Source organism: Salvelinus alpinus, chromosome 23 (genome assembly GCF_045679555.1).
Source record: "Salvelinus alpinus chromosome 23, SLU_Salpinus.1, whole genome shotgun sequence".
In the NCBI taxonomy this organism is placed as follows: domain Eukaryota; kingdom Metazoa; phylum Chordata; class Actinopteri; order Salmoniformes; family Salmonidae; genus Salvelinus; species Salvelinus alpinus.
This window is the reverse complement of record NC_092108.1, coordinates 13,634,720-13,701,706: the sequence shown is the minus strand read 5'-3', so window position 1 is coordinate 13,701,706 and position 66,987 is coordinate 13,634,720. Positions and strand designations below refer to the sequence as shown.

Genomic DNA, 66,987 nt, shown 5'->3' with positions numbered 1-66,987 from the left:
ATGTGATGTCTGCTTGTTGTGTGTACTATGTCTGAGTGAGGCTCTTCCAGACAGACTGTAGGTCCGTAAGTCTGGAAGTCATTATCAATAGATGTATACAGTGTATTGGACATACTGTTCGGACATACATTAAAGCTTCACCCACGGCACACCACCCTAGACAGACCAGTGGCGCTTCCTGTTGTATTTTCATTGACTGGCCCTCAGGGAAGTGTTTTTAAGACTTCCTGCTTGGATGTACCATAACATCGGTGGAGACGATGGTCATTGCTGAAATATAAAACAACTGGGTGATTTGATCCCATTTGATCAGAAATGCTCATATTAATTCACATCTTTCTGTGTCTCCCTTTAGGTTCCTACAAGAATCAGCCATCGGAGAATCCGCAAAGAACATTTCAAACTGAGGTAATTCTTCCCAGGACAGATACACAGGACTGGTTTCCCAGGCACAGATTTAGCCTAGTCCTGGATATAAATAATTTTCAACTGAGATTCTACCATTTATCTCTGTTTTTTTGGGGTCCACGACTAGGCTTAATCTGTGAAACTGCATCTTAAAGTATAAAGGCTTGAACATGCAAATAGCCATATATTGAAATGTCTTGTAGACAAAACAAAAGGCTGACCTGTATGCATTCATTATTCAACAGTAACGAGACATACTGTAACACATTCTTTTGCTTCTTGTTTTCTTTCCCTCAGTGTTTTTGTTTGCATAACACCCGCATAGATGCACTGGGTTATCCTCCTGACTATCATTATGCCTTGAGTTCATTTAGCCGTCATTTATCGTTTCCAGCGAAGAACAGTAAGAATAAATACCTCCCTTCCTGCCTGAAATGTAATAAAAGCCACATTTGTGGAGTTTTTCCAAGATGGCCAACGTTACAAACAGAGGCTTTTATTTACTCTAGCAGCTGACGCCCCCCCCCCCCCCCCCCCTCTAAAGCTCTGCTGTCTGAGAGGCAAAGTGTCCTGTATAGACTGGCAGAGAGAGAGAGACACAATCATATTCATAAGAGGAGAGAATAACCAGAAACCATGGGTTGGACTGCGATAAGCGCTTCGCAAAGGAGAGCCCTGCTGTTTGCCCTATGGTGTAATTATATAGTTATTTCAGAGGTTTATCTCTATCTTCATCAACATAGTTTTACAAGCATGTGTGTGTTTGTGTGTGTCTGTGTGTTCCCTCTGATCTATGTAATTGTTGTGACTCGTATGCCTGCAGCTTGTCCCCTCATTCAGGAGGGGTTAGCTATGATCACCCCCCTTGACCTACACACAGACACACACACAATCCCCCCCAACACAATGGCAATGTTCAGCTGTAGAACAGGGGTCCTCCCTCCGCCTCTGAGGGCGCGACATTGAACGGGGGAATTAAGAAATGCCTGGCTGACACTGAGGTTGCCATGGAGAAACCGTTTCTCTCCCCCACCCTGTGTCTGTTTCTTATTTCAGGTCTCAACGGGGGGCAACGTGTGTGTGTGTGTGTGTGTGTGTGTGTGTGTGTGTGTGTGTGTGTGTGTGTGTGTGTGTGTGTGTGTGTGTGTGTGTGTGTGTGTGTGTGTGTGTGTGTGTGTGTGTGTGTGTGTGTGTGTGTGTGTGTGTGTGTGTGTGTGAGCGCTCGTGCACGCATGTGTGATTGAGAAGGGGGTGCGCTAATATGGATTATTATGTCTAATTATAAGGCCTTGATCCTGCCCTTTTATATATATGTAATAGTCAGTGAATGGGGTGTCTACAAGGAGCCTGCTCTAAAATGAAGATACTATGGGAAGAATGATCACCGTATTAGCATATTAGTCCAGAAGGCATTGTTGGAGCGGTAGCGTCCTATCACGACGTATGCTCCAGGTTGTGAAGTGTGGTAACAAGACTGTTAGTCTATTAGCATGCAGTCCATCAGGCTTCCATTGTGGTAAAGTTACTAGCATGTTAGCATGACGTTAGTCTGCCAGTAAATTAGTTTCCCAGAGCAGTGGGCACGCTAGGCTAGCACCCACCATGACGTCAACTCTAAGTCTTTGAAAGAGATTGATGAATGAGCACATTAGCATGTAGCATCATGACGTCAGCCTCGGTTCGTCTTGCTGGCCAGGAGGTTGGCAGGGGTCGTTTGTCCACCGAGCAATGACCTGCCAATGACAATGGAAGCGTTCAGTCGCGAAGGGAGGGGGAGACCAAACACACACACAGTCTAGCTCAGTCTCACTGCAGGGACAGCACAGTGTGAGTCCGTCGTATTGTTCACCATGCAGCAAATCTATAAGCACTGTGACTGGCGGAAAAATGGTTCCAACAATATCATTCTAACTCCAGAGTTCAATTTACACAGGGTGTCCAGAGGTGCAGGCAGTAGAATAGAATAGTCCAACAATAGAATGTTATTGTCCATTGGTGGAGAAGGGGAATACATTTTGCTTCTTCCCAACCCCCTGAGACAACACACACAGCAGTGTATGTCTCACACTGTCTACACACCATCAGACACCTTCACAACAGTTATCAATGCAGACGATTCAAACCCTGCCTGTATCTGTATGAATGTATACGAATGAGTGTACAGTATATACATTAAATCTGCATTTGTTCACTGTGATGCAACACTACTAACCCTCTGCTGCTGTATTTAAGGGGCTGTTCAAGAGTCGGTGACCAGACACCTCGGATCCTGCCTTCTTACCCCTCAGCTTTATGTTTGGTTATAAGGTTGTGTTAGATGTGCTGTAAACATCATTGACTTGTTGCTAGCCTGTTTTGCCAACAAACAACAAGAGAAAGCATTTCATTCTCTATGTTCCTCACTCACTCTGGTGCGGATGAATGCTATTTTATATTGCGGTGTCACAGAAACCAGGTAATGGGGTTGTATTGAAGTGGGCTCTTGAAGCTCTAATTGAATAGAGCCCTGCGTGGTTTTTACATTTATGTGTGTCCTGTCTCCTGCTGTACCCTCCTGTCCCCTGCTGTCCCTTCCTGTCCTGTCCCCTCCTGTCTCCCCCCTGTCCTCTCCCTTGCTGTCCCTTCCTTTCCTGTCCCCTCCTGTCTCCTTCCCCTCCTGTCTCCCTCCTGTCCTCTCCCTTGCTGTCTCTCTCCTGTCCTGTCTCCTTCCTGTCCTGTCTCTCTCCTGTCCTGTCTCCTGTCTCCCTCCTGTCCTCTCCCTTGCTGTCTCCCTCCTGTCCTGTCTCCTTCCTGTCCTGTCTCTCTCCTGTCCTGTCCCCTCCCCTCCTGTCTCCCTCCTGTCCTCTCCCTTGCTGTCTCCCTCCTGTCCTGTCTCCTTCCTGTCCTGTCTCTCTCCTGTCCTGTCCCCTCCCCTCCTGTCTCCCTCCTGTCCTCTCCCTTGCTGTCTCCCTCCTGTCCTGTCTCCTTCCTGTCCTGTCTCTCTCCTGTCCTGTCCCCTCCCCTATTGTCTCCCTCCTGTCCTCTCCCTTGCTATCTCCCTCCTGTCCTGTCTCCTTCCTGTCCTGTCTCAAGAGAAAGCATTTCATTCTCTATGTTCCTCACTCACTCTGGTGCGGATGAATGCTATTTTATATTGCGGTGTCACAGAAACCAGGTAATGGGGTTGTATTGAAGTGGGCTCTTGAAGCTCTAATTGAATAGAGCCCTGCGTGGTTTTTACATTTATGTGTGTCCTGTCTCCTGCTGTACCCTCCTGTCCCCTGCTGTCCCTTCCTGTCCTGTCCCCTCCTGTCTCCCCCCTGTCCTCTCCCTTGCTGTCCCTTCCTTTCCTGTCCCCTCCTGTCTCCTTCCCCTCCTGTCTCCCTCCTGTCCTCTCCCTTGCTGTCTCTCTCCTGTCCTGTCTCCTTCCTGTCCTGTCTCTCTCCTGTCCTGTCTCCTGTCTCCCTCCTGTCCTCTCCCTTGCTGTCTCCCTCCTGTCCTGTCTCCTTCCTGTCCTGTCTCTCTCCTGTCCTGTCCCCTCCCCTCCTGTCTCCCTCCTGTCCTCTCCCTTGCTGTCTCCCTCCTGTCCTGTCTCCTTCCTGTCCTGTCTCTCTCCTGTCCTGTCCCCTCCCCTCCTGTCTCCCTCCTGTCCTCTCCCTTGCTGTCTCCCTCCTGTCCTGTCTCCTTCCTGTCCTGTCTCTCTCCTGTCCTGTCCCCTCCCCTATTGTCTCCCTCCTGTCCTCTCCCTTGCTATCTCCCTCCTGTCCTGTCTCCTTCCTGTCCTGTCTCCTGTCCTGTCCCCTCCTGTCTCTCTCCTGTCTTGTCCCCTTCTATCTCCCTCCTGTCCTGTCCTGGCCCCTGCTGTACTGTCCCCTCCTGTCTCCCTCATGTACTGTCCCACATGTCCCCTCCTGTCCTGTCTCCTTCCTGTCTCCCTCCTGCCCCCCTCCTCTCCTGTCCCTTCGCCTCCCCTCAGCCCAGCCCTCAGTAAGCACATCTGTCAGCGCTGTCAGGCTCACCCTCTCACTGCAGTCCTGTGGTCCTGCTCACCTCGGTGAACATTCAACGCTGTCGGTGAGTTTGGTATGAATCACATAAAAACCATCGACCGTTGACTGTGCCCCGCGGCCTGCCCTGACCAAGACACAATAGAGTTGAAGAGAAGGTTATAATGTTGATGGGTGAATACCTGCTGGATAGAAGTGGATGTGAACACACACGTGGCTACCAGCTGTCTTTCCTTCTTTGACTACACGAACATACAAACATACACACACCCCACACACCCACCTACCCCCCCCATCCCCCATCCCCCATCTCTGCTACCCTGGTCCCTCCAAAGGCCCCTCCACTTCAAAGGTCACAATAAACATTCATTGCTGTCGCTGGGTTGGACTTTGTGGAAAAGCTCACTGAACAATGAGTGCAACTGTGTCCCAGACTGACATCGGATTTAATATCTCGGCAGGATGCACCATGTTCTCTCTCTCCCTCTATTCCCTCTCTCCCTGGCTCTGGATGTCTTCAGGGGAGCGAGAGAAAGACGTAAATAGAGTCTTCGTCTGTGACTGCTCCCTCATCTTCATCTTCCCCTCCTCTAATTGGAGGTTGTGTGTGCGGCGAGGGGGAAGGAAGCCGAGTCAATGTGTAATCATCTGGAGTCTCTTCTCCTTTAGCTGTTCCATCCCTCTCTTTTTATGCCTGTGTAATTATACAGTGGGCTGTGTTAGCCCGGTGTGTGTGTGTGTATGTATGTGTGCTGTGTTAGCTCAGTGTGTGTGTGTGTGTGTGTGTATGTGTGTGTATGTGTGCTGTGTTAGCTCGGTGTGTGTGTGTGTATGTGTGTGTATGTGTGCTGTGATAGCTCAGTGTGTGTGTGTGTATGTGTGTGTATGTGTGCTGTGTTAGCTCGGTGTGTGTGTGTGTGTGTATCTGTGTGTATGTGTGTGTATGTGTGCTGTGTTAGCTCGGTGTGCTGAGCGGCTCAAATGGCCCTTAGTAAAGCTGCTGCCTGCCGCATCCTCAGCTGGAGTTGTGTTCTGCTCCCTTCCTGTGTGTGTGTGTATTTGTGTGTGTGTGCGTGCGTGTTTCTGTGTTTGTGTGTGAGAAAGACAACGAGAGAGATAGAGGGAAGAAGGGGTGTGTGCAAAAATATATTGAATTCAGACCTCTCAATCCAGACTGATACACTGATAGACTGATACACTGATAGACTGATAGACTGATAGACTGATAGACTGATACACTGATAGACTGATACACTGATAGACTGATACACTGATACACTGATACACTGATACACTGATACACTGATAGACTGATAGACTGATACACTGATACACTGATAGACTGATACACTGATACACTGATAGACTAATAGACTGATAGACAGCCAACTCTGTGACTGGGAATCTGGTCTCTCAAACCCTGCCTCATTATCTGTGTTTGGGCAGTGATAGCGAATGTCTGGCTTGGTGTGTATGTGTGTGTGACACTGTCTGGCTGTCTGTGCGTGAGTTATTATTGCCTGAAACTCAGCCTTTAACCTTACCTTCAGTCAGGCTGTCTTGGGTGTGCATTCATCTGCTTTCCTCCCCTTTCCATTATCCTTAGACATATTGACTCACACGCACACGCACGCACACACACAATGTGAACACACATTGGAAGAACTCAGCTGTAAGTTTGATGTTTGGTGTGATGTGTATTTTATTATAATAAAGTTCAATGAGATCAAACACATGTGGTTATTCTCAGTCCTTCAACACATGTTTCCTAGCAGAACAACAACCTGTACAGTAATAAACAATTCCTAGATCCAATAGCTCTATAAACCTCCACATCAATCCCAATACTCCCATAAACGTGTTCCATAAACCCAAAACGAAACTGTAAAGTAGACTGCACTTCAGTCAGCATCATAGAGACTGGTGACTGCTCTTTCAGCATGATGGGTACTTAGGAATGTATGTGTCCTTTGTCCCAGCAGGGAATAATCTCTCTCTCCCTCTCTCTCTCTCTCTCTCTCTCTCTCTCTCTCTCTCTCGCTCTCTCTCTCTCTCTCTCTCTCTCTCTCTCTCTCTCTCTCTCTCTCTCTCTCTCTCTCTCTCTCTCTCTCTCTCTCTCTCCTCTCTCTCCTCTCTCTCCTCTCTCTCTCTCTCTGTCCCCATCCCTCTCCCCCCTGTCCCCTGTATTATTCATTGAGAAGCACTCTGTTCAGTTGTGCAGAAACGGACCACAGGTGATGATTATGATGTAATAATGGCTGTGTGTGGGTGGATCATAGAAATAGAATGAATAGAAAGGGCATCTCCATTCAAGTCAAGGATTTCATAATGGGTGGACTGGCAGCCATTTTGAGTGTACCCATGCCAGGAAGTAAAAGCTAGGTTGAAGATGATGAAGGTTAACACAACGGGATTCTAATATCCCATAACTCTTTGCAACAATGGGACCAGCTATGCTAGTATAGCAGTTGCACTGGTAATTAGAAATGACGCTGATCCCAGATTTGTGACAACTATGTCTTAGCCTGTATATTTTCGACCTAGAATAAAAGCAGGAATGGTACCCTTCAATCTGTGCTATGATTTGTTAACTCAACTGACATTCCAAAAAATACATTCCATTGCATGAGACACATCAGAGGCGAGTTCAACAAGGTTTCTGTTTGCGTCGAACATGTTACCAGAGTAACAACTTCAGTTGAACGATTTGAATGAACATTCCAAAGTGTTATGGTGAAACATCAAACAGCTACTTTTTGTAAGGATTACTGTGGCTTTTTAGCAACAAAATTCAAACTGAAAATGACCTAGCTATTCTTACTAAAGTCTACATGGCCACTAGATTATTTTTTTGTGGCATTTTAGACCCAAAACAGACACTTCCGTTCGCCGCACACTACCTTCACAGACTGTTCACTAACGCGGCTAACACAAAACAAATGGAATACGTTAGCTATTTCCCTTGTTGAATAATTTGAATGAACATTTTAGAATACCATGACAATCCAGCATCAGCTAAGAGAAAATTATTTCATCACAATACTAGGTAACCATTGTGAGTGTACCCATGAGTTTACCAGTCAAATTGTCAGGGTTAGAACTTCCAAGAAGGTTCTATTCATTATATTTCTATGCGGTGGATAGATTCATGTGATTGTCCACTGTTGAGCTGGTGCCTCTCTAAATACACGGGGGCTAGTGTAGTTAGGCCCCTCTCCAATTCTTTACTGTTATTTACAGCCAAATACGAAAGGATCTAGTTTGAAAAGGTTGGAATATTGTCCAAACTCCTTGGCTGTCACCGAATTAGGCACCAGTCAGGCATCAAGATGTGAACATAGTTGAAGATGGAGGAAGTGATTTGGAGCCAATGGGTTGAGCAGGTCCATATTTACCAGACTGATCCTTCGTCCAGAACCGTCCACATATTTTCTAACATTGGGGACGGCTAGGAGGAAAGCAGGGCATTAATATAACCCGGTCCATTTTGTAAAGTTGGTACTTAGTACAAAAAATGTCTGAGGGGCAGTGCTTGACAGGAGCTCACCAGAACCGAGTACGGGCACCTCAAATGTTCTACTGTTTCAGTTCCTGCACCTCTGATGTAATATTAGCTCAAAAGTATTGTGTCCTGTAGTATTGTGTTCCTGTAGTATTGCGTTCCTGTAGTATTGCGTTCCTGTAGTATTGCGCTCCTGTAGTATTGTGTTCCTGTAGTAATGTGTTCATGTAGTATTGTGTTCCTGTAGTATTGTGTTCCTGTAGTATTGCGCTCCTGTAGTATTGTGTTCCTGTAGTAATGTGTTCATGTAGTATTGTGTTCCTGTAGTATTGTGTTCCTGTAGTATTGTGTTCCTGTAGTATTGTGTTCCTGTAGTATTGTGTTCCTGTAGTATTGTGTTCCTGCACCTAAATATAAACAGTACTGGCACCCAAAATGAGTATGGGCACCTATTTCAGTCCAAGTCAAGCACTGCTTAGGGGTAGTACCGAATCCAACCTGTCAAGGCTAACGCAATGGTACTAGACTACCATCTAGTGTTGATGTCCTGTATTACAGAAATTGCCAGCACAGTCCTGCGGTGGTCTGGTGTTATTTCAATACTTAATGTGGTGATAAATCAAAATGGCAGAGAAATGTATATCCACTTGAAAAGTCTTGGCAGTCAGTATAGACAACGAGATAATCATTCTTACTGTCTATTTCTTTCCAGTGTCCACTCTCGTCTCCCTCAAGCATGGCTCTCCTCTTAAAATAAAACGTAAATACCTTTGTACCTCATAATCATGACAAAACAAGCAAGATATTTAGTGAGGGAATTCCATTGCCCTGCATGTTTGAGTCAGCATTTTACTGCTGTGATTGTAACTGCTGACGTACAGAACCTGTATGATTACTTCCTCAAAACAAGATGTTCTGTTGACTTCCTCCTTCTGATGTCATAGGACTTTCACTACATCCTCTTTACATTCATTCAGTTACAGGTCACGAGCAATGGAATGAGAACATTTCCAGAACTGGATTTTCACTGATTCCGTAAGAGAGATACAAGACAATAGAGAGGTTTGTTGGTGACAGTTGTACATTTGAGAATGAACCAGTGATTGATATCTCAATGCTTTTTGTCATTAGTTGATCTTTGTTTTTGCAATCTTTAAATAGCTATTCATGACAACATATCAAAATTAATTTAACTTAGAATTTCTTATGCATTTATAACAACATGCTTACTGGCAACTCTGGCCTAGGATCAAGAGAATGATCAGTAATTTACAAGAAAAAAACTCCACAAACAGGAAGAAACTGTACTTTGATGGTGCCCATCATCCTGTAGTTGGCCAGGTAGAACTAATATACAACCATCAAAGCCAGATCAATGTAAATGTCAATGTAATCTAAAAATGTAGTCCCTTAGTTGTATATTTAACTGACAGAAAGTGAATGCAATGTATGCAACACAAGGCTTTTGAAAAGAAGTGTTTTTAGAAGACCACTGCTGACCTCTCATGGTGTAGCATCCTCTACAGTTACTACATCCACCCACTGGTGACCTCTCATGGTGTAGTGTCCTCTACAGTTACTACATCCACCCACTGGTGACCTCTCATGGTGTAGTGTCCTCTACAGTTACTACATCCACCCACTGGTGACCTCTCATGGTGTTGTGTCCTCCACAGTTACTACATCCACCCACTGGTGACCTCTCATGGTGTAGTGTCCTCCACAGTTACTACATCCACCCACTGGTGACCTCTCATGGTGTAGTGTCCTCTACAGTTACTACATCCACCCACTGGTGACTTCTCATAATGTAGTGTCCTCCACAGTTACTACATCCACCCACTGGTGACCTCTCATGGTGTAGTGTCCTCTACAGTTACTACATCCACCCACTGGTGACCTCTCATGGTGTAGTGTCCTCCACAGTTACTACATCCACCCACTGGTGACCTCTCATGGTGTAGTGTCCTCCACAGTTACTAAATCCACCCACTGGTGACCTCTCATGGTGTAGTGTCCTCTACAGTTACTACATCAATCCACTGGTGACCTCTCATGGTGTAGTGTCCTCTACAGTTACTACATCAATCCACTGGTGACCTCTCATGGTGTAGTGTCCTCTACAGTTACTACATCCACCCACTGGTGACCTCTCATGGTGTACTGTCCTCTACAGTTACTACATCCACCCACTGGTGACCTCTCATGGTGTAGTGTCCTCCACAGTTACTACATCCACCCACTGGTGACCTCTCATGGTGTAGTGTCCTCTACAGTTACTACATCCACCCACTGGTGACCTCTCATGGTGTAGTGTCCTCTACAGTTACTACATCCACCCACTGGTGACCTCTCATGGTGTTGTGTCCTCCACAGTTACTACATCCACCCACTGGTGACCTCTCATGGTGTAGTGTCCCCCACAGTTACTACATCCACCCACTGGTGACCTCTCATGGTGTAGTGTCCTCTACAGTTACTACATCCACCCACTGGTGACCTCTCATGGTGTAGTGTCCTCTACAGTTACTACATCAATCCACTGGTGACCTCTCATGGTGTAGTGTCCTCTACAGTTACTACATCAATCCACTGGTGACCTCTCATGGTGTAGTGTCCTCTACAGTTACTACATCCACCCACTGGTGACCTCTCATGGTGTACTGTCCTCTACAGTTACTACATCCACCCACTGGTGACCTCTCATGGTGTAGTGTCCTCCACAGTTACTACATCCACCCACTGGTGACCTCTCATGGTGTAGTGTCCTCTACAGTTACTACATCCACCCACTGGTGACCTCTCATGGTGTAGTGTCCTCTACAGTTACTACATCCACCCACTGGTGACCTCTCATGGTGTAGTGTCCTCTACAGTTACTACATCCACCCACTGGTGACCTCTCATGGTGTAGTGTCCTCTACAGTTACTACATCCACCCACTGGTGACCTCTCATGGTGTAGTGTCCTCTACAGTTACTACATCCATCCACTGGTGACCTCTCATGGTGTAGTGTCCTCTACAGTTACTACATCAATCCACTGGTGACCTCTCATGGTGTAGTGTCCTCTACAGTTACTACATCCACCCACTGGTGACCTCTCATGGTGTAGTGTCCTCCACAGTTACTACATCCACCCACTAGTGACCTCTCATGGTGTAGTGTCCTCTACAGTTACTACATCCACCCACTGGTGACTTCTCATAATGTAGTGTCCTCCACAGTTACTACATCCACCCACTGGTGACCTCTCATGGTGTAGTGTCCTCTACAGTTACTACATCCACCCACTGGTGACCTCTCATGGTGTAGTGTCCTCCACAGTTACTACATCCACCCACTGGTGACCTCTCATGGTGTAGTGTCCTCCACAGTTACTAAATCCACCCACTGGTGACCTCTCATGGTGTAGTGTCCTCTACAGTTACTACATCAATCCACTGGTGACCTCTCATGGTGTAGTGTCCTCTACAGTTACTACATCAATCCACTGGTGACCTCTCATGGTGTAGTGTCCTCTACAGTTACTACATCCACCCACTGGTGACCTCTCATGGTGTACTGTCCTCTACAGTTACTACATCCACCCACTGGTGACCTCTCATGGTGTAGTGTCCTCCACAGTTACTACATCCACCCACTGGTGACCTCTCATGGTGTAGTGTCCTCTACAGTTACTACATCCACCCACTGGTGACCTCTCATGGTGTAGTGTCCTCTACAGTTACTACATCCACCCACTGGTGACCTCTCATGGTGTAGTGTCCTCTACAGTTACTACATCCACCCACTGGTGACCTCTCATGGTGTAGTGTCCTCTACAGTTACTACATCCACCCACTGGTGACCTCTCATGGTGTAGTGTCCTCTACAGTTACTACATCCACCCACTGGTGACCTCTCATGGTGTAGTGTCCTCTACAGTTACTATATCCACCCACTGGTGACCTCTCATGGTGTAGTGTCCTCTACAGTTACTACATCCACCCACTGGTGACCTCTCATGGTGTAGTGTCCTCTACAGTTACTACATCCACCCACTGGTGACCTCTCATGGTGTAGTGTCCTCTACAGTTACTACATCCATCCACTGGTGACCTCTCATGGTGTAGTGTCCTCTACAGTTACTACATCCACCCACTGGTGACCTCTCATGGTGTAGTGTCCTCCACAGCTACTATTCAATATTTTCTCTGTCTGTCTGCTTCATCAGTTAGTATCTGTCGTTGTGCTGTCCAAAAAAAGTAACCTTTATTTAACTAGGCAAGTCAGTTAAGAACAAATTCTAATTTTACAATGATGGCCTACACCGGCCAAACCTGGACGATGCTGGGCCAATTGTGCGCCGCCCTATGGGACTCCCAATCACGGCCGGTTGTGATACAGCCTGGATTCAAACCAGGGTGTCTGTAGTGACGCCTCAAGCACTGAGATGCAGTATCTTAGACCGCTGCGGCACTCAGGAGCCCACCTCATACCACACAAAATGAATACACAAAAGAAGTGAGAATTCTTAGTAAAATATAAATTATTTATTATAGATATAAAATGTAACAGTAACTGTTAAATGTAACAGATGTGATCAATGATCTGATCATACACAATACCTTTATGAATAAAAGGGTTAAAACTTGCGATTTCTGATGCTCATAGAACAAGATTACATCATTAAACTCTGCCAACACAGAGATTATTTCATATACAAATAGGTTATATAAAATAAAAAACTGGGTGGTTCCAGCCCTGAATGCTGATTGGCTGACAGCTGTGGTATGTCAGATCGTATACTATCGGTATGACAATAAATCATATTCTTACTGCTCTAATTATTGGTAACCAGTTTATAATAGCAATAAGGCTCCTCGGGGGTTTGTCATATGTGGCCAATGTCCCACGGCTAAGGGCTGTGTCCAGGTGCTCCGCGTTGCTTATATTCTTCATTTATTATACTTTTCAGTACAGAAAAATGTCTGATAAAACTCAGGTAGTTGGATAAACGTAGAGATAGCAGGGTTCCAGCATGTTTGCATTCTCCTCCGTCAATGAAGACAGCAACACGACGTCTTCGTCCCCTTGTGATGACAACTATATTCCTATGACTTTCTCTTGTTCAATCGTTCCGCTCTCTCCCTGTAGAGAGGAAATCAAGTTATGTCATCCATTTCTTACAACCATAGTTTGACCTAATATCCTTATGATAAACCCTACACACACTGTCAGTACAATTCAATTCCATGGAACCAAATCATTTTTTCCCGAATAAAAATTAATGAATTCTTACCTCAGCTTGCGAACAGCTTTCATAACCCAGCCCTTGGTGGGATCCACACATGGGAATCTCCCGCTGACCGTGTGGAAACTGGAAGAGAACATGTTGTAGAGACAACATCAGTCAATCATCAGTGCTTTATAGGCTTACATCTCTATAATATCACAATGCAATATCACTTCGCAAATGAATCAATGCAAATAATATCAAGTTATCAAATTGTATTACTTCTATTATACAATTATTTTATACTTAATGATATACTTAAATGAATGAAATAATACATGTATTACAATTCATCTTTTCATTTTACTTGCAATTTGTCTCAGACCTATTAAGCACAGTTCTACTGTTAGGCCTTCCAACGTCACTCACATGATAGCATCAATGTTGCAGTTGTCATTCACTGTCTGTACGGAAAAGCCACGGATGAGACCAATGTCTATCCTACCCTGGGAGTAACGTGTACAACAGCCTGTAGGAAAACCTATTGAGCAAAAAGACAAGAATTGTTATCTTGTATAGCAATTAAACAACACAATTAGCAAAAAACAAGGAGAGAGGGAGACAGAGGCAGGCAGACAGACAGACGGACTAAGACAAAACTTCCACATCCAATATTGACCTTGTTTAGCTGCAGAAGCCTTGGCAGCAAACAGCCCCACAGCCAGGAGCACGAGCAGCACAATAACAGGGGCTCTGATCTGGGCCATCTCTTCTTCTGTGGTGCTGTGGTTAGTGATGTGTTGAGCTGCTGTGATGATGAGCTGCTTGTCTTGATGAGCTGCTTGTCTTCAGACAGAGAGATTCAGTGGCTGTGTGAGGTCCTACTCCTCACCAGAGCTATATATATACTACTGGTGCAGGTAGAAACTTATTCTCTGATAGGTAAAATGGGCTTTTCTATCCACGCCTTAAAACCAAAGTTCCACAGCAGAATTTCCCCGTCACTTTCCCCAACGAGCAAAAAAGGGAAACAAGATTCTTTAACACAATAAGAGGGAGAATGTTTGAACACAACTATGACTTGTTTATTAATATACAGCATTTATTCTGAGTAGATTCAAATGCACTAGAATGTCGTCCCTAAATATTGTAAGTAAGAATATAAGTGTACATAAATGCTTGTAGCTTTGTTGAAGTCTCCTGGGTTAAGAAATACATTTTGGGATTATGGTAAGTGAGAGTTTGTGTTTATATTATATCTCAGTATATCTTTATCCTGGTTCTGGGGACCCAAAGGGTTTAGTTTTGCCCCAAACGCTACTCACCTGATTCCACGAATTACCTCATCATCAAAACCCTGCTCAGACGACGCATGCATCGACCAATGTTTGTGTGGCACGTCATCGACCGTGCAGTCGAGCACCAGATTGCTATAACATAACATATGTTATAACAACAGCTATAGTTATAGTTATAACAGTTATAACAAGTTATAACAACAGCTGATACGTAAAATACCTATCCAGGCAGTCGATCATCAGTCGATACCATTACAACCATGTGTTAGTTTTTCTCATTCTATTTTAATTTAGAAATGTTCACAAGTTGTTCACTTGTTTCACAAGAGACAGACTGACACACATTTTCTGTTTTGACTGATTTAGCTGATTTAGCTGATTTAACACTTAGCTTTGTTATTTATTCCTTTTAGCATTTTAATGTGATGGTAAAAAAAACACCAACACCAAAATTAAGTTCTCAGCCGCAGACATGACAAGCAAATCTGGAGGTGGGCTTGAAAAAAAAAACTGAAGAGCATAAGCTCTTCAATCAAATCAACACGTCTGCCATCTAAGCCCGAAAGTCAAAGTGGAGTCACCCCTCATGTGTGTATTACTATTTAGATTCTGGTTAGCAGGATGATCTTTCAATTATTATCTGAGGAAGGTGTATTGGTTTTATCTTCAGCTATTCTTTAGTGTGAGTGATTGATCTCAACTTATGTCCACATAAGTGTATGAATAAATAGTGTTGTTAAAATGTATCTACGTTAGTTTTCCTTCCTTGACTTGAAGTATCACCATTTTCATTGAACAATTCCTGAGGTTGGTGAACCATATTGTTTTGACTGAATTGCTTCCAACTTTAGTTAATGTATTAGGTAAACTACAATCAGAATCTAAATGTTTGCATTCATCAAATACATTAAAACGTAACAAAACTTTGTCTGCATATGAAATAAAATTTGAAAAAAACACTGTTTACATGAACAAAAAGATGGGTCAAACTTCATTTTCTGCTAATGTGAGCTTCTGATTCTCCCTTCCTCTTAATCTCTCATTCTCCCTCCCTCGCCCAGCATGTAAGATCCAGCATGCATCAGCAACGCCTGGGCAGAGGAACACTCCCAATGATTAGTGGAATCAGGTGTCTAGTGCTACGGCAATAACAGAACAGTGCACCCCTTTTGGGTCCCCATTAAGAAACACCGTTCTATCCTATGATCCTATATGAACTAGTTATAAATACAAGGAGTGTAGGGTGAATTACATGCCAACCACTGTACCTCAATTGAACAATATATACATTCTACAGTATAATGTCCTTTATAACGAAAGGATGTGGGAGATGTGCCAATCATATAAAAACCTTTGTATTTTGATTCAGACAGAGAATAACTGTTCTCAAATTAATAGCCTGTTTACACACCCATTCATCATTCTAAGTGACAAGAAAATAATTCCCATCAAAATACGTCAGTTTAAGTTAGAGATATCAGATTTTTGAATGGGCTGCATCTCAATCCACCACATCCACGTATGTCGGCCTTCCACATATGCAGTGAAAGATGTCAGACCTGGAGAATTCCCCAAAATCCGTCTTCTCACAAAATCGTCTGAAGAGTGCGAATGGTTCTCCGGATCTCTGTTTTGCTCTACGTCCCCCACAAGCCCCACGGGTCTCGTCTGAAGTCAGTAACACTAATGTGTCAACTATTGTCTGTTGCGTCTGAACCGTTTCAGCTACAAACGAATACTTCACTAATACCACACTGACTCTCACGAACACGATGGTGTCCTCTGTTTTGCTCTACGACCCCCACAAGTGTCACGGGACTCATCTGAAGGTACCAATACAAATGAGTAGACGTATGGAGGTAGTTTTGTGCCAACAAAAACATGGGGATAAATATGTATCCCAAAAAACCTAAATATTTCCTGAGTGTTCTTATATCTCCCAGATACAGGACAGACACTTCAAAACCTTATTGATTATGATTAATTTTTTTACTGTCTTTTTTGTGATTTATGAATGTGTTATTCATGGCTTTCTATTGGCTATAGTAGCAAAGGAAAATTTCAATATTTTATGAATTATTTTTGATACCTAAAGGGGTCCTAAAATTCAACATCAAATAGCTAACTAATCCATTGGGTAACCATCTTAAAACAGTTCCATATGTTAGATTAGTAGAACACCCTCCTATCTCCCAAATGGCTTAGACTTTTAGAGGTTTTAACACCTTTGCTGTGATTATGTGTGTATGTGTAACCATGTACCCACATCAGTGAAACCACCACAGATCATATCATAGAACATACTGTATGTACAGTTATCAGATTTATCAGTTGGTCTAGGAGGAAACACAGTGCATTGTGCACCACACAGAGGAGGCTGGTGGAAGGAGCTATAGGAGGACGGGCTCATTCTAATGGCCGAAATGGAATTCATGAAATGGTACCAAACACATCAAACACATGGAAACAACGTGTCTGACTCTTTTCCATTGATTCCATTCCAGCCATTACAATGAGCCTGTCCTCCTAAAGCCCCTCTCACCAGCCTCCTCTATCTCCACAGTGATAAAGTCTATTGAGTCAAACCATGGAACTGACCCTGTTTATGTCCTATGAAGCTGTGAAAGGGCACATTTGGGGTGGTGATATTTATACAAAAATATGTGATGAGTTAGATATCAACCAAACCAGAAAATCACCTCAGAACCAGTATAGAACTTTTATTTCACCACAGGGTGTTGCACTGAGGATGAGCAATAACTTTTCTTACAAGACGTATGACAGCTATGATGACATAATGACCCCAGGGCTCTGAGTTGTAATGCCTAATTCTACAGCTCTGACTGATGGTCAACATTCTATACCAGAGGAACAGTCCTCTAACCTGTTGAGCAGGGGAATTTCAAATGGCGCCTTTGAAGGGGAACTTTCAGGTGGGACTTTGTTTGTCACGCCTGCTCCCGCTCCCCCTCCCCCTCCCTGGCGCTCGAAGGCGCCAGGCTCCCCAGCATTACGCACTCCTGCCACCGTCAGAACGCACACCTGCCTTTCCCCATCATGTGCATCAGCGTATTATTGGACTCACCTGGACTCAGTCACCTGTTTATTACCTCCCCTATATTTGTCAGTTCCCCATCTCTGTTCCCTACTGCATTGTTTATCGTCTGTCCGTATGTTTCCCGGGGCTGACGCTGTTGCTTGTTCCATGTCTGTTCCAATTAAATGTTGACTCCCGGGCCCTACTTCTCATCTCCAGCGTCGGCTCTTACAGCTTTTGAATATTTGATGACTGTAACAATAGAATAATAACTGAATTACATTAATGAAATCACAACAACAAAGCATGAATTCATGCTACTAATAATCTATTGTCAACTTCCCGTCTATTTGAAACATTTAGATTTCTTAATCACTGTTCATGTGTTGAACTATTTAATTCTCACAAGAAAATAACTTGGTTGCAAATGCAGAATGAGAACTTCCAGAACTGGAATTTCACTGCTTTGATAGCAGAGACAACAGTGTGTGTTGTGACACAGTTTGGAATTTGGGAATTTAACACTGATTGATGACTCAGTGCTGATGTCATTGGTTCCTCTTGGTTGTGCTACCTTTATAGATGAATATGAACAGCTCTTGTAAATAGTCATATATCTGATTGTTTTGAATGAATATGCATTTGTCACAACATCAACTCTTGTCTAAAACCTCAAAAAGGAACAAGAAGAAACAGTTGTATGAAACTCCTGTTGTTTGCCAGGTAGAAGTTATTGTATGTTGTATACAACCATCAAGGCAGGTCCATGTAGATTTCAATATAATCCAAAAATAACAACTTGGAGCTTAAACACCACAGACACATCCAAAATGAATGTACTGTATGTCATCTCTACAAGTCCTTTGGAATAGGAGTGTTTTGATAAGAAACACTGTGAGAGTGATTCACCCACTGGTGACCTCTCATGGTGTAGTGTCCTCTACAGTTACTACATCCACCCACTGGTGACCTCTCATGGTGTAGTGTCCTCTACAGTTACTACATTCACCCACTGGTGACCTCTCATGGTGTAGTGTCCTCCACAGTTACTACATCCACCCACTGGTGACCTCTCATGGTGTAGTGTCCTCTACAGTTACTACATCCACCCACTGGTGACCTCTCCTGGTGTAGTGTCCTCTACAGTTACTACATCCACCCACTGGTGACCTCTCATGGTGTACTGTCCTCTACAGTTACTACATCCACCCACTGGTGACCTCTCATGGTGTAGTGTCCTCTACAGTTACTACATTCACCCACTGGTGACCTCTCATGGTGTAGTGTCCTCCACAGTTACTACATCCATCCACTGGTGACCTCTCATGGTGCAGTGTCCTCTACAGTTACTACATCCATCCACTGGTGACCTCTCATGGTGTAGTGTCCTCTACATTTACTACATCCACCCACTGGTGACCTCTCATGGTGTAGTGTCCTCTACAGTTACTACATCCATCCACTGATGACCTCTCATGGTGTAGTGTCCTCTACAGTTACTACATCCATCCACTGGTGACCTCTCATGGTGTAGTCCTCTACAGTTACTACATCCATCCACTGGTGACCTCTCAAGGTGTAGTGTCCTCTACAGTTACTACATCCACCCACTGGTGACCTCTCATGGTGTACTGTCCTCTACAGTTACTACATCCACCCACTGGTGACCTCTCATGGTGTAGTGTCCTCTACAGTTACTCATCCACCCACTGGTGACCTCTCATGGTGTAGTGTCCTCTACAGTTACTACATCCACCCACTGGTGACTTCTCATGGTGTAGTGTCCTCTACAGTTACTACATCCACCCACTGGTGACCTCTCATGGTGTACTGTCCTCTACAGTTACTACATCCACCCACTAGTGACTTCTCATGGTGTAGTGTCCTCTGCAGTTACTACATCCACCCACTGGTGACTTCTCATGGTGTAGTGTCCTCTGCAGTTACTACATCCACCCACTGGTGACTTCTCATGGTGTAGTGTCCTCTACAGTTACTACATCCACCCACTGGTGACTTCTCATGGTGTAGTGTCCTCCACAGTTACTACATCCACCCACTGGTGACCTCTCATTGTGTAGTGTCCTCCACAGGTATTACATCCACCCACTGGTGACCTCTCATAATGTATTGTCCTCCACAGTTACTATATATTTTCTCTGTCTGTCTGCTTCATCAGTTAGTATCTGTCATTGTGCTGTCCAAAAAATGTAACCTTTATTTAACTAGGCAAGTCAGTTAAGAACAAATTCTTATTTACAATGACGGCCTACACCGGCCAAACCTGGACGACGCTGGGCCAATTGTGCGCCGCCCTATGGGACTCCCAATCACGGCCGGTTGTGATACAGCCTGGATTCAAACCAGGGTGTCTGTAGTGACGCCTCAAGCACTGAGATGCAGTATCTTAGACCGCTGCGGCACTCAGGAGCCCCACTCATACCACACAAAATGAATACACAAAAGAAGTGAGAATTCTTAGTAAAATATAAATTATTTATTATAGATATAAAATGTAACAGTAACTGTTAAATGTAACAGATGTGATCAATGATCTGATCATACACAATACCTTTATGAATAAAAGGGTTAAAACGTGCGATTTCTGATGCTCATAGAACAAGATTATACCATTAAACTCTGCCAACACAGAGATTATTTAATATACAAATAGGTTATATAAAATAAAAAACTGGGTGGTTCCAGCCCTGAATGCTGATTGGCTGACAGCTGTTGTATGTCAGATCGTATGCTATCGGTATGACAATAAATAATATTCTTACTACTCTAATTATTGGTAACCAGTTTATAATAGCAATAAGGCTCCTCGGGGGTTTGTCATATGTGGCCAATGTCCCACGGCTAAGGGCTGTGTCCAGGTGCTCCGCGTTGCTTATATTCTTCATTTATTATACTTTTCAGTACAGAAAAATGTCTGATAAAACTCAGGTAGTTGGATAAACGTAGAGATAGCAGGGTTCCAGCATGTTTGCATTCTCCTCCGTCAATGAAGACAGCAACACGACGTCTTCGTCCCCTTGTGATGACAACTATTCCTATGACTTTCTCTTGTTCAATCGTTCCGCTCTCTCCCTGTAGAGAGGAAATCAAGTTATGTCATCCATTTCTTACAACCATAGTTTGACCTAATATCCTTATGATAAACCCTACACACACTGTCAGTACAATTCAATTCCATGTAACCAAATCATTTTTTCCCGAATAAATATGAATGAATTCTTACCTCAGCTTGCGAACAGCTTTCATAACCCAGCCCTTGGTGGGATCCACACATGGGAATCTCCCGCTGACCGTGTGGAAACTGGAAGAGAACATGTTGTAGAGACAACATCAGTCAATCATCAGTGCTTTATAGGCTTACATCTCTATAATATCACAATGCAATATCACATCGCAAATGAATCAATGCAAATAATATCAAGTTATCAAATTGTATTACTTCTGTTATACAATTATTTTATACTTAATGATACACTTAAATGAATGAAATAATACATGTATTACAATTCATCTTTTCATTTTACTTGCAATTTGTCTCAGACCTATTAAGCACAGTTCTACTGTTAGGCCTTCCAACGTCACTCACATGATAGCATCAATGTTGCAGTTGTCAATCACTGTCTGTACGGAAAAGCCACGGATGAGACCAATGTCTATCCTACCCTGGGAGTAACGTGTACAACAGCCTGTAGGAAAACCTATTGAGCAAAAAGACAAGAATTGTTATCTTGTATAAACATTAAAAAACACAATTAGCAAAAAACAAGGAGCGAGGGAGACAGAGGCAGGCAGACAGACAGACGGACTAAGACAAAACTTCCACATCCAATATTGACCTTGTTTAGCTGCAGAAGCCTTGGCAGCAAACAGCCCCACAGCCAGGAGCACGAGCAGCACAATAACAGGGGCTCTGATCTGGGCCATCTCTTCTTTTGTGGTGCTGTGGTTAGTGATGTGTTGAGCTGCTGTGATGATGAGCTGCTTGTCTTGATGAGCTGCTTGTCTTCAGAAAGAGAGATTCAGTGGCTGTGTGAGCTCCTACTCCTCACCAGAGCTATATATATACTCCTGGTGCAGGTAGAAACTTATTCTCTGATAGGTAAAATGGGCTTTCCTAACCACGCCTTAAAACCAAAGTTCTATGGCAGAATTTCCCCATCACTTTCCCCAACGAGCAAAAAAGGGAAACAAGATTCTTTAACACAATAAGAGGGAGAATGTTTGAACACAACTATGACTTGTTTATTAATATACAGCATTTATTCTGAGGAGATTCAAATGCACTAGAATGTCGTCCTAAATATTGTAAGTAAGAATATAAGTGTACATAAATGCTTGTAGCTTTGTTGAAGTCTCCTGGGTTAAGAAATACATTTTGGGATTATGGTAAGTGAGAGTTTGTGTTTATATTATATCTCAGTATATCTTTATCCTGGTTCTGGGGACCCAAAGGGTTTAGTTTTGCCCCAAACGCTACTCACCTGATTCCACTAATTACCTCATCATCAAAACCCTGCTCAGACGACGCATGCATCGACCAATGTTTGTGTGGCACGTCATCGACCGTGCAGTCGAGCACCAGATTGCTATAACATAATATGTGGTTAGCTGATACGTAAAATACCTATCCAGGCATTGTAAGATCCAGCATGCATCAGCAACGCCTGGGCAGAGGAACACTCCCAATGATTAGTGGAATCAGGTGTCTAGTGCTACGGCAATAACAGAACAGTGCACCCCTTTTGGGTCCCCATTAAGAAACACCGTTCTATCCTATGATCCTATATGAACTAGTTATAAATACAAGGAGTGTAGGGTGAATTACATGCCAACCACTGTACCTCAATTGAACAATATATACATTCTACAGTATAATGTCCTTTATAACCAAAGGATGTGGGAGATGTGCCAATCATATAAAAACCTTTGTATTTTGATTCAGACAGAGAATAACTGTGTTCTCAAATTAATAGCCTGTTTACACACCCATTCATCAATCTAAGTGACAAGAAAATAATTCCCATCAAAATACATCAGTTTAAGTTAGAGATATCAGATTTTTGAATGGGCTGCATCTCAATCCACCACATCCACGTATGTCGGCCTTCCACATATGCAGTGAAAGATGTCAGACCATGAGAATTCCCCAAATCCGTCTTCTCACAAAATCGTCTGAAGAGTGCGAATGGTTCTCCGGATCTCTGTTTTGCTCTACGTCCCCCACAAGCCCCACGGGTCTCGTCTGAAGTCGGTAACACTAATGTGTCAACTATTGTCTGTTGCGTCTGAAACATTTCAGCTACAAACGAATACTTCACTAATACCACACTGACTCTCACAAACACGATGGTGTCCTCTGTTTTGCTCTACGACCCCCACAAGTGTCACGGGACTCATCTGAAGGTACCAATACAAATGAGTAGACGTATGGAGGTAGTTTTGTGCCAACAAAAATATGGGGAAAAATATGTAACCCAAAAAACTTAAATATTTCCTGAGTGTTCTTATATCTCCCAGATATAGGAAAGACACTTCAAAACCTTATTGATTATGATAAAAACATTTACTGTCTTTTTTATGATTTATGAATGTGTTATTCATGGCTTTCTATTGGCTATAGTAGCAAAGGAAAATTGCAATATTTTATGAATTATTTTTGATACCTAAAGGGGTCCTAAAATTCAACATCAAATAGCTAACTAATCCATTGGGTAACCATCTTAAAACAATTCCATATGTTAGATTAGTAGAACACCCTCCTACCTCCCAAATGGCTTAGACTTTTAGAGGTTTTAACACCTTTGCTGTGATTATGTGTGTATGTGTAACCATGTACCCACATCAGTGAAACCACCACAGATCATATCATAGAACATACTGTATGTACAGTTATCAGATTTATCAGTTGGTCTAGGAGGAAACACAGTGCATTGTGCACCACACAGAGGAGGCTGGTCGAAGGAGCTATAGGAGGACGGGCTCATTCTAATGGCTGAAATGGAATTCATGAAATGGTACCAAACACATCAAACACATGGAAACAACGTGTCTGACTCTTTTCCATTGATTCCATTCCAGCCATTACAATGAGCCTGTCCTCCTAAAGCCCCTCTCACCAGCCTCCTCTATCTCCACAGTGATAAAGTCTATTGAGTCAAACCATGGAACTGACCCTGTTTATGTCCTATGAAGCTGTGAAAGGGCACATTTGGGGTGGTGATATTTATACAAAAATATGTGATGAGTTAGATATCAACCAAACCAGAAAATCACCTCAGAACCAGTATAGAACTTTAATTTCACCACAGGGTGTTGCACTGAGGATGATCAATATCTTTTCTCACAAGACGTATGACAGCTATGATGACATAATGACCCCAGGGCTCTGAGTTGTAATTCCTAATTCTACAGCTCTGACTGATGGTCAACATTCTATACCAGAGGAACAGTCCTCTAACCTGTTGAGCAGGGGAATTTAAATGGCGACGTTGAAGGGGAACTTTCAGGTGGGACTTTGTTTGTCACGCCTGCTCCCGCTCCCCCTCCCCCTCCCTGGCGCTCGAAGGCGCCAGGCTCCCCAGCATTACGCAATCCTGCCACCGTCAGAACGCACACCTGCCTTTCCCCATCATGTGCATCAGCGTATTATTGGACTCACCTGGACTCAGTCACCTGTTTATTACCTCCCCTATATTTGTCAGTTCCCCATCTCTGTTCCCTACTGCATTGTTTATCGTCTGTCCGTATGTTTCCCGGGGCTGACGCTGTTGCTTGTTCCATGTCTGTTCCTATTAAATGTTGACTCCCGGGCCCTACTTCTCATCTCCAGCGTCGGCTCTTACAGCTTTTGAATATTTGATGACTGTAACAATAGAATAATAACTGAATTATATGAATGAAATCACAACAACAAAGCATGAATACATGCTACTAATAATCTATTCTCAACTTCCCGTCTATTTGAAACATTTAGATTTCTTAATCACTGTTCATGTGTTGAACTATTGAATTCTCACAAGAAAATAACTTGGTTGCAAATGCAGAATGACAACTTCCACAACTGGAATTTCACTGCTTTGACAGCAGAGACAACAGTGTGTGTTGTGACACAGTTTGGAATTTGGGAAGTTAACACTGATTGATGACTCAGTGCTGATGTCATTGGTTCCTCTTGGTTGTGCTACCTTTATAGATGAATATGAACAGCTCTTGTAAATAGTCATATATCTGATTGTTTTGAATGAATATACATTTGTCACAACATCAACTCTTGTCTAAAACCTGAAAAGGAACAAGAAGAAACAGTTGTATGAAACTCCTGTTGTTTGCCAGGTAGAAGTTATTGTATGTTGTATACAACCATCATGGCAGGTCCATGTAGATTTCAATGTAATCCAAAAATAACAACTTGGAGCTTAAACACCACAGACACATCCAAAATGAATGTACTGTATGTCATCTCTACAAGTCCTTTGGAATAGGAGTGTTTTGATAAGAAACACTGTGAGAGTGATTCACCCTCTGGTGACCTCTCATGTTGTAGTGTCCTCTACAGTTACTACATCAATCCACTGGTGAACTCTCATGGTGTAGTGTCCTCCACAGTTACTACATCCACCCACTGGTGACCTCTCATGGTGTAGTGTCCTCTACAGTTACTACATCAATCCACTGGTGACCTCTCATGGTGTAGTGTCCTCTACAGTTACTACATCCACCCACTGGTGACCTCTCATGGTGTACTGTCCTCTACAGTTACTACATCCACCCACTGGTGACCTCTCATGGTGTAGTGTCCTCCACAGTTACTACATCCACCCTCTGCTGACCTCTCATGGTGTAGTGTCCTCTACAGTTACTACATCCACCCACTGGTGACCTCTCATGGTGTAGTGTCCTCCACAGTTACTACATCCATCCACTGGTGACCTCTCATGGTGTACTGTCCTCTACAGTTACTACATCCACCCACTGGTGACCTCTCATGGTGTACTGTCCTCTACAGTTACTACATCCACCCACTGGTGACCTCTCATGGTGTAGTGTCCTCCACAGTTACTACATCCACCCTCTGCTGACCTCTCATGGTGTAGTGTCCTCTACAGTTACTACATCCACCCACTGGTGACCTCTCATGGTGTAGTGTCCTCCACAGTTACTACATCCATCCACTGGTGACCTCTCATGGTGTAGTGTCCTCCACAGTTACCACATCCACCCACTGGTGACCTCTCATGGTTTAGTGTTCTCTACAGTTACTACATCCACCCAATGGTGACCTCTCATGGTGTAGTGTCCTCTTCAGTTACTACATCCATCCACTGGTGACCTCTCATGGTGTAGTGTCCTCTACAGTTACTACATCCATCCACTGGTGACCTCTCATGGTGTAGTCCTCTACAGTTACTACATCCACCCACTGGTGATCTCTCACGGTGTAGTGTCCTCTACAGTTACTACATCCCCCCCACTGGTGATCTCTCACGGTGTAGTGTCCTCTACAGTTACTACATCCACCCACTGGTGACCTCTCATGGTGTAGTGTCCTCTACAGTTACTACATCCACCCACTGGTGACCTCTCATGGTGTAGTGTCCTCTACAGTTACTACATCCATCCACTGGTGATCTCTCATGGTGTAGTGTCCTCTACAGTTACTACATCCATCCACTGGTGACCTCTCATGGTGTAGTGTCCTCTACAGTTACTACATCCATCCACTGGTGACCTCTCATGGTGTAGTCCTCTACAGTTACTACATCCACCCACTGGTGACCTCTCATGGTGTAGTGTCCTCTACAGTTACTACATCCACCCACTGGTGACCTCTCATGGTGTAGTGTCCTCTACAGTTACTACATCCATCCACTGGTGACCTCTCATGGTGTAGTCCTCTACAGTTACTACATCCACCCACTGGTGACCTCTTATGGTGCAGTCTCCTCCACAGTTACTACATCCACCCACTGGTGACCTCTCATGGTGCAGTCTCCTCCACAGTTACTATTCAATATCTTGTCTCTGTCTGCTTCATCTGTTAGTGTCTGTCATTGTACTGTCCAAGGTTCATCTTACATTCACCACTCATACCACACAAGATGAACACACATGATAAGTGAGAATTCTTAGGAAAATATATTTATTATAGACATAAAATGTAACAGTAACGGTGACAAAATTATCAAATGTTTTCATGGAAAAAGTATAAACATTTAGTTTCCTGATACTCTTTAACGAGATCGTAACCTTATTGCACATATAAAAATAGGTTTCATTTTAACAATAATTTATTCATTTACAAAATCTATTTATATAAATTCAGCCCAGAAAATATAGGTAGATGGATAGCAGATGAAACAGGATGGGAGATTTACACTGGTTATTAACATGTTCAGTTCCTGACTGTTAAATACACATGTTCTGCTGATCTGTATCCAGAACCCATCATCGGATTAGGACTGTGATTTCCTGATGTGAACCGCCTTGTCCCTGAAATACATTAGAAACATTCATATTATTTTCAGTTGTTAAGGCCACTCTTATATTTCAATATCTCTAATTTAGAGTTGTATCTGTTGTCAAATCTGAAGCATGTTCAGTGTGTCTACATTCAGGAGTACCAACTCTGTTTGTACCATTCATAATAAACAACTATATTCTAAATCCCTTTAAATATTCAAGTGTAAATTGTATAACAGTTGTAATGTCATTTATGAGAGTCATTCTTACCCCAGTCGGTTGACATGTTGGATCACCCAGCTCTGGGAAGGGTCTGCACACAAATCTTTCCCCTTTTTAGTGTGGAATCTGGAAGAGACACATACAAAACCGTAAGTCCATATTCAACACTCTGTTTTTACAGCATTGTTAACCCATATTTCTATTCAACTATAATTACAGTATAATGTATTTTTCTTGTTGAATAATTTAAAGTTCTCTAAAGAATCCTGAACCTCAATTCAAAACTAAATAATCACATCAAAGATACTCACATGATGGCAGGGATTCTGCAGATTTCAATATCATTCTGTAGGGTATAGCCTACGATAACTCCAAAAGGTATTTCCCCACCAGTATAGCTTTGACAGCAGCCTCTTCTACGACGTCCTGTAAAAAATGAACAAATCAACAATTAAAGAGGAATCTTGATGAAGACTAAATATAACTCTAATTGTCCAACAGTTTATTTCAGTGTTCCAGTAATAACACAGACGGACTAAGACACAACTTTCACAGCAGAATATTGACCTTGTTTAGCTGCAGAAGCCTCAGTAGTGAACAGCCCCACAGCCAGGAGCACGAGCAGCACAATAACAGGGGCTCTGATCTGGGCCATCTCTTCTTCTCTGGTGCTGTGGTTAGTGATGTGATGAGCTGCTGTCTTGTCTTCAGAAAGAGAGCTTCAGTGGCTGTGTGAGGTCCTACTCCTCACAGAGCTATATATATACTCCTGGTGCAGGTGGAAACTTATTCTCTGAGAGGTGAAATGGGCTTTCCTACCCACGCCTTAAAACCAAAGTTCCACGGCAGAATTTCCCCATCACTTTCCCCAACGAGCAAAAAAAATGGAACAAGATTCTTCAACAGAACAAGAAGGAGAATGTTTTGAGGCCAATCTTTACTTGCCTATTCATGATCGACAATCATAGTATTAAGTACTAGTATTAAGTACTACATATTTCAATGAAGAATTTGTGTTGATACTCTCTCCTATGATCCTATATAGACATGTACATATCTGGCAGCCTGGAGAGTGTAAGATTATTGCCTTTCTATTATGAGGTTGCATTGCCAACCACGGTCTCAAATTAACTTATTTTTATGTGATTATGTGTGTGTGTGTGTAGCCATGTACCCACGTCAGTGAAACCACTGCAGATCTTATCAACATTGAACATACTGTATTTACAGTTATCAGATTTATCAGTTCATTTAGGAGGAATCACAATGCATTGTGAACTACAGTGGGTAAGGTTGTGCAGTCAAACCAAGGGATTGCCTCTTTTTGTGGCCTATGAAGCAGTTGACACATTTAAGATGGTGATATTGATGAGAAAATATGTGATTGGACTGTTAGATAGCAAACAAACCACAATAGCACCACAGAACCAGTAAATCACTTTGATTTCAAGACAGGCTGAGTGTTGCACTGAGGATGATCAATAACTTTTCTTACAAGACGTATGACAGCTATGATGACATAATGACCCCAGGGCTCTGAGTTGTAATTCCTAATTCTACAGCTCTGACTGATGGTCAACATTCTATACTAGAGGAACAGTCCTCTAACCTGTTGAGCAGGGGAATATACATGGGATTGATGTGTGTATTATTTATTTACATTTGCTAGGTATTACTGCACTGTTAGAGCTAGAAACACAAGCATAACATCTGCAAATCTGGGTGCTCGACCAATAAACGTTGATTTGATTTGCACTGAAATACAACAGAGGAATGTAATATCTTTTCTGATAAATACAATTGTCCCTTCTATGTGTGAGTGTGTGTGACTGCAACCTGGTCTCAGAGCATTTCATATTATTATGTAATAGAGGTCGACCGATTAATCGGAATGGCCGATTAATTAGGGCCGATTTCAAGTATTCCGTATTTCACTGAAAGAATAAATGTTTTGTTTTCGAAATGATAGTTTCTGGATTCGACCATATTAATGACCTAAGGCTCGTATTTCTGTGTGTTATTATGTTATAATTAAGTCTATGATTTGATATAGCAGTCTGACTGAGCGATGGTAGGCACCAGCAGGCTCGTACGCATTCATTCAAACAGCATTTTCGTGCATTTTGCCAGCAGCTCTTCGCAATGCTTCAAGCATTGCGCTGTTAATGACTTCAAGCCTATCAACTCCCGAGATTAGGCTGGTGTAACCGATGTGAAATGGCTAGCTAGTTAGCGGGGTGCGCGCTAATAGCGTTTCAAACGTCACCCGCTCTGAGACTTGGAGTAGTTGTTCCCCTTGCTCTGCAAGGGCCACGGCTTTTGTGGAGCGATGGGTAACGATGCTTCGAGGGTGCTGTTGTCGATGTGTTCCTGGTTCGAGCCCAGGTAGCGGCGAGGAGAGGGATGGAAGCTATACTGTTACACTGGCAATACTAAAGTGCCTATAAGAACATCCAATAGTCAAAGGTATATGAAATACAAATCGTATAGAGAGAAATAGTCCTATAATTCCTATAATAACTACAACCTAAAACATCTTACCTGGGAATATTGAAGACTCATGTTAAAAGGAACCACCAGCTTTCATATGTTCTCATGTTCTGAGCAAGGAACTTAAACGTTAGCTTTCTTCAAATTGAACATGTTTGTTATTTATTTGAGGCTAAATTGATTTGATTGATGTATTATATTAAGTTAAAATAAGTGTTCATTCAGTATTGTTGTAATTGTCAGTATTACAAATAAATAAATAAAAAATCGTCCGATTAATTGGTATCGGCCTTTTTGGTCCTCCAATAATCGGTATCGGTATCAGCGTTGAAAAATCATAATCGGTCGACCTCTATTATGTAAATCTGAGACACTCTATTTCGTATGATATGTTCTGAATTTGCAAAACATGATATGTTACACTTTCTAGCTAAGTGAATAGGTACTAAGGTTAGTGGTTAGAATTAAGGTTAGACTGAAGTTTAGGAGTTAGGATAAAGGGTTAAGGTTAGCGGATGGGTTAGCTAACATGCTAAGTACAGTGCCTTGCAAAAGTATTCACCCCCTTGGCATTTTTCCTATTTTGTTGCATTAAAACCTGTAATTTAAATTGATTTTTATTTGGATTTCATGTAATGGACATACACAAAATAGTCAAAAAAAGTCCAATGAAAAAAATAACTTATTTCTAAACATTTTTAAAACGAAAAATGGATAAGTGGTGCATATGTATTCACCACCTTTGCTATGAAGCCCCATAATAAGATTTGGTGCAACCAATTACCTTCAGAAGTCACATAATTCGTTAAATAAAGTCCACCTGTGTGCAATCTAAGTGTCACATGATCTGTCACATGATCTCAGTATATATACACCTGTTCTGAAAGACCCCAGAGTCTGCAACACCACCAAACAAGGGGTATTATGAAGACTTGCAGCTGTAATTGCGGAAAAAGTTGGCTCTACAGTGTTGCTTTTGGGGGGGTGAATAGTTATGCACGCTCAAGTTTTCTGTTTTTTTGTCTTATTTCTTGTTTGTTTCACAATAAATTTAAAAAAGCATTTTCAAAGTGGTAGGCATGTTGTGTAAATCAAATGACACCCCCCCCCCCAAAAAAATCTATTTAATTCCAGGATGTAAGGCAACAAAATAGGAAAAATGCCAAGGGGGTGAATACTTTCGCAAGCCACTGTAGTTCCAAAGCACCTAAAAAGTAGTAAGTAGTTGAACATTTGCTTATTTGCTAAAATTGTCCGTGATGCAATTAGAACTTGAAACCTTTGTGTTGCTAGACGTTGGCGTTACATGTCTACCTGTCCACCATGACCAACCACCCTCCTTTCATTTTTACATTAGGTAACCATCTGTCTTATGTAACTATACCAAACATAACATATCATACTAAATAGAGTCTCGGATTTACGTACAGAATAATATGAAATGCTCTGAGACCAGGTTGGTGACTTAGACCTCGTTCACTGAAGTCCATGGATGTGGGCTGTTACGTGTAGATTGTCTTGATAATATGGTTCTTTTCTAGGTCAGAGGAACACAGAATGTGCTGATGACCTCAACTCAAAGGGGAAAAGTGGTTCTGTAACAACTAAATAGGTCATGATGAAGGGGTTTTAACAGGTCCTCTTCAGTTGTTGCATCATCACTTTCCCACAACCTTTGTCTAACTCTCACACCCACTGATACTTGTTTAATATAATATAGAACTCAAAGGATTCCTGCAGTTCAGAAGTATATGTTTTATTAGCTCTTATTACAGTAAGCTGAGATACATGGAAAGTACAGTGTCTTCAGAAAGTATTCCACATGTTGTGTAACAGCCTGAAATTATAATGGATCAAAGTGAGATTGTGTGTCACTGGACTACACAATATACCCCATGAAATTCTCAAAAAAAGAATTCAAAAGTCAATAAGTATTCAACCCCTTTGTTATGTCCTGCCTAAATAAGATCAGGAGTACATTCTTGCTTAACAACTCACAAATAAGATGCATGGACTCACTCTGTGTGCAATAATAGTATTCAACCTGATTTTTGAATGACTACTCATCTCTGTACACCACACATAAATTATGTTCAAGGCTCCTCAGTTGAATTGTGAATTTCAAACACAGATTTAACTACAAAGACCAGGGAGGTTTTCCAATGCCTCCCAAAGAAGAGCTCCTATTGCTTTGATGTGTGAAAATAAAATAAAAAAACAGACATTGAATATCCCTTTGAGCATGGTGAAGTTATTAATTACAATTTGGATGGTGTATCAATACACCCAGTCACTACAAAGATACAGGCGTCCTTCCTAACTCAGTTTCCGGAGAGGACGGAAACCACTCAGGGATTTCACCATGAGGCCAATAGTGAATAATGGTTGAATAATGACTGTGAAAGGTGAAAACTGAGGATGAATCAACATTGTAGTTACTCCACAATATTAACCTGTAAGGACAGACGCTGGGAGACGGGAAGCAAGTACAGGGAGTGAATATTTAATCAATAACGGACATGAAACAAAACAAGGCCAGCGTCTGGACAAGAGGAACACAATTACATCAATGCTGAAAGGGGAAGAAACTGAGGAAGTGACAGATATAGGGAAGACAGTCAATAAGGGAATAGAGTGCAGGTGAGTCCCATGAAGCGCTGATGCGCATAACGATGGTGACAGGTGTGCATAGTGATGGGACGCCTGGCGCCCTCGAGTGCCAGAGAGGGGGAGCGGGAGCAGGCGTGACATAACCTAAGATGCTTCAAAGAAATTAACTTCAAGTCTTGAATACGAAGCGTTATAAGAGAACCTGGTTCAGTCTGCTTTCCAACAGACACTGGGAGACAAATTCACCTTTCAGCAGGACAATACTCGAAAACACAAGGCCAAATATACACTGGAGTTGCTTACCAAGATGACATTGAATGTTCCTGAGTGGCCTAGATACAGTTTTGACTTAAATAAGATTCAAAATCTATGGCAAGACTTGAAAATGGCTGTCTAGCAATGATCAAAACCAACTTGACAGAGCTTGAAGAATATTGTACAATCCATGTGTGCAAAGCTCTTATAAATTTACCTTGAAAGAGTCACAGCTGTAATCACTGCCAAATGTAATTCTAACATTTATTGACTCAGGGGTGTGAATACTTATGTAAATGAGATATTTCTGTATCTCATTTTCAATAAAATTGCAAACAGTTCTAAAAACATGTTTTCACTTTTTCATTATGAGGTATAGTATGTAGATGGTTGAGAAGACAATCTATTTAATCTATTTTGAAATCAGTCTGTAACATAACAAAATGTAGAATAAGTCAAGAGGCATGAATACTTTCTGAAGACACTCTGTTTAACCCGCTGAGTCAATACATACAGACTTGAAATCATTGGCCATTTTAATAAATGGAACACTAGTCACTTTAATAATTCCACTTTAATAACGTTTACATATCTTGCATTACTCATCTCATATGTATATACTGTATTCTATACTATCTATTGCATCTTAGCCTATGCTGCTCTGACATTGCTCATCCATATATTTCTATATTATTATTCCATTCCTTACTTAGATTTGTGTGTTTTAGGTATTTGTTGTGGAATTGTTAGATATTACTTGTTAGAAATTGCTGCACTGTCGGAACTAGAAGCACAAGCATTTCACTACACTCGCAATAACATCTGCTAACCATGTGTATGTGACCAATAACATCAGCTAACCATGTGTATGTGACCACTAATATCTGCCCACCATGTGTATGTGACCAATAATATCTGCCCACCATGTGTATGTGACCAATAACATCTGCTAACCATGTGTATGTGACCAATAACATCTGCTAACCATGTGTATGTGACCAATAACATCTGCTAACCATGTGTATGTGACCAATAACATCTGCTAACCATGTGTATGTGACCAATACATTTTGATTTGGATTTGATTTGAATCACTTTTGGCAGCTATTACAGCGGTGAGTCTTTCTGGGTCCCTAAGAGCTTTGCACACCTGGATTTTACAATATTTGTCCATTATTCCTTAAAAAATTCTTCAGCCTCTGTTAAGTTGGTTGTTGATCATTGCTAGACATCCATTTTGAAGTCTTGCCATAGATTTTCAATCCGATTTAAGTCCAAACTGTAACTAGGCCACTCAGGAACATTCACTATAACTCCTACATAAAGTAGGTTTTTTCAACCGAGTTTTATCAGTTTATTCAACGTTTATTGGGACTTTTGTAATTTTCCGTTCTTTGCGCCAAGAGTTGATGGGCATGTTCGCGCCACATGGCTAGCTAAGGTTGCTAATTCGACAGAAGAAATGGACATTCTAAAACCAAACAACGATTTATTCTGGACCAAGGACTCCTTGTACAAGATTCTGATGGAAGCTCAACAAAAGTAAGAAAACATTTATGATGTTATTTCATATTTCAGTGTAAAATGTTGAGTCCTATTCTCCGCCGTTTTGGTGAGCGCTGTCTCGCAATAACGCAAGCTGTATGTTATGGTAAAGTTATTTTTTTTAAATCTAACACAGCGGTTGCATTAAGAACCAGTGTATCTTTCATTTTCCACACAACAAGTTTTTTTATGTAAAGTTTATGATGAGTTCTTTGGTCAGATTAGGTGAGTGTCCAAAATATCTCCGGACATTCTGGGACAATGTTGCTACATATTCACAATGTATAACCACGGTTTTCAGCTCTAAATATGCACATTTTCGAACAAAACATAAGTGTATTGTATAACCTGATGTTATAAGACTGTCATTTGATGAAGTTGTTCAAGGTTAGTGATTAATTTTATATCTTTTGCTGGTTTTTGCGAAAGCTACCTCTGCGGTGAATAAATGTGTTTGTGTGTTTGGCTATTGTGGTAAGCTAATATAATTCTATATTGTGTTTTCGCTGTAAAACACTTAAAAAATCGGAAATATTGGCTGGATTCACAACATGTTTATCTTTCATTTGCTGTACACCATGTATTTTTCATAAATGTTTCATGATGAGTATTTAGGTATTTCACATTGCTCTCTGTAATTATTCTGGCTGCTTTGGGGATATTTCTGATGGTAGCTGCAATGTAAAACTATGATTTATACCTCAAATATGCACATTTCCGAACAAAACATACATTTATTGTATAACATGTTATAAGACTGTCATCTGATGAAGTTGTTTCTTGGTTAGTGACTAATTTTATCTCTATTTTATCGGTTTTGTGATAGCTACCTATGCGGTAGAAACATGGTGAAAATATGCGGTTGTGTGTTTGGCTATTGTGGTTAGCTAATAGAAATACATATTGTGTTTTCGCTGTAAAACATTTAAAAAATCGGAAATGATGGCTGGATTCACAAGCTGTTTATCTTTCATTTGCTGTATTGGACTTGTGATTTCATGAAAATTATATTATATGATATCCCTGTCCCGTTAGGCTAGGCTATGCTAGTCAGCTTTTTTGATGAGCAGGATCCCGGATCCGGGAGAGAGAAGCGGTAGAGGTTTTAAACACCACAGACACATCCAAAGTGAATGTACTGTATGTCATCTCTTGATAAGAAACACTGTGAGAGTGATTCACCCTCTGCTGACCTCTCATGGTGTAGTGTCCTCTACAGTTACTACATCCACCCACTGGTGATCTCTCATGGTGTAGTGTCCTCTACAGTTATTACATCCACCCACTGGTGATCTCTCATGGTGTAGTGTCCTCTACAGTTACTACATCCACCCACTGGTGACCTCTCATGGTGTAGTGTCCTCTACAGTTATTACATCCATCCACTGGTGACTTCTCATGGTGTAGTCCTCTACAGTTACTACATCCCCACCCACTGGTGACCTCTCATGGTGTAGTGTCCTCTACAGTTACTACATCCATCCACTGGTGACCTCTCATGGTGTAGTGTCCTCTACAGTTACTACATCCATCCACTGGTGACCTCTCATGGTGTAGTGTCCTCTACAGTTACTACATCCCCACCCACTGGTGACCTCTCATGGTGCAGTCTCCTCCACAGTTACTATTCAATATCTTGTCTCTGTCTGCTTCATCTGTTAGTGTCTGTCATTGTACTGTCCAAGGTTCATCTTCCATTCACCACTCATACCACACAAGATGAACACACAAAACAAGTGAGAATTCTTTAGAAAATATATTTATTATTGACATAAAATGTAAAGTAACAGTTAAAAGCAACAGATGTGATCAATGATATGATCATATACAATACTTTTATGAATAAAAGTGCTACAGCGTGTGCAATTTCTGATGCCCATAAAACGAGATCAAACCATTAAACTCTGCAATCACAAAGCCTATTTCATATACAAACAGGTTATAGTAAAATATAATACATTTACTATAGATATAAATTGTAACAGTGACAAAAAGTAACAAATGTTTTCATGAAAAAAAGTTTAAACATGTAGTTTCCTGATCGTCTTACAATGAGATCGTAACCTTATTGCTCATAAAAAAGTGTTATATTATAACTACATTTTTTATTTACAAAATCTATTTATATAAATTCAGCCCAGAAAATATAGGTAGATGGATAGCAGATGAAACAGGATGGGAGATTTACACTGGTTATTAACATGTTCAGTTCCTGACTGTTAAATACACATGTTCTGCTCCTCTGTATCCAGAACCCATCATCGGATTAGGACTGTGATTTCCTGATGTGAACCGCCTTGTCCCTGAAATACATTAGAAACATTCATATTATTTTCAGTTGTTAAGGCCACTCTTATATTTCAATATCTCTAATTTAGAGTTGTATCTGTTGTCAAATCTGAAACATGTTCAGTCTGTCTACATTCAGGAGTACCAACTCTGTTTGTACCATTCATAATAAACAACTATATTCTAAATCCCTTTAAATATTCAAGTGTAAATTGTATAACAGTTGTAATGTTATTTATGAGAGTCATTCTTACCCCAGTCGGTTGACATGTTGGATCACCCAGCTCTGGGAAGGGTCTGCACACAAATCTTTCCCCTTTTTAGTGTGAAATCTGGAAGAGACACATACAAAACCGTAAGTCCATATTCAACACTCTGTTTTTACAGCATTGTTAACTCATATTTCTATTCAACTATAATTACAGTATAATGTATTTTTCTTGCTGAATCATTTAAAGTTCTCTAAAGAATCCTGAACCTCAATTCAAAACTAAATAATCACATCAAAGATACTCACATGATGGCAGGGATTCTGCAGTTTTCAGTATCAATCTGTAGGGTATAGCCTACGATAACTCTAAAAGGTATTTCCCCACCAGTATAGCTTTGACAGCAGCCTCTTCTACGACGTCCTGTAAAAAATGAACAAATCAACAATTAAAGAGGAATCTTGATGAAGACTAAATATAACTCTAATTGTCCAACAGTTTATTTCAGTGTTCCAGTAATAACACAGACGGACTAAGACACAACTTTCACAGCCGAATATTGACCTTGTTTAGCTGCAGAAGCCTCAGTAGTGAACAGCCCCACAGCCAGGAGCACGAGCAGCACAATAACAGGGGCTCTGATCTGGGCCATCTCTTCTTCTGTGGTGCTGTGGTTTGTGATGTGATGAGCTGCTGTCTTGTCTTCAGAAAGAGAGATTCAGTGGCTGTGTGAGCTCCTACTCCTTACCAGAGCTATATATATACTCCTGGTGCAGGTGGAAACTTATTCTCTGAGAGGTGAAATGGGCTTTCCTATCCACGCCTTAAAACCTAAGTTCCTCGGCAGAATTTCCCCATCACTTTCCCCAACGAGCAAAAAAAAAGGAACAAGATTCTTCAACAGAACAAGAAGGAGAATGTTTTGAGCCCAATCTTTACTTGCCTATTCATGATCGACAATCATAGTATTAAGTACTAGTATTAAGTACTACATATTTCAATGAAGAATTTGTGTTGATACTCTATCCTATGATCCTATATAGACATATACATATCTGGCAGCCTGGAGAGTGTAAGATTATTGCCTTTCTATTATGAGGTTGCATTGCCAACCGCGGTCTCAAATTAACTTATTTTTCTGTGATTATGTGTGTGTGTGTGTGTAGCCATGTACCCACGTCAGTGAAACCACTGCAGATCTTATCAACATTGAACATACTGTATTTACAGTTATCAGATTTATCAGTTCATTTAGGAGGAATCACAATGCATTGTGAACTACAGTGGGTAAGGTTGTGCAGTCAAAACAAGGGATTGCCTCTTTTTGTGGCCTATGAAGCAGTTGACACATTTAAGATAGTGATATTGATGAGAAAATATGTGATTGGACTGTTAGATAGCAAACAAACCACAATAGCACCACAGAACCAGTAAATCACTTTGATTTCAAGACAGGCTGAGTGTTGCACTGAGGATGATCAATAACTTTTCTTACAAGACGTATGACAGCTATGATGACATAATGACCCCAGGGCTCTGAGTTGTAATTCCTAATTCTACAGCTCTGACTGATGGTCAACATTCTATACCAGAGGAACAGTCCTCTAACCTGTTGAGCAGGGGAATATACATGGGATTGATGTGTGTATTATTTATTTACATTTGCTAGGTATTACTGCACTGTTAGAGCTAGAAACACAAGCATAACATCTGCAAATCTGGGTGCTCGACCAATAAACGTTGATTTGATTTGCACTGAAATACAACAGAGGAATGTAATATCTTATCTGATAAATACAATAGTCCCTTCTATGTGTGAGTGTGTGTGACTGCAACCTGGTCTCAGAGCATTTCATATTATTATGTAAATCTGAGACACTATTTCGTATGATATGTTCCAAATTTGCAAAACATATGATATGTTACAATTTCTAGCTAGGTGAATAGGTACTAAGGTTAGGGGTTAGAATTAAGGTTAGACTGAAGTTTAGGAGTTAGGATAAAGGGCTAAGCAGCTCAGGCTGCAAGCCCGGCACCGGGCGTAATATGACAACAGCCACTTCAAGTGCAGGGCGCGAAATTCAAAATCTATTTTTGTAAAATATTTAACTTTCACACATTAACAAGTCCAATACAGCATTTTAAAGATAAACATCTTGTCAATCCAGCCAACATGTCCGATTTTTTAAATGTTTTACAGAGAAAACACCACATATATTTATGTTAGCTCACCACCAAATAAAAAAGAGGACAGACATTTTTCACAGCACAAGTAGGATGAAGTAGCATGCACAAGCCAACCTAACTAACCTAAAACCAACCTAAATAACCTAGAAAAAACTACCTCAGATGACAGTCCTATAACATGTTACACAATAAATCTATGTTTTGTTCAAAAAAAATGCATATTTTAGCTATAAATCAGTTTTACATTACTGCTACCATCATAGCTACAGTAAGAAATCGCACGGGAGTAGCCAGAGAAAATACAGACACCAACGTCAACTACCTTATTACACATCAGAAAACATTTCAGAGAAATATATGGTGGATAGCTAATGAAAGACAAAGATCTTGTGAATACAGACAATATTTCCGATTTCTGAAGTGTTTTACAGCGAAAACACCACATATATTTATGTTAGCTCACCACCAAATACAAAAGACAGACAGACATTTTTCACAGCAACGGTAGCATGCAATTAGCATGCACAAAGCTAACCAAACTAACCTAGAACCAACCTAAATAACCTAGAACCAACCTAAATAACCTAGAAAAAACTACCTCAGATGACAGTCCTATAACATGTTACACAATAAATCTATGTTTTGTTCGAAAAAGTTGAATATTTTAGCTATAAATCAGTTTTACATTACTGCTACCATCTTAGCCACCATCATAGCTACAGTCAGAAATCGCACGGCAGTAGCCAGAGAAAACAGACACCAACGTCAACTACTAATTTCACATCAGAAAAGATTTCAGAAAAATATATGGTGGATAGCTAATGAAAGAGAAAGATCTTGTGAATACAGACAATATTTCCGATTTCTGAAGTGTTTTACAGCGAAAACACAATATATCGTTATATTAGCTTACTACAATAGCTAACACACAGCAGCATTGATTCTAGTCAAACGCTAGCGATAGCACAGTTCGACAGATATATGAAAAAGCATCCCAAATTGGGTCCTTATCTTTGTTGATTTTCCATCAGAATGTTCTCCAAAGGGTCCTTTGTTCAGAACCGTGTTCATTTGGACCTAGAACGAACGATGTCCCTGTTGAATTAGCATGGCACACTGGCCATGCCGTGCTAACCTCTCCGTCTTGACAAAATTCTTGCGTCGCATCACGTCTAAAGTCCAGAATAAATTTCAATAATATAATTAAAGTATATTGAAAAAACATACTTTAGGATGATATTGTGACATGTATCAAAGAAAATCGAAGCTGGAGGTCATATTCACCTATAACGAGTGTTTTCCAGGAGCGCAGTCCAGTTCCTACTTCGCGCCCAGAAAAAAAAATTAAGTGCGCACTTATCACTCAAAGATGTTCTTTTCAGTCCCTGACAGAGATAATCAAGTCATTTTTTCTCTCACTTCCGCATGACAACCAGGGGAAGATGTGTGACGTGTTTCTACAGTCATAAGTGCCAAGGCCTTTTATAGAGAGTATCTTGAAGAGAGACATAGCTTCTTGGAAATGTCACTTTTTACAGAAAATGGGCTGTAAAAAGAGTTATGTTTCACTTAGAGAAATAATTAAACCTGTTTTAGAAACTAGACAGTGTTTTCTATCCAAAATTAATAATAATATGCATATTGTAAAAACAATAATTGAGTACGAGGCCGTTTGAAATGGCCACCTCTTTCCACTGCTGATACTCACTGCTGATATTTGAGCCATAAGAGGAGCTTAAGCAGTCACACCGGCGGGCCCCGGTGGCAATAAATGAATAAAACCAAAAGCTTACCTTGACTTGGAACAGTGTTGTGTTGGATAGTCATAGCCAGCTAGCTAACATAGCATCCCTCTGTTTGAGCAGCTTCCTAGGTTTTGTATTGAAGTCAATGTACCAAGAGGAGAACGGAAGCTTGTGTTTTAATCAATTATTTGGTGACGTGAATATATTCAGTATAGTTGTATCTAAAAAGGAGCACTTTTAAAATGTTTCACCATTTTTATTTGTATGAAATTCATTGGGGAGGATGGTCCTCCCCTTCCTCCTCTGAAGAGCCTCCACTGACACCAAGCCCAACACAGGCTTGTGGTATCTTGGTAAAAAATAATCACAGAACATATTCTGCTGTTCTATCAAGCATACAATGACATCTGAGGGAAAGATACAGTGTTTGTTGTTCGAAGTTACTTCCTTGTTGTTGTAACAATGGACGTAGAAGTAATTCGATGATCTTTTTATTTCTTTTATTTGAATCAACGTTTCTCCTGAGACATAATTACAACTTATCCATACAAGCAGAGGGTGGAGGGGACCTGTATCAGTGATTTTGAAACACAGCTCATCTGCACAGATATGACTCCCCATGTACTCTCCCCATATTGTACTTTTAATTACTGTAACGGCAGCCTTCCTCCTCTTCGTCTGAAGAGGAGGTGTAGCAGGGATCGGACCAAGACACAGCGTAGCTCGTGTTCAACATGATTTTAATAAACAAGACGAAACTGTGAACACTTACAAAATAACAAAAGTGGCTTACCGATACAGCCCTATCTGGTGCAGAGAAAACACAGAGACAGGAAACAACCACCCACAAAATCCCTACACAAAACAAGCCACCTATATATGATTCCCAATCAGAGACAACACAAAACATCTGCCTCTGATTGAGAACCATAATATGCCAAACATAGAAACAGACAAACTAGACACACAACATAGAATGCCCACCCAGCTCACGTCCTGACCAACACTAAAACAAGCAAAACACATAAGAACTATGGTCAGGACGTGACAATTACCTTATTTGTGTGCATATAAATGTTTTCCAGTTGTATACAAAGTCTGCCAATGGTGTCAATATTTGATAGAATGTCAATACAGAATTCAAGGGCAGTAGCAAATCTAAATACTTCCCATTGAAGCCTATGGAGCTTTTATGAACATTTAAAACAGCTACAGTTCAAAAGTATAAATGGTATCAAAAAGCTGTATACAAGCAACCTATTCCAGACCGGTCTACACGTTATAGAGTTTTTGAACAACTCTTCTAGCTTAACAGGTTGAAGACTGAAATATTTACCATTCATTTCTATGGCCAACGAAATGCATTGGGGTTTATGCAAATATGGTTGTAGTTTGAAAAGTATAAGTAGTATCAAAATGTTATTTTTTTTCAAGCACACTGCTGACGGTCAGCGTGCAAGTTTTAAAGTTGTGTCAGTAGCTTTTACGGATTTGGCTACAGGTGGCAGCAGAAGGCAAATCATAATAATAATAATAATAGTAAGTATGAACAGTATCTAAAGTTGTGCTTTTCTTTCAGCAAACACACCTAATAATACATTTGAACACTTTTCTCAAGATGCTATTCTATTTCCTTCAGCGAGCACTACTACTTAATGACATATACAACAATATCTTTTTAGCCTATGAATAAAATACAATTTCATTGGTCACATACATGTGATTTGCAGATGTTATTGCGGGTATAGCTAAATGCTTGTGCTTCTATCTCCGACAGTGCAGCAATATCTAACAAGTAATGTCTAACAAATTACACAACATATACCCAATACAAAGAAATCTAAGCAGTAATGAGTTAAGACTATATATATATGGACGAGCGATGTCACAGGAACGGACCCAGATACAGTAGAATAGTATAGAACACAGTATATACATATGAGATGAGTAATGCCAGATATGTAAACATTATTAAGTGCCTAAGGTACCATAGAATAGTATAGAATACAGTATATAGATATGAGATGAGTAATGCCAGATATGTAAACATGATTAAGTGCCTAAGATACCATAGAATAGTATAGAATACAGTATATATGAGATGAGTAATGCCAGATATGTAAACATGATTAAAGTGACTAGTGTTCCATTATAAAAGTGGACAGTGATTTCTAGTCTATGCCTATAGGTAGCAGCCTCTAAAGTGCTAGTGATGGCTGTTTAACAGTCTGATGGCCTTGAGATAGAAGCTGTTTTTCAGTGTCTCGGTCTCAGTAGCACAAAGGGCAAGATAAATTTGCATTTCATGTTGTCTTAGTTGCAGTATCCTATTTCTTCATGTCTGTGGAAAACAGTCATTTCAATTTAACCAATCATTAAAACATTCTCTTATAAAATCACCTTTGACGCTTTACTTGATAGCATAGGAAAATCATGTCACCATCTTTGAAATTATATTACAACTTTGAGTACATTTCAACTACACCATCCCCTTTTAACCTCAACCAACCTCTACAAAATAACCACTATTTTGAATATGCATTTGTTCAGAGGACAATTCCCATTTATCAATATGAAGTGATATTATAGAGCCTCACTTAAAATGATCCAGAGTGATTTAGAATCATGAAACATTTCTTACATCAGTTTCAACAATCTAAAAATGTGTCTGGTAGCCCTTTCCTGCAGTCAAATCACATAGTGGCCTCATGGGTGGAATGTTATTCATATTTTTCAGGATGCTGTGATGTATATAAAGTGTAATATTGGGACGAAAACTCAAACTGTAATACATTTCAACTCTATATCTGACATGGTACAGGTGTTAAATTATTTTTAAGCCCATAACCATGTTGGTGTATACTTTTGATTCAAAGTAGATTTGTTAAAGACCACCAAGAAACAGTGTTTGACCCTAAATTTAGCCCACTGCAATAAAAGTTTTACTTGAACATTCCGAAAATAATCTCTTCTAAAACATATTAGAAAACAGGAATGAACTGAATAAACCATCTGCTCTTCCTAGTTGTATTTCATTTGTAATGCTCTATACCATAGTCAATGGGAGAAATAAGTATACAAAAAGCCTGTTTCTACTGTTTAAAGACTTGATAGAGCTGAATACTTACAGCCTTGATGGTACATCTCCCTCAGAAATGTTGGATTACATATTCTCCCAGCCTCATCTTGGGGATGGGGTCTTTTGGTATTCTGTGCAACATGTTGTGTTCTGTGCATTCTTGTGCATACCTATTTTCAGAGGACCTGCACAACACAAACATCACAGATATTAAGACATACGTTAAGATAAGACAAAAAGTGAAACTAGGTGGAAAACTTAAATATGACTAAGTCCATATTGATGGTAGTGAACAGCACATTAGATGGCAGTTCCTGTCCTATTTACTAGTTTCACCCAGAGTCATCAGTGCCAACAACAGCAGCAGCAGAGTAGAGAGAGTCACAGCAAGCTTTGCCATCTTGTCAGGTTCAGAGGTCTAGGCAGGCAGTGAAGTTCAACAGATACCTGGAACTTTCTCCTCAGAATGAGATTCCAAGATCATCTGATCCAATGATCTGGGATTCTAGTTTAAATACTTTCTCAGTTGGAAATATGATGCCCTTTTCTGGACCGCAGACCCAGCGGTTGAGGAACAAGGTGGATTTTTATTTGGGTCAGGGAGGGAAGTGTGACAAACGGGCCCCATTGTTTGTAACTTGGTACAAAACCCCCTTCCACTCTCTGGCCTCGTCAAGAATTTACAGCAACTATATTTTGGTGCGTGTCAGCAACAAATTAAGGAAGATGTTATTGTTGTACTACACGCTCAGAAAAAAAGTTGCCATCTAGAACCTTTTTTGTTCCAGGTAGAAACGTTTTGGGTTCCATGTAGAACCCTTTCCACAGAAGGTTCTACATGGAACCCAGAAGGTTCTACCTGGAACCAAAAAGGGTGTTCCTACTGTATGGGGACAGCCAAAGCAGCCTTTTGGAAGCCTTTTTTCTGAGAGTGTAGATCATTACATAATGTTGGTATCGTGTGACATAATGTGATGTTATGTACAGTAGCCTTAAAAATAAGTTTGAGTGTTCAATTCAAACACAATAAATCTTGACAGTTGTGATTAGTATGTACTGTAGGAGATACTATTAAATGTATCGCAACTGTAATATCAGCTATTGATATTACAAAAAGAGAACATTTGACTGCAAGAATCCTTTGATATAGTAAATATTAAACAAGTAGCAGTGGGTGTGAGAATGAAGGGTTTTCTCATCACTTCAGTTCATTGATGTGGTCTTCAATGGCTCTGTGAATGGAAATGATCCTTCATTTCAGTTAGTCTTTCAATCAGTATTGTGATCTCTGTTGTACATGATCGAAAGGTTACCTGTAATTAGTAATAGTAGAAATGGCTTTTTGTAGTTTTATGAACAACGGGTATTTCTATAGCAGAAAACAACAAAAGCCAACAATCTTAACGTTCTCCAAAGTGGAAGAACCATACACTGCCCAACATGTTGAAGCTAAGACCATGTTTTGAAATGGTAGACCGACAGTAGTTCTATGTCATTGTTTAACGTCCCCATCTTGATATACATGAAAATATCATAAAATATCAAAAATGAGCGCATCGTGCGACAAACTCAAGGGGGAAAAGGTTGTGGTTGTCACAGGGACAGTTATGATGCAACAACTGAAGAGGACCTGTTAAAATCCCTTCATCATGACCTATTTAGTTGTTACAGAAACACTTTTCCACCTTTGAGTTGAGGTCATCAGCACATTCTGAGTTCCTCTGACCTAGAAAATAACCATATTATCAAGACAACCTACACGTAACAGCCCACATCCATGCACTTCAGTGAACAAGGTCTAAGTTACCAACCTGGTCTCAGAGCATTTCATATTATTCTGTACGTAAATCCGAGACTCTATTTAGTATGATATGTTATGTTTGGTATAGTTACATAAGACAGATGGTTACCTAATGTAAAAATGAAAGGAGGGTGGTTGGTCAGGGTGGACAGGTAGACATGTAACGCCAACGTCTAGCAACACAAAGGTTTCAAGTATTAATTGCATCACGGACAATTTTTGCAAATAAGCAAATGTTCAACTACTTACTACTTTTTAGGTGCTTTGGAACTACAGTGGCTTGCGAAATTATTCACCCCCTTGGCATTTTTCCTATTGTGTTGCCTTACATCCTGGAATTAAATTGATATTTTTTTGGGGGGGGGTGTCATTTGATTTACACAACATGCCTACCACAATGAAAATGCATTTTTTATTATTATTGTGAAACAAACAAGAAATAACGACCAAAAAAACAGAAAACTTGAGCGTGGATAACTATTCACCCCCCCAAAGGATATACTTTGTAGAGCCACCTTTTGCCACAATTACAGCTGCAAGTCTTCATAATACCCCTTGTTTGGTGGTGTTGCAGACTCTGGGGTCTTTCAGAACAGGTGTATATATATACTGAGATCATGTGACAGATCATGTGACACTGTCACGGCCGTCGTAGGGAGGAGACCAAGGCGCAGCGTGATCAGCGTACATTCTTCTTTATTTAAAGAATGAACACTGAACAAAACGAACAAAATAACAAAACAAAGCTAAATAACAAACCGAATCGTGAAGCTAATATGGTTAGTGCAGACAGGCAACTAAACATAGAATAAGAACCCACATAACCAAAAGGGAAAATGGCAACCTAAATATGATCTCCAATGAGAGACAACGATAAACAGCTGCCTCTGATTGGAAACCAATTCAGGCCACCATAGACCTACATATGCCTAGACTTACAAACACCCCTAGACATACAAAAACCCTAGACAATACAAAACAAGCATACCCACCCTCGTCACACCCTGACCTAACCAAAATAATAAAGAAAACATAGATAACTAAGGTCTGGGCATGACAGACACTTAGATTGCACACAGGTGGACTTTATTTAACTAATTATGTGACTTCTGAAGGTAATTGGTTGCACCAAATCTTATTATGGGACTTCATAGCAAAGGGGGTGAATACATATGCACCACTTTCCGTTTTTCATTTAAAAAATGTTTAGAAATAAGTAATTTTCTTCATTGGACTTTTTTTGACTATTTTGTGAATGTCCATTACATGAAATCCAAATAAAAATCAATTTAAATTACAGGTTGTAATGCAACAAAATAGGAAAAACGCCAAGGGGGTGAATACTTTTGCAAGGCACTGTACTTAGCATGTTAGCTAACCCGTCCCCTAACCTTAACCCTTTATCCTAACTCCTAAACTTCAGTCTAACCTTAATTCTAACCCATAACGAAATTGTAACATATCATATGTTTTGCAAATTCGGAACATATCATACGAAATAGAGTGTCTCAGATTTACATAATAGAGGTCGACCGATTATGATTTTTCAACGCTGATACCGATACCGATTATTGGAGGACCAAAAAGGCCGATACCGATTAATCGTCGACCTCTATTACATAATAATATGAAATGCTCTGAGACCAGGTTGCAGTCACACACACTCACACATAGAAGGGACTATTGTATTTATCAGATAAGATATTACATTCCTCTTTTGTATTTCAGTGCAAATCAAATCAACGTTTATTGGTCGAGCACACAGATTTGCAGTTGTTATGCTTGTGTTTCTAGCTCTAACAGTGCAGTAATACCTAGAAAACGTAAATAAATAATACACACATCAATCCCATTTATATTCCCCTGTTCAACAGGTTAGAGGAGTGTTCCTCTAGTATAGAATGTTGACCATCAGTCAGAGCTGTAGAATTAGGAATTACAACTCAGAGCCCTGGGGTCATTATGTCATCATAGCTGTCATACGTCTTGTAAGAAAAGTTATTGACATTCCTCAGTGCAACACCCTGTGGGGAAATCAAAGTTATTTACTGGTTCTGTGGTGCTATTGTGGTTTATTTGCTATCTAACAGTCCAATCACATATTTTCTCATCAATATCACCATCTTAAATGTGTCAACTGCTTCATAGGCCACAAAAAGAGGCAATCCCTTGGTTTGACTGCACAACCTTACCCACTGTAGTTCACAATGCATTGTGATTCCTCCTAAATGAACTGATAAATCTGATAACTGTAAATACAGTATGTTCAATGTTGATAAGATCTGCAGTGGTTTCACTGACGTGGGTACATGGCTACACACACACACACACACACACACACACACACACACACACACACACACACACACACACACATATATAATCACAGAAAAATAAGTTCATTTGAGACCGCGTTTGGCAATGCAACCTCATAATAGAAAGGCAATAATCTTACACTCTCCAGGCTACCAGATATGTATATGTCTATATAGGATCATAGGATAGAGTATCAACACAAATTCTTCATTGAAATATGTAGTACTTAATACTAGTACTTAATACTATGATTGTCGATCATGAATAGGCAAGTAAAGATTGGGCTCAAAACATTCTCCCTCTTGTTCTGTTGAAGAATCTTGTTCCTTTTTTGTTGCTCGTTGGGGAAAGTGATGGGGAAATTCTGCCGTGGAACTTTGGTTTTAAGGCATGGGTAGGAAAGCCCATTTCACCTCTCAGAGAATAAGTTTCCACCTGCACCAGGAGTATATACAGTGGGGAGAACAAGTATTTGATACACTGCCGATTTTGCAGGTTTTCCTACTTACAAAGCATGTAGAGGTCTGTCATTTTTATCATAGGTACACTTCAACTGTGAGAGACGGAATCTAAAACAAAAATCCAGAAAATCACATTGTATGATTTTTAAGTAATTAATTTGCATTTTATTGCATGACATAAGTATTTGATCACCTACCAACCAGTAAGAATTCCGGCTCTCACAGACCTGTTAGTTTTTCTTTAAGAAGCCCTCCTGTTCTCCACTCATTACCTGTATTAACTGCACCTGTTTGAACTCGTTACCTGTATAAAAGACACCTGTCCACACACTCAATCAAACAGACTCCAACCTCTCCACAATGGCCAAGACCAGAGAGCTGTGTAAGGACATCAGGGATAAATTGTAGACCTGTACAAGGCTGGGATGGGCTACAGGACAATAGCCAAGCAGCTTGGTGAGAAGGCAACAACTGTTGGCACAATTATTAGAAAATGGAAGAAGTTCAAGATGACGGTCAATCACCCTCGGTCTGGGGCTCCATGCAAGATCTCACCTCGTGGGGCATCAATGATCATGAGGAATGTGAGGGATCAGCCCAGAACTACACGGCAGGACCTGGTCAATGACCTGAAGAGAGCTGGGACCACAGTCTCAAAGAAAACCATTAGTAACACACTACGCCGTCATGGATTAAAATCCTGCAGCGCACGCAAGGTCCCCCTGCTCAAGCCAGCGCATGTCCAGGCCCGTCTGAAGTTTGCCAAAGACCATCTGGATGATCCAGAGGAGGAATGGGAGAAGGTCATGTGGTCTGATGAGACAAAAATAGAGCTTTTTGCTCTAAACTCCACTCGCCGTGTTTGGAGGAATAGAAGGATGAGTACAACCCCAAGAACACCATCCCAACCGTGAAGCATGGAGGTGGAAACATCATTCTTTGGGGATGCTTTTCTGCAAAGGGGACAGGACGACTGCACCGTATTGAAGGGAGGATGGATGGGGCCATGTATCGCGAGATCTTGACCAACAACCTCCTTCCCTCAGTAAGAGCATTGAAGATGGGTCGTGGCTGGGTCTTCCAGCATGACAACGACCCGAAACACACAGCCAGGGCAACTAAGGAGTGGCTCCGTAAGAAGCATCTCAAGGTCCTGGAGTGGCCTAGCCAGTCTCCAGACCTGAACCCAATAGAAAATCTTTGGAGGGAGCCGAAAGTCCGTATTGCCCAGCGACAGCCCCGAAACCTGAAGGATCTGGAGAAGGTCTGTATGGAGGAGTGGGCCAAAATCCCTGCTGCAGTGTGTGCAAACCTGGTCAAGAACTACAGGAAACGTATGATCTCTGTAATTGCAAACTAAGGTTTCTGTACCAAATATTCAGTTCTGCTTTTCTGATGTATCAAATACTTATGTCATGCAATAAAATGCAAATTAATTAATTAAAAATCATACAATGTGATTTTCTGGATTTTTGTTTTAGATTCCTTCTCTCACAGTTGAAGTGTACCTATGATAAAAATTACAGACCTCTACATGCTTTGTAAGTAGGAAAACCTGCAAAATTGTCAGTGTATCAAATACTTGTTCTCCCCACTGTATATAGCTCTGGTGAGGAGTAGGACCTCACACAGCCACTGAAGCTCTCTTTCTGAAGACAAGACAGCAGCTCATCACATCACTAACCACAGCACCACAGAAGAAGAGATGGCCCAGATCAGAGCCCCTGTTATTGTGCTGCTTGTGCTCCTGGCTGTGGGGCTGTTCACTACTGAGGCTTCTGCAGCTAAACAAGGTCAATATTCTGCTGTGAAAGTTGTGTCTTAGTCCGTCTGTGTTATTACTGGAAAACTGAAATAAACTGTTGGACAATTAGAGTAATATTTAGTCTTCATCAAGATTCCTCTTTAATTGTTTATTTGTTCATTTACAGGACGTCGTAGAAGAGGCTGCTGTCAAAGCTATACTGGTGGGGAAATACCTTTTGGAGTTATCGTAGGCTATACCCTACAGTTCACGACTGAAATCTGCAGAATCCCTGCCATCATGTGAGTATCTTTGATGTGATTATTTAGTTTTGAATTAACTTCAGGATTCTTTAGAGAACTTTAAATTATTCAGCAAGAAAAATACATTATACTGTAATTATAGTTGAATAGAAATATCGGTTAACAATGTTGTAAAAACAGAGTGTTGAATATGGACTTACGGTTTTGTATGTGTCTCTTCCAGATTCCACACTAAAAAGGGGAAAGATTTGTGTGCAGACCCTTCCCAGAGCTCGGTGATCCAACATGTCAACCGACTGGGGTAAGAATGACTCTCATAAATAACATTACAACTGTTATACAATTTACACTTGAATATTTAAAGGGATTTAGAATATAGTTCTTTATTATGAATGGTACAAACAAAGTTGGTACTCCTGAATGTAGACACATTGAACCTGTTTCAGATTTGACCACAGATACAACTCTAATTGGAGATATTGAAATATAAGAGTGGCCTTAACAACTGAAAATAATATGAATGTTTCTAATCTATTTCAGGGACAAGGCGGTTCACTTCAGGAAATCACAGTCCTAATCCGATGATGGGTTCTGGATACAGATCAGCAGAACATGTGTATTTAACAGTCAGGAACTGAACATGTTAATAACCAGTGTAAATCTCCCATCCTGTTTCATCTGCTATCCATCTACCTATATTTTCTTAGTCCTATATTTTCTGGGCTGATTTTATATAAATAGATTTTGTAAATATTTTTTTTTAGTTTTAATATAACACTTTTTTTTATGAGCAATAAGGTTACGATCTCGTTGTAAGACTATCAGGAAACTACATGTTTAAACTTTTTTTTGTCACTGTTACAATTTATATCTATAATAAATGTATTATATTTTACTATAACCTGTTTGTATATGAAATAGGCTTTGTGATTGCAGAGTTTAATGGTTTGATCTCGTTTTATGGGCATCAGAAATTGCACACGTTGTAGCACTTTTATTCATAAAAGTCTTGTATATGATCATATCATTGATCACAACTGTTGCTTTTAACTGTTACTTTATTATTTTATGTCAATAATAAATATATTTTCTAAAGAATTCTCACTTGTTGTGTGTGTTCATCTTGTGTGGTATGAGTGGTGAATTTAAGATGAACCTTGGACAGTACAATGACAGACACTAACAGATGAAGCAGACAGAGACAAGATATTGAATAGTAACTGAGGAGGATACTGCACCATGAGAGGTCACCAGTGGGTGGATGTAGTAACTGTAGAGGACACTACACCATGAGAGTTCACCAGTGGGTGGATGTAGTAAGTGTAGAGGACACTACACCTTTGAGAGGTCACCAGTGGGTGGATGTAGTAAGTGTAGAGGACACTACACCTTTGAGAAGTCACCAGTGGATGGGTGTAGTAAGTGTAGAGGACACTACACCTTTGAGAAGTCACCAGTGGGTGGATGTAGTAAGTGTAGAGGACACTACACCATGAGAGGTCACCAGTGGGGGGATGTAGTAAGTGTAGAGGACACTACACCTTTGAGAAGTCACCAGTGGATGGGTGTAGTAAGTGTAGAGGACACTACACCTTTGAGAAGTCACCAGTGGGTGGATGTAGTAAGTGTAGAGGACACTACACCTTTGAGAAGTCACCAGTGGATGGGTGTAGTAACTGTAGAGAACACTACACCATGAGAGTTCACCAGTGGGGGGGGGGATGTAGTAAGTGTAGAGGACACTACACCTTTGAGAGGTCACCAATGGATTGATGTAGTAACGGTAGAGGACTCTACACCATGAGAGGTCAGCAGAGGGTGAATCACTCTCACTGTCACGATAGTTGTTATAATAAACGGACCAAGGAGCAGCGTGCGTAGAGTTCCACATGTTTAATTTATGAAACTCACCAAATCAATACAGAAGAAACGAACGGGAAGCTATGCAGTGCTTAAGGTAACTATACACAAACAAGATCCCACAAACTACAGGTGGAAAAAGGCTGCCTAAATATGATCCCCAATCAGATACAACGATAGACAGCTGCCTCTGATTGGGAACCATACCCGGCCAACAAAGAAATAGAAAACATAGACTGCCCACCCTAGTCACATCCTGACCTAACCAAATAGAGAATTAAAAGGATCTCTAAGGTCAAGGCGTGACAGTACCCCCCCCCCCCCCCCGCTCCGCCAACTTCGATGGCGCCTCTGGTGCGGGGATTGTCGCCGGAAGGAATTGAACCGTGGATCATCGCCGGGCACTCCGGACGGTAGATCGTCGCCGGGGACTCCGGACGGTAGATCGTCGCCGGGGACTCCGGACCGTAGATCGTCACAGAAGGCTCCGGACCGTAGATTGTCGCAGAAGGCTCCGGATTGGGAACCTGGAGGTTCTGGACTGCAGACTGTCGCTGGAGGCTCTGGACTGCAGACTGTCGCTGGAGGCTCTGGACCGCCGACCGTCGCTGGAGGCTCTGGACTGCAGACCGTCGCTGGAGGCTCTGGACCGGCGACCGGCGCTGGACCGCTGACCGTCGCTGGAGGCTCTGGACCTTGGATCGTCTCTGGAGGCTCCGGGCCACGGATCATCACTGGAGACTCCGGGCCATGGATCATCACTGGAGGCTCCGGGCCATGGATCATCACTGGAGGCTCCGGGCCATGGTTCATCACTGGAGGCTTCGGGCCATGGATCATCACTGGAGGCTTCGGGCCATGGATCATCACTGGAGGCTCTGGGCCATGGATCATCACTGGAGGCTTCGGGCCATGGATCATCACTGGAGGCTTCGGGCCATGGATCATCACTGGAGGCTCTGGGCCATGGATCATCACTGGAGGCTCTGGGCCATGGATCATCACTGGAGGCTCTGGGCCATGGATCATCACTGGAGGCTCCGGGCCATGGATCATCACTGGAGGCTCCGGGCCATGGATCATCACTGGAGGCTTTGGTCCATGGATCATCACTGGAGGCTTCGGGCCATGGATCATCACTGGAGGCTCCGGGCCATTGATCATCACTGGAGGCTCCGGGCCATTGATCAACACTGGAGGCTTCGGGCCATGGATCATCACTGGAGGTTTCGTTCCATGGATCATCACTGGAGGCTTAGTGCGTGGAGCAGGCACAGGCCGTACCAGGCTGGAGACACGGCCTTGTGAATGTTGACCTGTTTAAAGGTCTTACTCACATCGGCTGCGCAGATTGTGATCACACAGTCATCCGGAACAGCTGTTTCTCTCATGCATGTTTCAGTGTTATTTGCCTCGAAGCGAGCATAGAAGAAGTTTAGCTCGTCTGGTAGGCTTGTGTCACTGGGCAGCTCTTGACTGTGCTTCCCTTTGTAGTCTGTAATGGTTTGTAAGCCCTGCCACATTCGACGAGCGTCGTAGTACGATTCGATCTTAGTCTTGTACTGACACTTTGCCTGTTTGATGGTTCGTCGGAGGGCATAGCGGGATTTCTTATATGCTTCTGGGTTAGAGTCCTGCTCATTGAAAGTGGCAGCTCTAGCCTTTAGCTCTGTGTGGATGTTGGCTGTAATCCATGGCTTCTGATTGGGATATGTATGTACGGTCACTGTGGGGACGACTTCATCAATGCACTTATTGGTGAAGCCAATGACTGATGTGGTGTACTCCTCAATGCCATAGGAAGAATCCCGGAATATATTCCAGTCTGTGCTAGCAAAACAGTCCTCTAGCTTAGCATCTGCACCAGCTGACCACTTTTTTATTCACCTAGTCACTGGTGCTTCCTGCTTTAATTTTTACATCAGGAGGAATCAGAATCAGGAGGATATAATTATGGTCAGATTTGCAAAATGGAGGGCGAGAGAGAGTTTTGTACGAGTCTCTGTGTGTGGAGTAATGGTGGTCTAGAGTTTTTTCCCTCTGGTTGCACATTTAACATGCTGATAGAAATTTGGTTAAACAATTTAAGTTTCTCTTAAAGTACCCAGCCACTAGGAGCGCCGCCTCTGGATGTGTCAGGACCCGGTGCGAGAAACAGTCACTAATAATTGGCAGAACCCAGAAGATGAGGCAGACACAGCAGTACTAGAGATGGTGGTTTAATAAAAAATAGATATCTTCCAAAATACAAAAGAAAATCCACAAAGTGGTAAAAACAGCAAGGGAAAAAACAAACCTCAAAAGATCAATCCAAAAATACACGAGAACAAAACCAGAGAACCTCTGGAAAATTCAACAAGAGAAAAATGTTCACAAAGGCTGGGGCTGGGTGCTAACATACAAACACTGAGCAAGGAACTGAGGAACACACAGGGTTAAATACTAACAAGGGAATGACTTACAGGTGCAAACAATAATTAGGGCAAGAAAAAACAAAAGGTACAAAAAAGGTGCAAGGGGGACATCTAGTGAACAAAACCTGAACAGTCCTGGCCAAAACCTGACAGAATCCCCCCCCTAGGAACGGCTCCTGACGTTCCTACCAGCCTTCTCAGGGTGGAGGACCCTGAACTGACGAATGAGGTCAGGGTCCAGTATGTCCTTGGCAGGAACCCAGGAGCGCTCCTCGGGACCGTAGCCTTCCCAGTCCACCAGATACTGCCAGGACCGCTGCACCCGGCGGGAATCCAGTATCCGATGGACGGTATAAGCCGACTGGCCTCCGATGATACGGGGCGGAGGGGGAGGTCTGCCTGCCGGGATAAGGGGAGAAAAAACAACAGGTTTTAATAAAGAAATGTGAAACGTGGGATTAATTTTAAGGGATCTGGGTAAGTGCAGGCGAAAAGTAACGGGGTTCACTTTTCTGGCAACCTTAAAGGGACCGATGAATTTCTGGGACAGTTTGCGAGACTCCACCCGTAGCGGTAAATTCTTGGTTGAGAGCCATACTCTCTGGCCGAGGCGCAGGGTAGGCCCGGGACGGCGACGTCTGTTGGCTTGTTGTTGGTACCTCTGTGAGGAACGCAGAAGATTAAGACGGGCCTTCTTCCACGTAAGCCGACAGCGTCTGATGAACCTCGAGGCTGAAGGCACTCTGACTTCTGCCTCCTGGTTCGGGAACAATGGAGGAGCATAGCCAAACTGACACTCGTGCGGGGACATACCAGTGGAGGAGGAGCACAAGGTGTTGTGCGCGTACTCGGCCCAAACCATGAAGGACGACCATGTGGACGGGTTGTTGGAGACCATACATCTGAGGGTGGTTTCCAGCTCTTGATTCATCCTCTCGGTTTGGCCATTGGACTCCGGATGGTACCCTGAAGATAGACTGGCAGTGGCCCCTATGAGTTGGCAGAAGGCCTTCCAAAACCTTGAGGCGAACTGGGGACCTCTGTCGGAAACCATATCTTGCGGAATGCCGAAGACTCGGAACACATGGTTAATCATCAACTCAGCCGTTTCCTTGGCAGAAGGTAACTTAGTCAAGGGAACGAACCTGGCCGCCTTAGAAAACCTGTCGATGATGACTAGGATAGTTGTATTACCATGGGACGGAGGAAGGCCAGTAATAAAGTCCAATGAGATATGGGACCAGGGTCGGTGGGGAATAGATAGAGGGTGAAGGAGTCCTTGAGGGCGGAGGTGAGAAGATTTGCCCTGGCAGCACACGGAACAGGCCTTGACGAAAGTGGCAACGTCTTCTTTTATGGTGGGCCACCAGAACTTACGCTGGATGAACTCCAAGGTGCGACCTACGCCCGGGTGACAGGTGAGGCGAGAGGAGTGCCCCCACAGAAGGACTTGGGACCTTGCTGCCTTGGGAACAAACAACCGATTGGCAGGACCTCCTCCAGGGCCCGGTTCGATGGCTTGGGCTTGTTTCACGGTATCCTCCACTTGCCACGAGATCGGAGCCACGATCTTAGCGGCCGGAAGGACAGTCATGTCAGTATCTTCTCGAATGGCAGGAGAGTAGATTCGTGACAAGGCGTCCGGTTTGAGATTCTTCGACCCGGGTCTATAGGTGAGGATAAACTGAAATCGGCTGAAGAAAAGAGACCATCGAGCTTGTCTGGAGTTCAACCGCTTCGCCTGCTGGATATACTCCAGATTTTTGTGGTCCGTAAGCACTTGAAACGGTTGAGAAGCCCCCTCGAGCCAGTGTCTCCATTCCTTCAATGCCATCTTAACCGCTAGGAGTTCACGATCCCCCACATCGTAATTCCTCTCGGCCGGGGTAAGCCGGTGAGAGAAGAAGGCGCAAGGATGAAGCTTCTTGTCTTCACCCCTCTGAGACAGGACAGCTCCAACCCCAACCTCTGATGCGTCTACCTCCACCACAAAAGGTTCATCCGCCGTTGGTAGTGTCAGAATGGGAGCAGAGAGGATGCGCTGCTTGAGTCCTTGGAAGGCCGTCTCAGCTTCTCTTCCCCACAGAAACCTTGTGTTGCCACCCTTGGTTACAGCTGAGAGAGGGGCTGCCACCGAGCTGAAGTTCTTGATGAACTTGCGGTAAAAGTTAGTGAAGCCCAGGAAACGCTGAACTTCCTTAACGGACTTGGGGGTGGGCCAATCCGCTACCGCCCCTACCTTCGTGGGGTCCATCTGGACTCGACCGGGTTCCACTACAAATCCCAGGAATTGTACTCGGGAGGAATGGAATTCACATTTTTCCGGCTTAACGTACAAATGGCTGTCAAGGAGGCGTTTGAGTACTTGTCTGACATGCTTAGTGTGTTCTTGAAGGGAGCTCGAAAAGATGAGGATGTCATCCAAGTAAACAAACACGAAGATGTTAAGCATATCCCTAAGCACATCGTTTATGAGCGCTTGGAACACAGCTGGAGCGTTGGTCAGGCCGAAGGGCATCACCAAGTATTCGTAGTGACCAGTAGGCGTGTTGAAAGCGGTCTTCCACTCGTCACCGGGTTTGATCCGCACAAGATGGTATGCGTTCCGCAGGTCAAGCTTAGTGAAGACCACTGCTTCCTGGAGCAGCTCAAAGGCTGAGGCCATAAGGGGTAGCGGTTACGGACGGTTATGGCATTAAGTCCCCGGTAGTCGATGCAAGGACGTAATCCCCCGTCTTTTTTGGCCACAAAGAAAAACCCTGCTCCCGCCGGCGAGGTGGTTGGACGCATGAGGCCTGCTGCCAGAGAGTCCTTGATGTAGGTATCCATAGTAGCTCGTTCGGGAGGAGATAGGGAAAAGATCCGACCCCTGGGGGGGCATGTGCCCGGAAACAGGTCGATGGGGCAATCGTAAGGTCTATGGGGTGGTAGTTTGGTGGCCCTCTGTTTGCTAAATATCGGTTTGAGGTCATGGTAACACTCGGGAACTCGGGACAGGTCGATGGATTCTAGAGACTCGGGAGGGGAACTCGGGGAACTTGGGAAGATACAAGTGGCTTGGCACGTAGGACCCCACTGCTTGATAGTGCCCACAGACCAGTTGATGTGAGGGTTATGGCTGTGAAGCCAGGGGTATCCAAGGACGAGAGGGAACTCGGAACACGAGGTCAGATGAAAGTTCATCACTTCCTGGTGTTGGGAAACTGAAAGTCGCAAGGGGGTAGTGACACGAGTGACAAGTCCAGATCCCAAAGGGCTTCCATCCAACGTAGTAACCCTTATGGGATCACTTAGAGGTTCAGAGGGAACGCCATTTTCCTTCGCCCAGACACCATCCATGAAGTTACCTGCGGCTCCAGAGTCTACCAAGGCTTGAAGGGGAAGCTCGTGGTTGTCCCAGGAAAGGGTAACTGGAATGAGCAGGCGGGAGTTGGATGGATGGGAGGAGGTTATGTTTCCCGTTACAGTCCTCCCAGGCCTGCACGGGAGAGTGCGTTTTCCCTGGAGCCCGGGACACGTGGAGAGGAAATGGCCCGGTTTGCCGCAATATAGACAGCATCGCTCCCTCATCCGGCGGTCTCTCTCAGCCTGGGAGATGCGTCCAACCTGCATGGGTTCCGGTGGAGTCAGCGAGGATAAAGGTGGAGACTCGGAGCTGGGACCGATAGGAGCTAGGGTGAGAGATCTACGGTTGAGCTCTCTCTCTCTCAGACGCAGGTCTATGCGTGAAGCCAACTTGATCAGGGACTCGAGGTTGTCTGGTGGTTCCCGAGTGGCCAGTTCATCTTGGATGGTGTCGGAAAGACCCTTCAAAAAGCACACTGTGAGCGCCTCGTCGTTCCAGCCACTCGCTGCTGCCACCGTGTGGAACTGGATGGCATAGTCCGTCACGCTGCGCCGACCTTGGCGGAGAGTCAGGAGCTGTTTGGCTGAGTCAGGACCGCTGGTAGAACCTTGAAACACTCGCTTGAATTCTTCAGCAAAGGTAGAGTAGCTGGCACAGCAGGGACTTTGGGCATCCCACACAGCAGTAGCCCAGGCTAGGGCTTTTTCCGACAGCAGGGTGATGATATATGCTATCTTGGACCGGTCGGTGGAAAACGACGAGGGTTGCAGCTCGAAGGAGAGAGAACATTGGGTGAAAAACCCCTTACAAACCCTCGGATCACCTGAGAACCGTTGGGGAGGCGGCAGACGAGGTTCAGCCAGGGGGTTAACTGCCACGGGCACTTGAATCTGATGAACTGGAGCAGAAGCGGTTGCAGGAGAAAGTTGATCAGAAATCTGCTTTATGGAAGTCATCATCTCCGACAGAAGTTGAGAATGTCCAGCCAGTAAGGCCTCTTGCTGAACCAGAGCAGCTTCGTGACGTTGGACAGTCCCCTCGTGGTGGGACAGCATGGGAAAAAAGTCCTGGGTACTGGCTGCCTCTGGGTTCATATTAATGGCTCAGTGTTTCTGTCAGGACCCGGTGCGAGAAACAGTCACTAATAATTGGCAGAACCCAGAAGATGAGGCAGACACAGCAGTACTAGAGATGGTGGTTTAATAAAAAATAGATATCTTCCAAAATACAAAAGAAAATCCACAAAGTGGTAAAAACAGCAAGGGAAAAAACAAACCTCAAAAGATCAATCCAAAAATACACGAGAACAAAACCAGAGAACCTCTGGAAAATTCAACAAGAGAAAATTTTTCACAAAGGCTGGGGCTGGGTGCTAACATACAAACACTGAGCAAGGAACTGAGGAACACACAGGGTTAAATACTAACAAGGGAATGACTTACAGGTGCAAACAATAATTAGGGCAAGAAAAAACAAAAGGTACAAAAAAGGTGCAAGGGGGACATCTAGTGAACAAAACCTGAACAGTCCTGGCCAAAACCTGACAGGATGAGCGTTTTCCTGTTTGCTTATGGCGAAACACAGGTCATTGAGTGTGGTCTTAGTGCCAGCATCGGTCTGTGGTGGTATGTAGACAGCTACGAAAAATACAGATGAAAACTCTCTAGGTAGATTGTGTGGTCTACAGCTTGTCATGAGATACTCTACCGCAGGGGAGCAAAACCTTGAGACTTCCTTAGATATCGTGCACCAGCTGTTCTTTACATATATGCATAGTGCGCCACCCCTTGTCTTACCAGACGCCACTGTTCTATCCTGCCGATACAGCGTATAACCAGCCAGCTGTATGTTGATAATGTCGACGTTCAGCCACGACTCCTTGATGCAGAAGATATATTTGATCCGCTACGAATTCTCAGAAAGCAGCCCGACCTTCGTCCTCTTTTTATCCATCATCTCTTCACGCAAATGACGGGGATTTGGGCCTGTTTCCGGGAAAGCAGTATGTCGTTCACGTTGGGCTCGTTGGACTCCTTAACAGGAAAAAATTCTACCAGTTCGTGGTGAGTAATCGCAGTTCTGATGTACAGAAGTTATTTTCGGTCATAAGAGATGGTAGCAGCAACATTATGTACAAAATAAGTAAAAAGATAAGTTACAAGCAACGCAAAAAACGATCATAAAAACACAATCGGTTAGGAGCACGTAAAACTTCAACCGTCTTCTCCGGCGCAGTCTCAAAGAACAGTCTTCTTTTTTCTAGGGTGTAATCTAGGGTGCAATCATTAGTCCAACAGTTGCAAACGAGTTTCTATTGGATACATTCAGGTATGTTTATCCCAATTTCATTCCGTTTGATTCCGTTTGCGTTTTTCAACAGAGTAGGCGGAATGAATTCACCCCTGATCAGGCGTAAACACCGTTCACTTTCATAGCAGCCACGTTATATTCCTTCTCGTGTCTATGCGCTCTCCTCTTCCCTTCCCTTCGTTTGTGGACTTCAATGCACAACACATCAGCTGTATGTGACCAGGAGAAAAACACTTTCCATCCCAAACAATATCCTAACCACTACACACAGCCTAAGTCGTTGTCACCATTTTAGCTCAAGTAAAGTCCTAGTCAACATAGCTAATATAACTAATTAGTTAGTAAACCCGCTAAAATCATGCAGTAACGTTACTGTCACTAAGCAGCTTAAGCAGTCACACCGGCGGGCCCCAGTGGCAATAAATGAATAAAACCAAAAGCTTACCTTGACTTGGAACAGTGTTGTGTTGGATAGTCATAGCCAGCTAGCTAACATAGCATCACTCTGTTTGAGCAGCTTCCTAGGTTTTGTATTGAAGTCAATGTACCAAGAGGAGAACGGAAGCTTGTGTTTTAATCAATTATTTGGTGACGTGAATATATTCAGTATAGTTGTATCTAAAAAGGAGACCTTTAAATGTTTTACCATTTTTATTTGTATGAAATTGGTCCTCCCCTTCCTCCTCTGAGGAGCCTCCACTGACACCAAGTCCAACACAGGCTTGTGGCATCTTGGTAAAAAATAATCACAGAACATATTCTGCTGTTCTATCAAGCATACAATGACATCTGAGGGAAAGATACAGTGTTTGTTGTTCGAAGTTACTTCCTTGTTGTTGTAACAATGGACGTAGAAGTAATTTGATGATCTTTTTATTTCCTTTATTTGAATCAACGTTTCTCCTGAGACATAATTACAACTTATCCATACAAGCAGAGGGTGGAGGGGACCTGTATCAGTGATTTTGAAACACAGCTCATCTGCACAGATATGACTCCCCATGTACTCTCCCCATATTGTACTTTTAATTACCTTATTTGTGTGCATATAAATGTTTTCCAGTTGTATACAAAGTCTGCCAATGGTGTCAATATTTGATAGAATGTCAATACAGAATTCAAGGGCAGTAGCAAATCTAAATACTTCCCATTCAAGCCTATGGAGCTTTTATAAACATTTAAAACAGCTACAGTTCAAAAGTATAAATGGTATCAAAAAGCTGTATACAAGCAACCTATTCCAGACCGGTCTACACGTTATAGAGTTTTTGAACACGTTTTCTAGCTTAACAGGTTGAAGACTGAAATATTTACCATTCATTTCTATGGCCAACGAAATGCATTGGGGTTTATGCAAATATGGTTGTAGTTTGAAAAGTATAAGTAGTATCAAAATGTTATTTTTTTTTCAAGCACAGTGTGCAAGTTTTAAAGTTGTGTCAGTAGCTTTTATGGATTTGGCTACAGGTGGCAGCAGAAGGCAAATCATAATAATAATAATAATAGTAAGTATGAACAGTATCTAAAGTTGTGCTTTTCTTTCAGCAAACACACCTAATAATACATTTGAACACTTTTCTCAAGATGCTTTTCTATTTCCTTCAGCGAGCACTACTACTTAATGACATATACAACAATATGTTTTTAGCCTATGAATAAAATACAATTTCATTGGTCACATACATGTGATTTGCAGATGTTATTGCGGGTATAGATAAATGCTTGTGCTTCTATCTCTGACAGTGCAGTAATATCTAACAAGTAATGTCTAACAAATTACACAACATATACCCAATACAAACAAATCTAAGAAGGAATGAGTTAAGACTATATATATATGGACGAGCGATGTCACAGGAACGGACCCAGATACAGTAGAATAGTATAGAACACAGTATATACATATGAGATGAGTAATGCCAGATATGTAAACATTATTAAGTGCCTAAGGTACCATAGAATAGTATAGACAACAGTATATACATATGAGATGAGTAATGCCAGATGTGTAAACATTATTAAAGTGACTAGTGTTCCATTATAAAAGTGGACAGTGATTTCTAGTCTATGCCTATAGGTAGCAGCCTCTAAAGTGCTAGTGATGGCTGTTTAACAGTCTGATGGCCTTGAGATAGAAGCTGTTTTTCAGTGTCTCGGTCTCAGTAGCACAAAGGGCAAGATAAATTTGCATTTCATGTTGTCTTAGTTGCAGTATCCTATTTCTTCATGTCTGTGGAAAACAGTCATTTCAATTTAACCAATCATTAAAACATTCTCTTATAAAATCACCTTTGACGCTTTACTTGATAGCATAGGAAAATCATGTCACCATCTTTGAAATTATATTACAACTTTGAGTACATTTCAACTACACCATCCCCTTTTAACCTCAACCAACCTCTACAAAATAACCACTATTTTGAATATGCATTTGTTCAGAGGACAATTCCCATTTATCAATATGAAGTGATATTATAGAGCCTCACTTAAAATGATCCAGAGTGATTTAGAATCATTAAACATTCCTTATATCAGTTTCAACAATCTAAAAATGTGTCTGGTAGCCCTTTCCTGCAGTCAAATCACATATTGGCCTCATGGGTGGAATGTCATTCATATTTTTCAGGATGGTGTGATGTATATAAAGTGTAATATTTGGACGAAAACTCAAACTGTAATACATTTCAACTCTATATCTGACATGGTACAGGTGTTAAATTATTTTTAAGCCCATAACCATGTTGGTGTATACTTTTGATTCAAAGTAGATTTGTTAAAGACCACCAAGAAACAGTGTTTGATCCTAAATTTAGCCCACTACAATAAAAGTTTTACTTGAACATTCCGAAAATAATCTCTTCTAAAACATATTAGAAAACAGGAATGAACTGAATAAACCATCTGCTCTTCCTAGTTGTATTTAATTTGTAATGCTCTATACCATAGTCAATGGGAGAAATAAGTATACAAAAAGCCTGTTTCTACTGTTTAAAGACTTGATAGAGCTGAATACTTACAGCCTTGATGGTACATCTCCCTCAGAAATGTTGGATTACATATTCTCCCAGCCTCATCTTGGGGATGGGGTCTTTTGGTATTCTGTGCAACATGTTGTGTTCTGTGCATTCTTGTGCATACCTATTTTCAGAGGACCTGCACAACACAAACATCACAGATATTAAGACATACGTTAAGATAAGACAAAAAGTGAAACTAGGTGGAAAACTTAAATATGACTAAGTCCATATTGATGGTAGTGAACAGCACATTAGATGGCAGTTCCTGTCCTATTTACTAGTTTCACCCAGAGTCATCAGTGCCAACAACAGCAGCAGCAGAGTAGAGAGAGTCACAGCAAGCTTTGCCATCTTGTCAGGTTCAGAGGTCTAGGCAGGCAGTGAAGTTCAACAGATACCTGGAACTTTCTCCTCAGAATGAGATTCCAAGATCATCTGATCCAATGATCTGGGATTCTAGTTTAAATACTTTCTCAGTTGGAAATATGATGCCCTTTTCTGGACCGCAGACCCAGCGGTTGAGGAACAAGGTGGATTTTTATTTGGGTCAGGGAGGGAAGTGTGACAAACAGGGCCCCATTGTTTGTAACTTGGTACAAAACCCCCTTCCACTCTCTGGCCTCGTCAAGAATTTACAGCAACTATATGTTGGTGCGTGTCAGCAACAAATTAAGGAAGATGTTATTGTTGTACTACACGCTCAGAAAAAAAGTTGCCATCTAGAACCTTTTTTGTTCCAGGTAGAAACGTTTTGGGTTCCATGTAGAACCCTTTCCACAGAAGGTTCTACATGGAACCCAGAAGGTTCTACCTGGAACCAAAAAGGGTGTTCCTACTGTATGGGGACAGCCAAAGCAGCCTTTTGGAAGCCTTTTTTCTGAGAGTGTAGATCATTACATAATGTTGGTATCGTGTGACATAATGTGATGTTATGTACAGTAGCCTTAAAAATAAGTTTGAGTGTTCAATTCAAACACAATAAATCTTGACAGTTGTGATTAGTATGTACTGTAGGAGATACTATTAAATGTATCGCAACTGTAATATCAGCTATTGATATTACAAAAAGAGAACATTTGACTGCAAGAATCCTTTGATATAGTAAATATTAAACAAGTAGCAGTGGGTGTGAGAATGAAGGGTTTTCTCATCACTTCAGTTCATTGATGTGGTCTTCAATGGCTCTGTGAATGGAAATGATCCTTCATTTCAGTTAGTCTTTCAATCAGTATTGTGATCTCTGTTGTACATGATCGAAAGGTTACCTGTAATTAGTAATAGTAGAAATGGCTTTTTGTAGTTTTATTAACAACGGGTATTTCTATAGCAGAAAACAACAAAAGCCAACAATCTTAACGTTCTCCAAAGTGGAAGAACCATACACTGCCCAACATGTTGAAGCTAAGACCATGTTTTGAAATGGTAGACCGACAGTAGTTCTATGTCATTGTTTAACGTCCCCATCTTGATATACATGAAAATATCATAAAATATCAAAAATGAGCGCATCGTGCGACAAACTCAAGGGGGAAAAGGTTGTGGTTGTCACAGGGACAGTTATGATGCAACAACTGAAGAGGACCTGTTAAAATCCCTTCATCATGACCTATTTAGTTGTTACAGAAACACTTTCCCCCCTTTGATTTGAGGTCATCAGCACATTCTGAGTTCCTCTGACCTAGAAAAGAACCATATTATCAAGACAACCTACACGTAACAGCCCACATCCATGCACTTCAGTGAACCATGTCTAAGTTACCAACCTGGTCTCAGAGCATTTCATATTATTCTGTACGTAAATCCGAGACTCTATTTAGTATGATATGTTATGTTTGGTATAGTTACATAAGACAGATGGTTACCTAATGTAAAAATGAAAGGAGGGTGGTTGGTCAGGGTGGACAGGTAGACATGTAACGCCAACGTCTAGCAACACAAAGGTTTCAAGTCTTAATTGCATCACGGACAATTTTAGCAAATAAGCTAATGTTCAACTGCTTACTACTTTTTAGGTGCTTTGGAACTACAGTGGCTTGCGAAAGTATTCACCCCCTTGGCATTTTTCCTATTATGTTGCCTTACATCCTGGAATTAAATTGATTTTTTTGGGGGGGGTGTCATTTGATTTACACAACATGCCTACCACTTTGAAAATGCATTTTTTATTATTATTGTGAAACAAACAAGAAATAAGACAAAAAAAAACTGAAAACTTGAGCGTGCATAACTATTCACCCCCCCCATAAGGCAATACTTTGTAGAGCCACCTATTGCAGAAATTACAGCTGCAAGTCTTCATAATACCCCTTGTTTGGTGGTGTTGCAGACTCTGGGGTCTTTCAGAACAGGTGTATATACACTCAGATCATGTGACAGATCATGTGACACTTAGATTGCACACAGGTGGACTTTATGTAACTAATTATGTGACTTCTGAAGGTAATTGGTTGCACCAGATATATTTAGGGGTTTCATAGCAAAGGGGGTGAATACATATACACCACTTTCCGTTTTTCATTTTAAAAATGTTTAGAAATGAGTTATTTTTTTCATTGGACTTTTTTGGACTATTTTGTGTATGTCCATTACATGAAATCCAAATAAAAATCAATTTAAATTACAGGTTGTAATGCAACAAAATAGGAAAAACGCCAAGGGGGTGAATACTTTTGCAAGGCACTGTATTTAGCATGTTAGCTAACCCATCCGCTAACCTTAACCCTTTATCCTAACTCCTAAACTTCAGTCTAACCTTAATTCTAACCCCTAACCTTAGTACCTATTCACCTAGCTAGAAATTGTAACATATCATATGTTTTGCAAATTTGGAACATATCATACGAAATAGTGTCTCAGATTTACATAATAATATGAAATGCTCTGAGACCAGGTTGCAGTCACACACACTCACACATAGAAGGGACTATTGTATTTATCAGATAAGATATTACATTCCTCTGTTGTATTTCAGTGCAAATCAAATCAACGTTTATTGGTCGAGCACCCAGATTTGCAGATGTTATGCTTGTGTTTCTAGCTCTAACAGTGCAGTAATACCTAGCAAATGTAAATAAATAATACACACATCAATCCCATGTATATTCCCCTGCTCAACAGGTTAGAGGACTGTTCCTCTAGTATAGAATGTTGACCATCAGTCAGAGCTGTAGAATTAGGAATTACAACTCAGAGCCCTGGGGTCATTATGTCATCATAGCTGTCATACGTCTTGTAAGAAAAGTTATTGATCATCCTCAGTGCAACACTCAGCCTGTCTTGAAATCAAAGTGATTTACTGGTTCTGTGGTGCTATTGTGGTTTGTTTGCTATCTAACAGTCCAATCACATATTTTCTCATCAATATCACCATCTTAAATGTGTCAACTGCTTCATAGGCCACAAAAAGAGGCAATCCCTTGGTTTGACTGCACAACCTTACCCACTGTAGTTCACAATGCATTGTGATTCCTCCTAAATGAACTGATATATCTGATAACTGTAAATACAGTATGTTCAATGTTGATAAGATCTGCAGTGGTTTCACTGACGTGGGTACATGGCTACACACACACACACACACACATAATCACAGAAAAATAAGTTCATTTGAGACCGTGGTTGGCAATGCAACCTCATAATAGAAAGGCAATAATCTTACACTCTCCAGGCTGCCAGATATGTATATGTCTATATAGGATCATAGGATAGAGTATCAACACAAATTCTTCATTGAAATATGTAGTACTTAATACTAGTACTTAATACTATGATTGTCGATCATGAATAGGCAAGTAAAGATTGGGCTCAAAACATTCTCCTTCTTGTTCTGTTGAAGAATCTTGTTCCTTTTTTTTTGCTCGTTGGGGAAAGTGATGGGGAAATTCTGCCGAGGAACT

General features: G+C 41.8%; 4 protein-coding genes across 5 annotated transcripts; 1 reads left to right on the top strand and 3 right to left on the bottom strand.

Moving 5' to 3' along the window:
- Nucleotides 1-12,414: 12,414 nt before the first annotated feature.
- On the bottom strand, nt 12,415-14,055 carry LOC139551327 (C-C motif chemokine 20-like). Its single transcript, XM_071362829.1, has 4 exons — nt 13,793-14,055; nt 13,543-13,654; nt 13,180-13,257; nt 12,415-13,028 (listed from the first exon to the last, which is right to left on the bottom strand). Exons 1-4 carry the CDS (start codon nt 13,878-13,880, stop codon nt 12,992-12,994), a joined length of 315 nt encoding a protein of 104 aa, XP_071218930.1. The 5' UTR covers nt 13,881-14,055; the 3' UTR covers nt 12,415-12,991.
- Nucleotides 14,056-19,931: 5,876 nt separating this feature from the next.
- LOC139550272 (C-C motif chemokine 4-like) lies at nt 19,932-27,907 on the bottom strand. Of its 2 annotated transcripts, none has more exons than XM_071361056.1 (4): nt 21,306-21,610; nt 21,056-21,167; nt 20,693-20,770; nt 19,932-20,541 (listed from the first exon to the last, which is right to left on the bottom strand). In XM_071361056.1, exons 1-4 carry the CDS (start codon nt 21,391-21,393, stop codon nt 20,505-20,507), a joined length of 315 nt encoding a protein of 104 aa, XP_071217157.1. In that variant the 5' UTR covers nt 21,394-21,610; the 3' UTR covers nt 19,932-20,504. The 2 variants fall into 2 exon arrangements, with proteins under 2 accessions (XP_071217157.1, XP_071217156.1); XM_071361055.1 differs by lacking the exons at nt 19,932-20,541; nt 20,693-20,770; nt 21,056-21,167; nt 21,306-21,610 and adding exons at nt 26,592-26,958; nt 27,199-27,276; nt 27,462-27,576; nt 27,718-27,907.
- A 7,886-nt stretch (nt 27,908-35,793) lies between these two features.
- On the bottom strand, nt 35,794-40,145 carry LOC139550271 (C-C motif chemokine 20-like). The gene is made up of 5 exons (XM_071361054.1): nt 40,020-40,145; nt 37,113-39,907; nt 36,857-36,971; nt 36,594-36,671; nt 35,794-36,353 (listed from the first exon to the last, which is right to left on the bottom strand). Exons 2-5 carry the CDS (start codon nt 37,198-37,200, stop codon nt 36,317-36,319), a joined length of 318 nt encoding a protein of 105 aa, XP_071217155.1. The 5' UTR covers nt 37,201-39,907; nt 40,020-40,145; the 3' UTR covers nt 35,794-36,316.
- Nucleotides 40,146-49,740: 9,595 nt separating this feature from the next.
- On the top strand, nt 49,741-50,920 carry LOC139551326 (C-C motif chemokine 4-like). The gene is made up of 4 exons (XM_071362828.1): nt 49,741-49,930; nt 50,069-50,183; nt 50,368-50,445; nt 50,685-50,920. Exons 1-4 carry the CDS (start codon nt 49,843-49,845, stop codon nt 50,719-50,721), a joined length of 318 nt encoding a protein of 105 aa, XP_071218929.1. The 5' UTR covers nt 49,741-49,842; the 3' UTR covers nt 50,722-50,920.
- Nucleotides 50,921-66,987: the final 16,067 nt, after the last annotated feature.

What these genes read in the sequence shown, in the direction of transcription:
- LOC139551327 (XM_071362829.1), bottom strand. Translation starts at nt 13,880, where the DNA reads ATGGCCCAGATCAGAGCCCCTGTTATTGTGCTGCTCGTGCTCCTGGCT. An exon ending in GGCTTCTGCAGCTAAACAAG is followed by an intron (nt 13,655 to 13,792) that starts GTCAATATTGGA and finishes TTTGCTCAATAG; the next exon opens with GTTTTCCTACAGGCTGTTGT. An exon ending in TGCAACATTGATGCTATCAT is followed by an intron (nt 13,258 to 13,542) that starts GTGAGTGACGTT and finishes GTTCTCTTCCAG; the next exon opens with TTTCCACACGGTCAGCGGGA.
- LOC139550272 (XM_071361055.1), bottom strand. Translation starts at nt 27,805, where the DNA reads ATGGCCCAGATCAGAGCCCCTGTTATTGTGCTGCTCGTGCTCCTGGCT. An exon ending in GGCTTCTGCAGCTAAACAAG is followed by an intron (nt 27,577 to 27,717) that starts GTCAATATTCTG and finishes CATTTTTTACAG; the next exon opens with GACGTCGTAGAAGAGGCTGC. An exon ending in CAACATGTCAACCGACTGGG is followed by an intron (nt 26,959 to 27,198) that starts GTAAGAATGACT and finishes AATGTATTTCAG; the next exon opens with GGACAAGGCGGTTCACATCA.
- LOC139550271 (XM_071361054.1), bottom strand. Translation starts at nt 37,200, where the DNA reads ATGGCCCAGATCAGAGCCCCTGTTATTGTGCTGCTCGTGCTCCTGGCT. An exon ending in TGCAGAATCCCTGCCATCAT is followed by an intron (nt 36,672 to 36,856) that starts GTGAGTATCTTT and finishes TGTCTCTTCCAG; the next exon opens with ATTTCACACTAAAAAGGGGA. An exon ending in CAACATGTCAACCGACTGGG is followed by an intron (nt 36,354 to 36,593) that starts GTAAGAATGACT and finishes AATGTATTTCAG; the next exon opens with GGACAAGGCGGTTCACATCA.
- LOC139551326 (XM_071362828.1), top strand. Translation starts at nt 49,843, where the DNA reads ATGGCCCAGATCAGAGCCCCTGTTATTGTGCTGCTTGTGCTCCTGGCT. An exon ending in GGCTTCTGCAGCTAAACAAG is followed by an intron (nt 49,931 to 50,068) that starts GTCAATATTCTG and finishes GTTCATTTACAG; the next exon opens with GACGTCGTAGAAGAGGCTGC. An exon ending in TGCAGAATCCCTGCCATCAT is followed by an intron (nt 50,184 to 50,367) that starts GTGAGTATCTTT and finishes TGTCTCTTCCAG; the next exon opens with ATTCCACACTAAAAAGGGGA.